A 72,089-nucleotide genomic window follows, 5' to 3' on the forward strand; every position below is an offset into this window, starting at 1 on the left:
GACTCTCTTCATAGGATGAATTATCCAGTTAAAGCATATTTTTTCAATAATAAATCTGGGAATTAGAGACATACTTACTCTTGTGTTTTTATTTTGTCCTTGTGCACCTGCTGAAAAGACTAACAATGTCAAAGAATGTCAGGTAAAAGGGTATCCCCTTTAAATTAACATTTATACCTCCTTACAAATTCATGGAGGGATTTCCAAAGAAAGAAGACTTGGGGATCCAGTGTTTATTGTGGCCTTATTTTGGATATGTTTTTGGTACCTTATTTACCTTGTTTTTCACATAGAAGCACTAACCCTGGAGCTTCAAAGAAAAGAAAAACAATCTATGCATTTGCTCTCATTCACAACCTACCAGCTTAGACTGTAAGGGTACACCTGTTGAGATGTGGACATCTGTTTGGTTGAACACATCTCCTGCTTGCCAGTGTGCACACACTATTCTGACTGCTAGCCAGCGCCAAACAAAAATGTGCAAACAACATATAAATGTTCAAAAGTTTTATAGGGCAGATATTCCCAGACACTTTGTGAAGAATGCAGAGCATTGTTACAAAGTGTATCATATTTAAAACCCTTATTAAATGTTCCACTTGTCATAAATCAGTTTTTAATTAATTCAGTCCATACGGTTTGTTGCAACTCAGGGCTATGTTCAAAGCAAACATATCTTGTGTATACTAGCACAGGCCATTTAAAAGACAGTTTCATGTGTCAGGCAGCATAGAATATAATGTGATCATTTATTTCTTGTTAAGTAAATGGTTCAGGTGTTGAGGGCTCCAATCACACTTGGAACTCATAGTCAAAATGTATGTATTGTATTTATTCACATGTTGGTTGGTGTTTGTGACTGCTCTGGTAAGCTTTGATTTCTCTTGTTTGGAGATGGCTTGCAAACATTTCATTCACCAAAATCATTATGCATTTTGATGAATCAACCCTGGTAAATTTACTTTGCAAGAAGCACCAATTTGGCTCTGCATAAACTATAGTTAATAACATGAAATGTTATTTAATGAATTGAATTGATTAGCTGTACATTAGTCAGGTTTGACTCAGCCCTTCTTGCACCTGCTTTCAATAATGTATGCATGTAAGGCAATATGTTTACATGTTTCATCTCATCAGAACTAAAAGTCAAGGTTTTGTGAATATTACATAAGCATACATAAGTAAGAAATATATAAAAATGTGGCTTGGTTAGAGCTTCCTTACATCAAATTCTACACTCCTGTAGCAGAAACATTCTTTTTGTTTCTAATACTACAGGTGCATACAAATCTTACTTCAAAGGGACACTCTAACACTCTCATGCATATGATAGCTCCATAGTCCCTTTAAATGTTTGTATTGTTCCCCTTCCAAATGTCAAAAAGAAAAACAAAGAGACGGAGATTGAGGACAAAAGAAACGCATAGCGTTTAGGGGACCCAGGATGAGAAGCAGTAGAGTCCCATCCACAACAGTGGACAGAAGTATCAAGACACGCATTAAGAGAACCCCATCCGCAAGCAGATGAGCAAGAATGTGAAGCGGCCCCATCTACAGTGGTGGATAAAAGTACACAGGTGACGGACAGGAAAATCCCCATGAAAATCAGAAGTGCTTTTCTGACAATCAGTGGCGGTTGGAGATGTCGGTATACAGGGCGCCAGAGTCTCATTTCCAGTGGCACTCAAAAGTGTCAGTACACCAGAGCCCCGTCCCCAGCAGCTGACTAAGGAACAGGGATGTAGGGTGAAAGAAACTGATCCTCAGTGGCAGGTGATAGCATGGGGATGTGGGCTGGGAGAGCCTCATCCTTAGCAGTAGTTGGAGATACAGTATTATCATAAGAACAAGCAGACTATGCACATGTTTATTCCTTTAGAGCCAACCTCCCTTGTACTGGAAGAGCTAGAACTAGTTTACTTTTTGAATTGACTAGCAAAGTACATAATTATTTTTAGGTATTTAATAAAGCTAATTTTTAGAAGAAATATAAGGCAGACAAGTTACTGAAATCAGCATATAAATTACAGCATTGACGGTAGAAAATAAAAAGCCCTATTCCTGTTATTATGACACAATGTGAGAAAATATGAGCATATGGTTGCGAACAAAAAGGCAAATGTTGGCAGAAGGAATGTGGCATGGAGGGTGTTTTTGGAGCATATGTTTCAAATGCTTATGTGATCACATATATTTGGGGGGGGGCATCCATTTAGGAAGACAGTTACTGGTCAATTTCAAGGTGGTATTGTGCTGTATTGACTTGATGTTATAGGCAGTATTTTATCAGGGAACAATGTTATGGGAACACTTGGTATGGAATTTATTCTGTGATATTAACGAACATAATATTTTTTGTGCATAAATGTACATATGCCTGTCATAGTAATAGTAGTTAGTAGTAACTACCCTAAGCTTGGTGAAAATGACAAGGGGAATCACTAAGATGGGGTTACATGTGTAACTAACATGTCACCTAGGCTGATATTGGAGGAATACATGTATTAAATCTGAAGTTTGAAACTAGCTCTTAGTCAGCATATGTGGGAACCGTACTTATTGAGATCTTATACTAATGGGCAAAAAGACAGAGGGGCAGGGAGGAATGGTTACAGTGCTTTATATTCCCAGATATGTAGGCACACAGAATAAAAGGTCCAGCAAAACAATCAGTTTCACTTTTTACCTTATACCATTTTGCAGATCCAGGAGTCCTCCACACCACACTGTGCCTGTGATTAAGGCTACTTGGCAAAGATGACAGCCACCACTGCCCAAAAGTGCCTGAAGAATGATAAGGTAGATGAGGCCCAGGCACTTGCCCGGAGCTGTGCCGGAAGACCAGATTTCAAGCCCTGCGATGGTCTGTCCATCTGTGCAACCCATAGTCATGGCAAGTGCTTCAGACTCCACTGGTGCTGCCACTTGGGATGGTGCCACTGTAAGTGCTAACATTACAATATTTTCCTGGTGTTTTTTTTAACTGACCCATGATCTAGAAAAAGGAGCTCTGAATAGTCTACGTTTTATTGCAATGTTGCGGCATATGTCAACACTAATATTATTTGGTATTATTTTATTATGTTTTTTTATACATGATGATAAATTTGCTGGTATTTTACTGCTATTGATGCAGTGCAAGTTTACCAAACTGCTTAATTTTTTTTAAAAAATAATTCTGTTTCAATGAGAGATGGAATATGCATTTGAACAGGTGCATTCGGTACCAAATTCCGATACACAATGAAATGCCCCCCCCCTCGTCTATATGGAATTTTAACTCTATAGTTCTATATTAGTACATCTATAGCAGTATGTCCAGGCACCTAATAAGATGTTAGAAATGTGTTATGTCTGTCAGGGATGGTTTTCTATGGTCATCTGGTCGCTAGGAAATCAAGCCAATGTATCCAAGTACGAAGGTGCTTTTGATGTTTGATAGCTGACAGCAGCGTCAGTTCCTCCACACTCAACTCCTTCAAATCCACAGACGAAGTCTGGCATTGTTGGTTGCTTACCGTGCAATGGGATGACTTTTGTCCACATTTATGGCGTGCATGAGTAATCTTTTCTTGTATTTGAAGAGATTTTGGGTTGTATGGTGTAAAAGGGTCCCTACACAACCAACATGTACTTATGAGTTTGCCTCTAGTTTCCCGACACCTGAATCAGGAAGGTGGCTGGAAAGGGAAACATTTTTTAGCATCAATATGGTATGGAAACATTAAGCCAATTTATTTGTTTTATACACCAATGGAGCATTTTTGGCTAATAATGCCTTACATGTAACTTTATGTTGTAATCATTCAACTCTTGAGGGAACCAAAAGGTTTTTTCTAGTAGCCCTTAATATGTTACAGCTTACACCTTAATAAGATACACATGCACAAGGTCAGATATTTTGTAGGCAAATGGTTAGTATGAGTAAACAATTATACCAAACAGGTGCTAATGATCATTAACAGAAACAGGAGGATTAAAACTGGGTGAGGAACAGCCAAATTTACTAACAAGGTGAGATTGCTGAAGACAGTTTAATGTCAAAAGTCATACAACATGGTCAAACTAATTACAGAAACAAGACACAATATAGTTATACTGAATCAGCAAGGTCTCTCCCATGCATACAAAGAAACACTCAATGTTGAGGACGGTAGATGCAGTAGTTTGCCAAGGAAACTTATTGCTGCTGATCAAAAACACATCATGCTTACTTCCCATTGCAAAGATATCTATCAATGCCATCAGCATTAGCAAAAACAAAAACAGTCTACACATCTACTATGTCAGAGGTGGTATGCCAAAAAGCCATACCTCTGAAGTAGAAACAAGACCAAGCAACTCCACTATTCACAAAAACACAGGAACTGTTTAAAAGGAATGTCAGGGAGGCAGAGTGGCATATAGGGGGTTAAAAGGAATATCAGGGAGGCATAGTGGCATATGGGGTTAAAATGAATATCAGGGAGGTAGAGTGGCATATAGGGGGTTACAATGAATATCAGGGAGGCAGAATGCCATATAGGGGGTAAAAGGCATTTCTGGAGGGCAGAGTGGCATATACGGGGGTATAAGGCATATCTGGGGGGTCAGATGTGCATAACTGGGGGCAGGTTGGCAAATAAAAGGAAATAAAAACAAAAAATACATTTTTATCAATCATAGTTTTTATTAAATATGAAAAATTGTTTACATGTGAATTAATATTTACTAGTAAAACTTTTTCCTATAGGGTAGTCTTATATTCAGGTTTTTCATTTTTCCTAAATTAATATTCAAATTTTGGGGGGTCGTCTTATAATCGGGGTCATCTTATAATCGATCGAGCAAATACAGTATATAGATATATATGTATATAAAGATATATATATATATATATATATATATATATATAATTTGTATGTATTTTGGAAACACATTTTGTTGTTTCAAGGCTAAATATGAAAGATGTTCATCGCTGTGATATCCTGGGAGTTGGACCCCAGTAGCGACTAAATGAATAACAAATAGTGAACAAAAGTATATATATTTTTTGAAAGTTTACAACCCAAAGTATCTTACTAGAGGTATTTTAACACATTTTAGTCAACCGTTTTAGCACCAATGTATGCCAAACATTGCAGTACAATTTTATTTTTTCCATTGAAGTATTTCAGTAGATTTCTTTCCCAAGTTATGGGCAAGGACAAAAACTCATTAATCGTATGCAGCAACATCGCCTGAGTACAGCAATACCCCACAAGCATGGGTATGGCATGCAGCTGATTCCACATCAGCCCTTTGAAATTTGTTGTAAAAAAAAAAAGTGGATATATGAAAGAACAAAGTTCTTAATTTGTATTCAGAGTTCTCAATATCCCACATGCATGCGTATGTCATGCTTCTCAGACATTGTGGGGTCAAAAGGGGAATCTGCATATTTCAGGTTTCAAACTTGAAAATTTTGATTAGATCACTTTATTGGGTCCATGTCTCATTTGAGGGACAGTATAGTTCTTATATTTCAATTTAACCCCATATTCACTATTTCAAAGACACCCCACCTAACCCTTCTAGAAGGCCCACTCCATCCACAAATCTAACATGAACACAGGAGTTTGAATGTTTTGCTCTACTTTTTCACTTTTCAGGTATGGTTTGGGATGAGTGCTTCACATCGGACTACCTGGAACAAGAAAGAAAAGACACAAAAATAAACTCACACTTCTACAGAGCACATAGATAATATATATATATATATATATATATATATATATATATATATATATATATATATTTATGTATTTATTTATTTTTACCTCCCAATTTCTATCTCTTGAGATTCAGAACAGTGGGGCAGACCTTGTGATGTATACTGTCACTCAAACTGGAAGCCGTACTGTGCTTGCACATAATTCTTTACATATGCAGTATACATTCTCTGCTTTTTGGGACAGGTGGTATAGCTCGACAGGATAGTGGGATAGAGTGGCAAAATCGGTCACAAAAGACCCTCAAATAACAAGAGTGTAAAGTAGTTTCCCTTTTTTATAGTTGAATAAGAAAGGTCAATCTCAGGCTTTTGTGGGTAAAACCACCCCTTAACATCAAAATAATCCCAACTAACAATATCTTCCCTGAAGGGACATTTTCTACATTTTGGTAAACTATATTATTTGCTAACCCCATATGTTCTAATGTATGAAAAATACATTCCTGTTTTAAAACATTGGCTATGTGTTATAACATGCACTAAATATGTTTATCTTCATGTAACAAAAGCCTCTTTTTTTTCCCACTGGCAGTATGATGATGGCCATAGTTGTTTAGCCTCTGTATCATGCTGGATTTTGCACCCCTGTGTTTGTTTATCACTACACCAGGGGCGTACCTAGAGTATTTGGCACCCGGGGCGGATCCTGTAAGTGGCACCCCCCCCCAAATGTAAAGACATCTACAAAATTATGTTGGCAAGAATATTTATTGCACCAATTTGTAAACTGTATGTCAACTGTAAACAACAAGAAATCTGAAAAAATAAATTAATAACTTATAAGTAAAATAAATACATTTTAAATAACATTTACTGAACATATAATAGTGCTTTCTTTAATAACCCTCCAAAAAAAACAGCGTCCACATTGCCCACATAGAACCTGACCAGCACCCAAATTACACACACATAGGACGTGCCATCTTTGCCCCCAAACAGCCCAGCATGAGTCAGCATTGTTCCCAAACAGCCGAGTGTACGCCATCTTTTTCCCATAAACACCCTGCCTGTGCCATTTTTGTCCCATAAACACCCTGCTTATACCATCTTTGCCTTTTTGACAAATCAACTATACACCTATGATTAACACAAACACTTTTACAGTCACTCACTAATTCACTTTCATTAACACAATTCATTCACACAATCATTTTACACACATTCAATGATGCATTCTCACAAATTCATTAATTCTCTCACTCATTCACACAATTCATCCACGCATTAATCCATTCATTTTTGCTCTCTCATTCTGACTCTTTATTTCAATATTCTTGCTACCCTCCTTTCTCCCTATCTACCCCCTATCCCCCGTCTCACTCCCTTCTCCCTATCTACCCCCTCCTAACTATCTACCCTCTCCCCCCTTTGAAGTTAACTTACCTTTCAGGAGTCCTGCGGTGGGGGTGCAAGGCCTCTGTCTCCCAGCTCTGCCACTGTATGGAACAGTATAGAGTGATGGGAGTTATGATGTACTTTAGAGCATAATTATATAATGAAAGACATTGAAAATGGTACAGCATAACACCCATCACTCTCACACACTTACCAATCCACACTTACCAATCCACACTTACCAATCCACACTTACCAATCCACATTTACCAATCCACATTTACCAATCCACACTTACCAATCCACACTTACCAATCCACACTTACCAATCCACACTTACCATTCCACACTTACCATTCCACACATACCAATCCATACATACCAATCCACAGATTCCACACTTACCAATCCACAGATTCCACACTTACCAATCCACACAGGGCCGGACTGGCCCACCGGGATACCGGGAAATTTCGTAGGCCGGGCGGCTGCCCGAAATCTAATCTAAACGGCCGGCGCTACTTCAATTCTTTTTTTATTAAAGCAGCGCCGGCCAGCGGCATCAGCACTCAGTGGCCGTGTGCGATGGCCGCCTACTGATGGGAGCAGCGTGAGGGGTGAAAGCCCCGCCCCCTCGCACGGACCTTTCACCCCTCATGTTGCTCCCATCACTATGCGGCCATCAGATTAATGGAAATTTAATCGAAACGGCCGATGCGTGCTGACACCGCCGGCCGGAGCTACTTTAATACTTTTTTTATTTTACTTTATATGGCAAGCCGATCCTGCATATTCAATTAAAAAAAAAAAAAAAGAATTAAAGTAGCTCCGGCCGGCGGTGTCAGCACGCATCGGCCGTTTCGATTAAATTTCCATTAATCTGATGGCCGCATAGTGATGGGAGGAGCGTGAGGGGTGAAAGCTCCGCCCTGCTGGAGCACCGGATGTCCTGTCACTGACATCCTGTCAACATAGAAAACGGCGGCCTGCAGCTACCAGAGGACGGAGGCCAGGATGAAAAAGCCCCAAAGTGGAAGAAGTTGAAGGTAAATAAACAAATATTATTTTTTTTTTTAACAAACTGTATAATATTTTTTTATATAAAAGCCTTATGCCCCCCATATGCCACTCTGCCTCCCTGATATGCCTTATATGCCACTCTCCTTCCAGAAATGCCTTATACCCCTATATGCCACTCTGTTCCATGATATGCCTTTTAACCCCCTAAATGCCAGAGTGGCATATAGGGGTATAAGGCATTTCTGGAGTCAGAGTGGCATATAGGGGCTACAAGGCATTTCTGGAGGCAAAGTGGCCTATAGGAGGTTAAAATGCATATCATGGGGCAGAGTGGCATATAGGAGGGTATAAGGCTTTTCTGGAGTGCCCCATGGTATGCCTTTTAACCCCCTATATGCCACTCTGCCTCTATAAATGCCTTTTAACCCCCTATATGCCACTCTGCCTCTATAAATGCCTTTTAACCCCCTATATGGCATATAGTGGCATATAGGGGGTATAAGGCATTTCTGGAGGCAGAGGGGCATATAGGGAGTTAAAAGGGGGCAGAGTGGCAAGCCTGGGGCAGATGTCTGGCACTCCACCAGAATTGATCTGTGTTTATTTTCTGGATGTACCCTGCAATACGAAAAGACATCAGATTCTACTAACTTAATCAGGTTCTATTAACTTAAGTAATTGAAAGCTCCTTGACATGGGGCTCTGTGCAAAAGAAAATAAAAAGGGGGTAGAAGGGGCTGTTGGCAGGTTGGCAAATAAAAGGAAATAAAAACAAAAACAAAAAATGTCTCAATCTAAAAATGTTTGCAGTAGTAAATGTTTTGATTCCATTATGTGTAATATATTTCATTTATTAGGGCCTTTTAACAGTTTTGCTTTCTGGTATTTTAATACAAATAATATGATAAAAAGAATGTTTTATAGTTATTTGTACGGCAAATAGTGTGACTCGGGTATGTGCGTGTGGGTATAAGAGCTCAATCGCGAGATAAACTATATGGGGCTGCTCTCCAAATGTTTCCAGGGCTGCTTTTCAGTCCCAGTCCGGCCCTGAATCCACACATACCAGTCCACAGATTCCACACTTACCAATCCACAGATTCCACACCTACCAATCCACACATACCAATCCACTCTCACTGTCACTGAATGATTTCCTACCTTTCCTCTTTTCTTCTTCCAGCAGTCAGCTCCTTTTCTTCCTCTTCGCTCCTCTTCTTCTGTCTTCTTCCGGTTCAGAGGGCACGGACGGCGGTGGGCGTGGCTTCAGTGTTGCTTCAGCAGCAGTTGCCGCGCGGATTGCGAGGGAGCGGTATCGGAGGTCTTTAACAGACCTCTGGCTCCCTTGAGTGATTTTAAGCCGGTTCAAGGGAACCGGCTTAAAATCACTCAAGGGAGCCGGAGGTCTGTTAAAGACCTTCGATACCGCTCCCTTGCGAGCCTTCTCCTCCAGCAGCGGACATTACTGTCCGTCTCTGGAGGGGTGCCGGGTGCCGGCAAGTTGGCACCCCCCTGATGAGCGGCACCCGGTGCGGACCGCCCCCTGCTTGGTACGCTACTGCACTACACATAACATAATTTAAACTAACAGGGGAGTCCTAAATCCCTATCATCGTAGGGCAATGTAACATAGATGCATTTTGTTACATAGTCTTTGACAAGGGCTCTGGCAAAGAGGGAGTTAAATTATACAATTACCATCTAGTTCCAGTTAGTTCATTAGGAGAACAATATCTTTTATACAGCAGCTTTCAGAGGCAACAGACTGACGGGGAAAACCTAATAAAAGCCATTTGTCTCCGCTGTGGAATTTCCTAGCATTTTTCATCTTTTAGTTTTAACCACTTATATGCTGACCTGTCACCACTTTTACATTAAATTACAATTTGTATAACTATTTTGTTTTGATCTGGGATTTTAATTGTGATGATGTGCTTGGTGCACCTTCTCTGTTCTAGTAAGGAAGCACATATGGGCCACTTGTCACGCAGTTCACAGCAGACATATGTAGCGTGGGAGAATTGAATGGTACACGGGCTTCAAGAGCTCCCAGTCAGAAAGAAAACAGCTTTTGGGTTTGCATTGAGAATATGTTTATGAATACAGTTTTTTCTTTACATATAGTTATACACAGGTATACATCATGCTTTATTTATAGATACCATAGCCATTAATAGTTCTGTAGATGCAGTTCATATGTTTTTCCATATTTTATACATTTAGATGTGTATACAGCAACAGCTATGCATTATTGTGGAGTTTATATTTCAAAAACAGTATTGATGGATTTATCACCGCCCCATTCCCTATTTCCTCAATTCATGTGTACAAAGCATTTTATAAAAACTGGATAAAATGAATTAAAGAATTAAATTAAAGAATTGCATCAAGGAAATGGAAATTGGTGCCTCCAATACAGAGCTTACAATTAAATTAGTAATGACATTTTGCAGTTTCAGAATACGTTTAAAGAATATGCAAATAAAGTGTATCTGCTAAAATAACATGGGTAGTCTAAATTCCCCAAATAAAAATTTATTCACACCCACAAATCGGTGTTGCAATTTATTCCAAAGGTGTTCAATGGGGTTAAAAGTAGGGCTCTGTGGAGCGGTGTATTTTGGTTTTGTGCTGCCCTAATAAGACCTAACTTGGGCACCGTCTAATTTAAAATTGGCCCATCCCTAACCATAACTGCCCCTTAATTAACCCTAAAGACCCCATCAACCATAACTGCCCTTAAATTAATCCTAAACACCCCATTAACTATAACTGCCCCTAAATTAACCCTAAAGACCCCATCAACCATAACTGCCCTTTAATTATCCTAAACACCCCATTAACCATAACTGCCCCTAAATTAGCCCTTAACACCCCATAACCATAACTGCCCCTAAATTAACCACCACCTCCCCTAACTTTCAGCAGCCCAAATATTAATTTGATACCTACTGTTAGATGAGTTGCTGAGCAGTGTGGACAAAGGGGGGGACCAATCATCAGTGTGACTGCAGGGAGGGACTGGGAAGTAGTGACTGCTGTGGGGGTGTTGGATGGGCGTTTGGGGCGGCATTTTTTGGGCCACCCCCCTGAAATGTGCCCCCCAAGGCAGTTGCCTTGTCTGCCTCACGGCAGATACAGCACTGGCTCTGTGCAGGTCACTTGAGTTTCAAATCTGGACCTTGCTTTGCGTACAGGAGAATAGTCATGCTGGGACACCAAACTGGTGCCACAAAGTTGAAAGCATATAATTGGCTAAAATGTCTTTGTATGCTGTAACATTATGTATTACCCTTCACTGGAGCTAAAGGGGCCTAGCCTAAATCCTGAAAACCATTATCCTTCGTCTATTAAACTTTACAGTAGGCACAATGCATTCTGGTAGGTATCATTCTCCTTGCATCTGCCAAACCCAGATTCAGTTATCAGACTTCCAGAAACACATTTCCACTCCTCCAGAGTCCACTAGCTGGGTTTACAGACTAGGGTTTACAGAGGATGGTCCGAAAAAGAGAAACAATCCAGTGAGCGCCAGTTGTGTGGAGAAAAATGCCTTGTTAATGTCAGAGGTCAGAGGAGAAAGGACAAACTGTTTCGAGGTGACAGAAAGGCAACAGTAACTCAAAAACCACTCTTTATGGGCAGATGGGCTACAGCAGCAGAAGACCACATCGGGTGCCACTCTTGTCAGCTAAGAACAGGAAACTGAGGCTACAATTCGCACAGGCTCACCAGAATTGGACACTGGAAGACTGGAAGAACCTTACCTGGTCAGATGAGTCTCAAATCCAGCTGCAACATTCAAATGGCAGGGTCAGACTTTGGCGTAAACTACATAAAAGCATGCCTTGTATCCTGTCTTGTATCAACGGTTCAGGCTGCTGATGGTGGTGTAATAGTGTGGGCACATTTTATTGGCACACTACAGGCCCCTTAGTACCAAGTGAGTATCATTTAAATGTGATGGCCTACCTGAGTATTGTTGCTGACCATGTCCATCCCTTTATGACCACAGTGTACCCATCTTCTGATGGCTACTTCCAGCAGGATAATGCACCATGTCACAAAGCTCACATCTCAAACTGGTTTCTTGACAATGACAATGAGTTTTCTGTACTCCAATGGCCTCCACAGGCCAATAGAGTACATTTGGGATGTGGTGGAATGGGAGATTTGTATCATGGATGTGCAGCCGACAAATCGGCAGCAACTACCTGATGCGATCATGCCCATATGGACCAAAATCTTTGAGGAATGTTTCCAGCACCTTGTAGAAAGTATGCCACAAAAAATGAAGGGAGTTCTGAAGGCAAATGGGGGTCCAACCCATTACTAGCAAGGTGTACCTAATAAAGTGGCCAGTGAGTGTATATGTAGAGATTAGCATTGCATGATTACACATTGGTCTTTATAACCAAGTAAATTAGTCTTTGTTTGTTTTTTTAAACTACAACATCAGCTGTATGCTGTTCATTCTTACATACTGACTTTTGACATTGAAATCACAAAGACATCTCTCTTCATGGAATCTGGCCAGCAATATTTACAGTGCCTTGGGTGACCTGCTCTTGCTAGAACTGTTTGTACTTGAGTATTGTAACAGTAATTGATATATGCTAATGGCTATGTGCTGTGATAAATGAAAAACAATGCTGTTAGTAGACCTCTTTTAAAATGATATTCCAGCATGGTTTTACAGCAAAAAAAGGTTTGTCATTGTGTGATTATTCAGGCTGTTTAATGTATCATATACTTCCTAAAATGCTCATTTATTTTCCATTTACAAAAGGACTAAAATAATAATTCAGAACTGGAAACAACATTTACTGTGTTAAGACTGGCCCATTAAAAGCACACTCACAAAGATAGCAATGTGTGTGCTCGAGAAAAACAAACACAATGTATGAATGTATTAGCACTAGTGGTATACTCACAACATCAAAAAAATATAAAATTACATCATACTATGAAGACTTTTAGTCATAGTTTTTCCTCACTGCAGAGGTTAAATGTGAAACTTCAATGCGTTTAATAAGAAAAAATGAATTGTTAAGAGTATTTGGCACTTAGAGCCAATCCTATATTTGGCTCCTCCCTATCAGCCCCCCCCCCAGTAACTCACATACGCACTGGCACACATTTTTTATGCACACTTTCACATTTACATAGACTTACACACTCACACCAACAAACATGCACATGGACATACATACTAACCTACACCCTCATGTTAACACTTATTCCCTTTCACACACTTACACATACACAATCATCCTGACACACACTTACACATACACACTCATGCTCACACACACTTACACACACACACACACACACACACACATCCATGCTCTCACACTCTTATACATTCATGCTCATATACACATTCATACTAACACACACCTGACATACAAACACATATACACTCATACGTAATATACATACAGTCGTGCATGCATACTCCCTACCTCACCCTCTCCCACCTTCCCTCACTCATTCCCTTACCTCAACTACAGTTCTCCCTCTGGCTGTGAGCTCTCCCTCCAAGTTATGTGACCCTGCTATGTGCCTTCCTTCCATGTCCAAGTTTGTCGGCTAAGGGCTGGTCCTTGGGCCGACCCCCTCCCCTTAGTACGTCACCTTTTTGGGGCTTGGGCTGTTTGCAAATTAGCTATTCTATAACTTTCTTCCATTAAGAGAGTTAAAAAAGTAAGGAGTGGGAAAGCCCAGCCTGCCTTGTGTGGATCTAGGGACATAGTGGGAGAGGTTGTTTTAGCCGACATGTAATCACGGCTGGACTGGGCTTGAAAAGCAGCACTGGAAACATTTTATCTCGTGGTCAAGCTATTGTACCCACATGCACCCATCATACATACTAATTTAATTGCATTCTATGAAGAAGTAATTAGAAGTGTTGATCAGGGTGTTGCAGTGAATGTAATCTACTTGGATTTTGCCAAGGCGTTTGACACGGTTCCACACAATAGGTTAGTATTCAAACTGAAGGAAATTGGTCTAGATGCAAATTCTTGTTCTTGGGTAGAACATTGGCTTAGAGATAGATTACAGAGAGTTGTTATAAATGGTAAATTTTCAAGCTGGTCAAAAGTCGTAAGTGGTGTCCCACTGGGACCAATTTTATTCAACATATTTATAAATGACCTGGCAGTAGGCGTTGAAAGTCATGTTTCTGTGTTTACAGATGACACTAAACTAGGTAAAGTTATACAGGGTGAGCAGGATATTACTGTGCTGGGATCTAGATAGACTGGGGGACTGGGCACACAAATGGCAGATGAAATTCAATGTAGATAAATGTAAAGTTATGCACTTCGGGGTAGCGAATGCACAAGCAACCTACACCCTAAACGGTAGTGAATTAGGGGTAACGACAAATGAGAAGGATTTGGGAATTGTTATAGACAACAAACTAGGCAACAATGTGCAATGTCAGTCAGCAGTTGCTAAGGGCAGTAAGGTATTGTCGTGTATAAAAAGGGGCATCAAGTTGCGGGATAAAGATATAATTTTGCCTCTGTATAAATCAATGGTAAGGCCGCAGCTTGAATATGCTGTGCAATTTTGGGCACCTATTCTAAAGAAGGATATCATAGCACTAGAAAGGGTGCAGAGGCGGGCTACAAAATTAATAAAAGGAATGGAGCACTATAGTTATGAAGAAAGGTTAACTAATTTAAATCTGTTTAGTTTAGCAAAACGTCGCCTCAGAGGGGATATGATAACATTATATAAATATATTTGGGGCCAATACAAACCATTGTGTGGAAATCTGTTCATAAACAGGACTATGCATAGGACGCGTGGTCATGCGTTCAGACTGGAAGAAAGGAGATTTAGACTAAAGCAGAGGAAAGTGTTTTTTACAGTAAGGACAATAAGGATGTGGAATTCTCTGCCTGCAGAGGTAGTGTTATCGGAGTCTGTACAGACGTTTAAACTGCAACTGGATGGATACCTGGATAAACATAATATTCAGGGATATAATCTTTAATTATGGGGAAACAGCTTATTGATCCAAGGAGAAATCTGACTGCCATTTTCGGGTCAAGAAGGAATTTTTTTCCCTGGTTAGTGCAAAATTGGAAAGAGCGAAACCGGGGTTTTTTTTTGCCTTCTTTTGGATCAACAGCAACATATTAACAGATATAGGAAAGGCTGAACTTGATGGACGCATGTCTTTTTTCAGCCTATATAACTATGTACATACCTGAGTCACACTATTTGCCATCCAAATAACTATAAATAATTTTTAGCACATTATTTGTATTAAAATCTCAGAAATCAAAAGTGTTAAAAGGCCTAAATTAGTTACAGAAATTAGACATAATGGAATCAAAACATTTGCTACTGCAAAAACGTTTAGATGAAAAGTTCCAGTTCTGCTAAAAGGTTCTCCCTTAAGGGGCAAGGATTGTAAAACCAAAGGGCATAATGAAACCAGGCCTTACAATTAAATTGGGTTTCACAGACTCTGAAGATCTCAACCATCATCCAGGTTTCTGCAACTAATCCTTTGTGATAAGATCTATACTCACCTAGTGCATCTGAAGAATATTATCCAAAAATTTATTTATTTGTCCTGATTTTGTAATTATCTCATATTTTGAATGCAGTAGCATACCTAAAGAGGGAAGATGGGGGTGGTCCGCCTTGGGTGCCACTCATCACGTGCGTGGCACCCACAGCAGTAAGCCACAGACTCGCATTAGGCGGCATCAGGCCGCATAGATATCTGCACAGCCCCCCAAATCTGCAGGAGAGTAAATGTGTGGATGAATGAGTGGGTAAATTAATGTTTGAATGAATGAAGTTATTAGTGAGTAAGTTAGGGTTTTTGGGGTCACAAATGGCACAGGTAGGCTGATTGGGGGAGCAGAGGTGCTACAGGTAGGCTAATTAGGGGGGGCAGAGGTGGCACAGGCAGGCTGATTAGGGGAGGGCAGAGGTGGCACGGGCAGGCAGCTAAAGGGGCAGAGTTGGCACAGACAGGCTGTTTTCAGGGGCAGACTTGGCACTGGCAGGCTGTTTCAAGGGCAGAGTTGGCACACGCAGGCTGTTTCAAGGGCAGATGTGGCATAGGCAGACTGTTTGAGGGGCAGTGATGGCACAGGCAGACTGCTTAAGGGGCAGTGATGGCACAGGCAGACTGCTTAAGGGGCAGCAATGGCACAGTTAGCCTGCTAAAGAAGCAGCGGTGGCACAGGCAGGCTTTTTAAGGGGCAGAGGCCTACTACATTAATGTCTGGCTTAGTGTATAATAATAGGGGTTATGCTGCACTACCGTCAGTGTCTGGCTCAGTGTATAGTGGTGGGAATTACGCTGTACCATAAATGTTCAGTAAATGTAATTTATTTAAATTAATAATTTAATTAATAATGTATTTTTCCAGATTTCTATTTTTTTTCCAGTTGACATTCAGTTAAAAATTTCTGAAATAAATATTCTTGCCAACATAATCTTTTGTGGGGGAGTGCCACATACAGGATCTGCCCCAGGTGCCAAATACTCTAGGTACGTCCCTGTTTGAATGTAGTGTTTAGTAGCTAAAGCGACAGTCCAACCATCAGATCCACTTTAAAGCCTATGATAGCTGTTTGGTCCCTTTTGCAAATGCAGGGGGAAATTGTGCAGAATTCCTGCATATGGATATGGATCCACAAAAAATTGCACCTGAATGCAAGAGGCTCCAATGTGCTTGAAGAGAGAATGGCTAGACGGTTGGAGGAGATTTTAAACTAGGAATGGGGGGGATAAATACCGGGCTAGACAGTATAGAAAGGAAGGTGTTCCAGTTAGTAGCCAGGTGGGTGAATCTGTGGCCTTGGTTTGTACAGATAATAGGGAGAAGGGCAGAAAGCAATTGCAGCATGTGTGTTAAATGACAAGCTTAAGGTCATGTCTACAAATAATCGCAGTTTAGGGAATAAGATCAATTAACTTGTAAAAGTAGTGGCAACTGAGAATGTTGATTTAGTGGCTGTTACTGAGACATAGTATGAGAAAAAAATGACTGGGACATAGCAATACCAGGGTACTCTTTATATAGAAAACACAAGAAGGTCAGGAAAGGGGGAGAAGTGGCCCTATATGCGAAAGATAACATAAAATCTAACCTAACACAAGTTGGCGAAGAGAACATAGAGTCAGTTTCCGTTACATTACAATTTGGTAAAATAACAGAAACTTGTGTTGGTATAATTTATAGACCCCCTGGACAAGTAGAAGTAGAGCTAGATAATCTACTGATTGAGGAAATAGCTAAAATGACAAGTGAAAGGGGAAGTTATAATCGTGGGAGACTTTAATCTTCCTGATGTTTACTGGAGAACCAGTGGCTGGTTGTGCTCGGAGTGCAGATCTTCTAAACTCCATACTGGGATTATCTTTAAAACAAGAAGTTGAGGAGCCAACCTGTAAGGAAGCCATATTAGAGTTAGTGTTCACAAATGGAGATTTGTTATCAGATATTACTGAAAGTGAAAGACTGGGATGTAGTGATTATTAAGTCTTACATCTTTAGTGGGGAAATTAATGTAAACTATGTTAAAGCATAGAATTGTTGAACATCTTAAGTCACATAGGTTTCAAGATCAAAAACATGGGTTTACCTCAGGAAAATCATGCCAAACTAATCTCATTGATTTTTTTGATTGGGTGACTCAAATAATTGATCGAGGTGGTGCAGTAGACATTGTCACACATAAGTAAATGCAATCTCTGCGTTTAGATCCCAATATTGTTAGGCAGTGGCTGAGTGAAAGACAATAGTGGGTTTTAGTCAATGGAGTATATTTGGAGCAAGGTCTTTTTACTAGTGGAGTATCTCAGGGATCTGTATTCAAATTTCTTGATGGAAAGGTATGGTTTTTTTTTTATGCAAAGGGTTAATGTTCCTGGAGGGATAAGCCAAATGGCAAGTTATGTAGGTAAACTGGAAAAATGTGGCAACTGGCCTTTAATGTGGGTAAATGCAAAGCAATGCACCTAGGCCAGTATAGAATATTTGATACTGTCCTAACCTCAATGTGTGAGGAAAGGGACTTAGGAGTAATTATTTTAGAGGATTTAATGCAGTAGACAATGCAGTAGAGCAGCAGGAAATGCTAGCAGAATGCTTGGTAGGGAGAGGTATTAGCAGTAGAAAGAGGGAAGTGCTCGTGCGGTTGTACAGATCACTGGTGAGACCTCAATTGGAGTATTGTGTAGCGTACTGGAGACCGTATCTCTAGAAGAAAATAGATATGTTAGAGAAAGTTCAGAGAAGGGCTACTAAAATGATTAATGGATAACAGGATAAAAAAACTTACCAGGAAAGGTTAAAGGATCTTAAAATGTATAGCCTGGAAGAAAGATGTGACAGGGGGAATGCTTCTTATCTGCAGTCACTTTTCTATGTTTCTTTATGCTTTTCCTCCTCTCCTCACTTCAAGCTGAGTTTCCTGCAGGAGATGTGTTTGGCCAAACATATCTTCCTGCACGTGATATACTCGCCTCCAGTCAGCTCCAGTACTGACATGGGGAACGCTATTAATAGTGTATATTCAAAGGAAGGTGCTACTAGTGGATTGCCTTAGGGATTCTTGTATTAGTGATAACACAAAAGGACTTAAATGGTAAGATATGTCTTACCAACAGTGTAAATATCCCTGGTGCAATAAGTGGCTAATGATGTAAGTAAATAAAGAAGAATGGTTTATAGTGTGGCAGCTGCTGTTTTACGTTGATAATTGAAAAACAATGTACTTAGGACGTAAAAAAAAAATTATAGGAAGACAAGACCAAGGATTTATTAAGGTTTGAGTCTTTACATCAGGAAAAACAGTCAGACCAGACAGACTGACTTATTTTTATCTGGTTCTTGCTGTGGCAAAGTAAACAATTAGTGCACAGAGATCTAAAAAAGGAACAGGTAAAGCATTAAACAAAGATACACTTGCTTATTCTTGCTATGGGCAATATGATTTACACAGCCTGTTAGACTTTCCATTAGAGATATTTGTGGCATTTGTGACCAAATACAACGAATCTGTGAAAGAAATATCACATCATAAAGCAATGATGTCGTTATGAAATGTATCATGCCCTTGTGTGTATTTGTGAGAAATCCATTCTTTATTCAAATAAAACATTTATTTCAGTGGAAGCTCAGAAGCAGAACATAATAGGGTAACATACCCAGCGGGAACACTTTCATGCTGAATTGCATATCAAATGTCTGAAGTGCTGCGATCAAAGCATCCAAACTTCTTCAAGTATCTACCAGCCTTCTTATTTGAAATTCTAGCCTGAATTTGGTCCCTCGCCTCTTTACACAGGCATGGCTGTGCTCATTCCCCTGTGAATGGAAAGCAATAATAGTGAAATAATTAGAAAAATTGAATAGACAGTTACCTTGTGTAAAGTATGTTAATAAGTTTGTAAAATCCAACACTTGGTTGGGTGCAGTCAGATACATTTTTTTGGGATGTTCTCAAAGTGACAAACAGGCCCAGACTGGTAATTTGGCACACCAGAGAAATGCCTGGTGGCCCGCTGGCAAACAGTGATCCATACTCACCTGCTCCAGTTGCAGGTTCTACAGTCTGAGGACATCAGCTGCATATGCCTGGCCGCACTCTCCGTAACATGCGTCCTCTCGTATATATAGTCGTCAGCCACTCTTATTTAATTTGGCAGCAGCTGACCTTACAGGGCTACAGCCTCACCATCATACTCAGTCTAGCTATGGTTACAAACATTTATCATCATAAGTGATAATGTTTACTACACTTGTCATGATTTACCATAGATTATTTATTATACATATGCTGTAATTGAGTGATAATGCGCTCTTAACTGTGATCTTATTGAAGGCATCACATATAAATATACATTTATAGAAAGTAATAGTTGTGTTGGATACTCCAAGCAACATAAAGAGCTAGTTTCATTTTATCCGGACAGGAGACAAATTTTATTTTGGAGCTGGCAAGCTTATGTTTGTCAGCTGATTGCACTGTAAGAATCATTTTAGTTAATTGTCATGTTCCAATTTCTGTTTAGACCTCTATTTGGAAATTGTGCAAACGTTTTGTAACAAAATCACATCAAACATTGTATAGTATGTATGCCTTTTATCAATGCAAGCTGTACTACCTCTGTATTTTTGAGACTGGTTAATGGGCCTGGAAGGGAAAAAAAATGTAAACTCTGATTGACTTGACTTCCATCAAATAGGAAGACTTTTCATGGTCCATCCAGACAACACACAGATTATACCTTCATAACTGCCTGAAAGAAGGGAATAAGTTACTTAGTTATACATCCCACACAGGCCCATACAAGTAGTATGTAACATAACAAATTGACTAACAGAGACAGCAGGTGAGGAGGGCCCTGCTCAAACGAGTTTACAATCTAGAGAAATTTAGGGTGTATTACACAATAGGTAAAAGTGCCGTTGTTAGGGATAGACCAGCCACACTAGTAAAAGTATTGCAGGAGAGGGACTAGGAAAGGTGAGCTAAAGGAATATGGAGGGGTTGTTAATTTGCTATGTTGTAAGCATCCTTAAAGAAGTGAGTCTTGAGGAATGTTTTGAAGGAATAAAGGCACGGAGACAGATGGATAGACCGGGGGAGGGCATTCCAGAGGATAGGGGCAGCCCTTGAGAAATCTTGTAAGCGTACATGAGAGCTAGAAATCAGAGAGGATAGAAGGAGCTCATTGGATGAGCGGAGAGACCGGTTAGGAGTGTATTTAGAGATGAGTGGGGAGATGTAAGGAGGGGAACCGCTGTGAAGCGCTTTGAAAGTAAGAGTGAGGATTTTGAAATGACAGAGGAGGGAGACGTTAGTAAAGCGATGTGAGAGGAAAATAAGTCTGGCAGCAGCATTCATGGTGGATTGTAGAGGAGTGAGACGGTTAAAAGGGAGACCAGCTAAGACATAGTTACAGTAATCAAGACAGGAGATAATCAGGGCATGGAAGAGGGCCTTAGTGGCATCCTGTGTTAGGAAGGGACAGATGTGGGCAATGTTTTTAAGATGGAGATGACAGTTTTTAGAGACTGAATATGGAGTGTGAACGAAAGGTCGGAGTCAAGGGTAAATGAGTAGACGGGGAGATGATAGCACCATTAACATTGCGGGAGATAGATGGGGGAATCTTAGCATTGGAGGGAGGGAAGATGAGGAGTTCAGTTTTGGAGAGGTTAAGTTACAAGAAATGTGCAGACATCCAGGTAGAGACAGATGCAAGGCAGCTAGTTACGTGATCTAAGACAGAGGAAGAGAGATCAGGGGAGGATAGATAGATTTGGGTGTCATCAGCGTACAGGTGGTATTGAAAGCTAAAGGATGAGATCAGTTTGCCAAGGGAGGAAGTGTAAAGAGAGAACAGAAGGGGTTCTAAAACTGAGCCTTGGGGTACCTCAACTGAGAGAGGGAGGGGAGAAGTGTTACTGGAGACAGAGACGGTGAAGGTACGATCAGAAAGGTAGGAAGTGAGCCAGGAGAGAGCAGTGTCACGGAGGCCAAGATCATGAAGCATTGGAAGGAGGGTGTCAAAAGCAGCAGAAAGGTCCAGTAGGATTAGCATGGAGTAGTGGCCCTTGGATTTAGCAGTGAGTAAGTCATTAGTAACTTTAGTTAGGGCTCAGTAGAGTGTCGAGGGCAGAAACCAGATTGAAGAGGGTCAAGCCGGAAGTTGGAATCTAGAAACTTAGTTAATTGGATATAAACAATTCTTTCAAGAAGCTTGGAGGTGAAAGGAAGCAGAGAGATGGGACAGTAATTGGAGAGATCAGTCGGGTCAAGGGGGGACTTTTTCAAGATAGGAGTAATGGTAGCTATATCCACTTTATACATGGATCCCTTGAAAGTAATTGCCTGCTGTACAAGATATAGAGGCAAAAGGTTAATATTGTTGACCTTATTTGCATGCGCCTACCCAGAATCCCTTGTGGTTGTGGCAGCACCATGAGATTTCTGAGGGAAAAACAAGCCTCCTGTAGATGAGTGTTTAATAATGCTTCTACTACCCCCTTTATTAAGCTAGGCACACTAGAAGCATACCAGGGAACTTAAAAGCTCCAGCTACCTCACTCTTCAATGATGTCGGTAGGCGGGGCTGACATAGTCAGTGGGAGGGGCTTATGACATTCTGAATGTGGCTTGGCGCAACTGCTTTACATTTGTATTGGGGTGGAGTGTGGCTTGTCTAAATTCCGCTCCCGCGACCTGGAGATTTCCACCCGTTGCCTGGAGACCTGGAAAAGCAGTGCTTTATCCAGAGTGTCCAGGTGAAATGCGAAGAGTTCCCAGGTATGACAATAAGTGTGCGACTTATTGTGTTTTCCCATAGAATCAAGAATGTTTTGGTTTATTCACTAGGAAGTCATGGTCAGTCTCGACCTTAGTCACTTTCCCCTACATGCTTACACTCTCAAAAAAACAAGCAGATTAATTAACATTTGTTTGTGAGGGCATACAACTTCATTTGACTTTGTTTTTTGTGTCAGGTTTTTATTTTTCAGTAATTCTTCTTTTTTGTTTTTATATTTGTGTATGGCCCATTTACTTGAAGCTATAATAGAAGACTAAGTTTTTCATTAATCATTAATCCTAAACTCATGGCACCCAAAGGATGTTTGGATGGCCTCATCCTCCTTACCAGGGGCATCTAGGGTTGGGGCGTTAAATTGGGATTCGTTTTTTAAAAGTTTAATGTTTTCATACTTTACTCCTTCCATCCCACAGGGTAGGTATGGAGTGAGGCACAGAATGGGGACTGTGCCCCTTAAAATGTAATTTCATATATTGTTACCCCAAAGATGCCCATCCAAGGAGCATTCATTTTATTATAGCCCTATCTTCCTGGGAACTGGTTTTATTTATTTTGGACCTAATTTAATGTAGTTGGGGTGTGGGATCGAATTGTAAGTAACCTCACAACTCGCTGGGTTTTCAAGGTGAAGTTTGTGAGATGGAACAAAAGTTCCAACTCACATTTTAAATTGAAGGTAACTCATAGGTTATTAATTTGCAAGTTGCATGTTTCTTTCATGTTGCATACACTAACATCTTTTGCATGCAAGTTGTTTTTTTAGTTTTGATGAATTGGGCTTTAGTGAATTTGTGAGTTAGAATTCTGTATGATTTGGGCTTTTTTAATTTGTTTTTTTAATTGAAAATTTTATTTGAAAAGGCCACAGCCTTTTTATTTAACAATCGTTGTCCTGTAAAACTTGAAATAATAAACATATGGAGAACCACCTAAGAGGAGGGAGGGTGGGACATACAACACCAGGTAAGGTTAAACTAAATGGCTCCTTACCCCTGTGACCACCAACCTTAAATATCCTCCTACCAAAACTCCTCCCCTAAATTCCACAATTCCCGCCTTAGCCTAGCCCTGCTCAGCACTCTGTCAGGGGCCACTCTTGCCCATTCTGGCCCCTGTGGGCTTCAATGCTAATGAGAATTGGCTTTAGTGAGTTAGACTTGTGCTAGTTGGTTCCTGCAACTCACAAGTGCTTGCACTTTAGTAAACACACAAGCACTGTATTTGTTAAATAAATATTCCTTTAAATAGATTTGTTTACAACAAATTCTACTTCAATTTTAAGTACTATATTTTAAAATTGTCAAAATACTTGACAGGTTTCTGTGTTACTGTTAGATGTTATATATTGCATATAAATGAGGTGAGTTGATGGTTTATCATTAAATTATAGTTGTTTTGATGAATTTTAGGAGATACAGCACACATATGCATCAAAGTTTTTGAGGCCTCAGAATTGTCTAAATAATTTAGCATATATCAAGTGGAATTATAACCAAGAAAATCATATAGACACTTTCCTGTTACATGACAACATTACACAAATCCTTTACATGTTTTAGGCACTCATGAAAGAGCTTCCTTGTAATTGTTTTAGGTGTATATATGCTTGGATCACTTCATAACCTAACCCTAAAAGTCAGTTAACATGTGTAGCCCAAGACGTAATGCAGCAAGGTTTGAATCAGAAGCATATATGCACCAGATGATTTTGCATTTTAATACCAGATTCAATGTAAGTGGGAGACCTCAATAGCCTTTTATTATACATTATTATAGCATTTTGTTATATTTAACAATTACATTATTTTTTGTACCCTCTAATTTGCTTCAACACATAGTTTGTGTTTAGCTGTAATTTTCTTCTCACTTAGTGTACCCACACAAAGTATATATTGTTTTTTCAGGACAAGAAGGGCTTTCTTTAGATACCATTATATCATCCAATTTACAGTAATAAAATAGGGTGAAACATTTTTTTCTGTCTTTTATTTGAGAAATTGTTTACTCATCTACAAAAGCTAAATGCTTTTTGTACAGTGGGTTTGTCTGGTTATTTTGGGGTAATAGGTCACATTTTAAGTATACACAATTCAGTTTTTCATCGTGGACCCTTGACATATGGTCCTTCTGCCCCCGTATCCTATTTGGGAAATCTTTGAACCTGGCCAATTTTATATATATATATTTTATTTGGATTTTTTTTTTTTTACATTTTGTTGAACTGGATGTTTCCCCTGATGTTTCCTTTTTTAACTGTTTAAATTTATTTTACTAACCACATTGTGATTTGTAAGCTGGGCTCCATTGACTTGCATGCTTGAATGTAGTACCTGTATTCAACCTGCAGGGGTAGCTCAGAGTTCTTAGAAGGGTCTTGAGGGACCCTCTTGAGAACCTGTTTACTTAATAATGGGCAAGATGCAAAATCTCTTGATGTTGAGGCAATTCAGCATCACCATTTAAGCTTAGGGGGTGATCGTTAATCACCTCCTAACTTCCTTTAAGCAGACAGCCAGCACCATATTTAATGTGACACACTACTCTGTGGAGTGATGGGATGGGGCCCCTGCAAATTTTAGTGTTGCTGAACAGTGGTACAGCAATACAGTTTGTAAGAAGAAAGCGCTCTTAGGGGGTTAAGTAAACTATCTTCCTTTACCTTGTTGATTCCTTAAAAGTATTTAACTGTTTCCATTGTATCCGCCTGTCATGTCTTTCTTCCAGGCTATATATGTTAAGATCCTTTAACCCCTTAACGTCCATTGCCGGGTCAGGCACGTCATGCAAAACGGTCACTTAACGACCTATGACGTGCCTGACACGTCATGAGACTTAAACAAGCTTAGAAAGTGATCAACGATCACTTTCTAAGCTTAAACGGTGTTGCTGTAATGCCGATGTCGAGGCATTCAGCAACACCGAGATCGGCATGATGGGCCATGTCTGGCCCCTCCCCGGGGCGTCAACATCCGCCATACATTGTAACGCCCGTTTTAAAAGCGTTTAGGAGGCGATCAACGATCACCTCCTAAACTTCAATGGTGTCGCTGGAATGCCTCGATCAGGAGACATCCAGGGACACCAAATACTTACCCCAGGGCGGGCTGTGACCGCTCCGGAGAGTGGTCACAGCCGCAGCTGCACGCAGTCTTCGCCATCCGCAAGATGGCGGCGGCCCGGGAAAAAAAATTATAAAGTTGAAAAAGTTCGCTAGACGGTCTCCAGACCCTCTAGAGAACTCTGGCTCCACTTGCAGGTTGAATACAGGTACTGCATTCAACCATACAAGTCAATGGAGCCCAGCTTTCTAAACACTATGTGATTAGTAAAATATTTAAAAAATAAATAAATAAAAAAGGAAAAAAAGAAAAACCTTAAAAAAAACATGGTAACATTTAAAAATTATAATGCTTTAGAGGAACTATCCAGTTCCAGCAAAATGTAAAAAAAAAAAGTCCAAAAAGAGTAAAATAAAAAAATAAAGTGTATTATTATGAGCAAGTGCTAAAATTAGCGCTGTATCTTCCCAAAAATCCTGAGATGGAAAAATTTAAATAAAAGCATTTTAAATACCCAAGGGGAGTCTAATAAAAAATGAGTGGTTTGATGGGGTAAATTGGAGTGACCGGGCTCAAAGATAAGGGCATAGGCACAGACTGACCAAAATAGGGAAAAAAAAGCACACTTCCCAAATGTGGCCTTTTAACCCCAAACAGCAGTGAAACCCATGCATGGGTGGTATCACTGTGCTCGAGAGATGTTGTTGAACACATATTAGGGTGTTGTTTGATAGTGATGTATACCTGGAGCTATAAATGTATACCCAAAGTACAATTTGTGTAAAAAAAATACCAAAAAAATACTAACACAAAGTGTGGCAAAGGCTGGTGGTAGAATCTCATGCATGGAAAGGGTTAAAATACTAGCATTTCAAATACCTTGGGGTGTCTAGTTTTCAAAAATATATGGTTTGATGAGGTAAATTGAATTAGCTGGCTTCAAAGATGGTCCTATTAGGACATGGGGGCAGAATGACCAGATGTGAAAGTTCCAAGTTAAAAAATGTGCACTTCCTAAATGTGGTGTTTTACCTCCCAAACAACCCGACAAACCCATGCATGGGGTGTATGACTGTACTCGGGAGATGTTGCTGAACACATATTGGGGTGTTGTGTGAAAGTGATGTATACCAGGAGCTGTAAATCCATTCCTGAAGAGCAATTTTAGCGATAAAAAACACAAAATAAATTACTACCACAAAATTTGACAAAGACTGGTGGTAGAATTAGTGCATGGAAAGAGTTAACATTCTAGCATTTGAAATACCTTGGGGTGTCTAGTTTTCAAAAATATATGATTTGATGGGGTAAATTGCATTGGCCGGCTTCAAAGATACCCGAAATGGCACATGGGGGGAAGAATTACCAGATTTGGAAAAAATGGTTTTGAAATAGCAAAACGCTACTTGTACTTAATGCTCCATAACGTGCAGAAAAAAGCAAAAAAAACATAAAAACATTGGGTATTTCTAAACTCAGGACAAATAGTAGAATATATTTAGTAGGTTTTTTCATTAGCTTTTTTGGATGAGTAAAAGATTTTTGGGGTAAAAGTCAGAAAATGTGGGGTTTTTTTACATTTTTCATCATATTTTATTACTTTTTTTATAGGAAATTAGATAATATGATTAAAACAATGGTATCTGAAGAAAGCCCTTCTTGTCCTGAAAAAAACCAACATATAATTTGTGTGGGTTCACTAAATGAGTGAAGAGAAAATTACATCTAAACACGAACACCGCAAAAGTGTTAAAACAGCCTCGGTCCCAATGGTACAAAAGGTAAAACACCTTAAGGGTCCTTAAGGGGTTAATCTTTCCTGGTATCCTGTATCCTGCAATCCTTGAACCATTTTCCAAAGTATTGATATCAAATATTCTAAACACCACTATCACGCACTTATCCACAATAAACGTCAGTTGCCACAGCATTTTTCTAGTTTACCTAAATCATTTGCCTAATGTCCAATGTGGAGCAATTTCGTTGGGCCCATAGATATTGTCCCATTGGTATGTTCCAGAGTAAATGTTCAAGTAGATTATTTGGTGGATGTTGTTTTCAGATAAAGGATCTTGAAATCAAATCAAATCTTGTTGTTTATCAAGGACTTATGTTTATTTCAAGTTAATGGAATTGTCATTTAACCCCTTAATGACAATTGCCGGTTCTGGCACGGCACGGAAAAACAAGTCGATTATGACAAATGACGTGCCAGAACTGGCACGCCTTTAAACGGGTGTAGAAAGCGATCTACGTTCGCTTTCTGCACCCAAATGGCGTTGCTGTAATGCCTCGACCTCGAGGCATTCAGCAACGCCACGATCGGTACCAGGGGCCATGTCTGGCCCCTCCCCGGGGCGTCAACAACCACCATACATTGTATGGCGGCGGACGCCCGTTTTAAAAGCGTTTAGGAGGCGATCAACGATCACCTCCTAAACTTAAATGGTGTCGCTGGAATGTCTCGATCAGGAGGCATCCAGCGACACCAAACACTTACCTTTGGATGGACTGTGACCGCTCCGGAGAGCGGTCACAGCCGCAGCTGCCGGTGATCTTCGCCATCTGCAAGATGGCGGCGGCCCGGGAAAAAAAAACAATAAAGGTGAAAAAGTTCGCTAGACGGTCTCCTGACCCTCTAGAGAACTCTGGCTCCACTTGCAGGTTGAATACAGGTACTGCATTCAACCATGCAAGTCAATGTAGCCCAGCTTTCTAATCACAGTGTGATTAGTAAAAATAAATTAAAAAATAAAATAAAATTAATAATAATTAGAAAAAAATAGTAAAAAAAACAGTAAAATGTAAAAATAATTTCCCACTGATGTCACTATCAGGGGAACCTTCAAGTTGAAAAAAAATTTTAATTTTTTTTTAAAAAAAAAGGCAAAAAAAAATAAAATATATATATATAAAAAATATATTTTTGTGAGCAAGTCCTAAAATTAGCACATTAGCTTAAAACAATTCTCGCATGGAAAGAGTTAAAATACTGGCATATTAAATGCCCATGGGGTGTCTACTTTTAAAAAATGTATGATTTGATGGGGTAAATTGAATTGGCCGGGTTCAACAATGTCCCAAATAACACGGGGGGAAGGATGGCCACACATCTAATTTCCAATTAGAAAAATGCACACGTACCAAATGTGGCCTTTTAGTTCCCCCAAAAAATGACAAACCCATGCATGTGGGGTATCACTGCGCTCAGGAGATGTTGCTGAACACATATTGGGGTGTCGTGTGACAGCGGCATATACCGCTGAAAAAATGAAAAAATTCTGGTGGTAAAATGTGTGCATGCAAAGAGTTAAAATACCAGCATTTAAAATACCCTGGGGTGTCTAGTTTTCAAAAATATATGGCTTTATTGGGCACACTGAAATGGCCCGGCTCAAAGATGTACCAAATAGGGCATGGGCAATGGATCCCCAAATGCCAAAGTTCAACATTGAAAATGCGCATGCCCCAAATGTGGGCCTTTTGCCCCCAAACAGCCAGGCAAAATCATTCATGTGAGGTATCGCTGTACTCAGGAGATGTTGCTGAACACATATTGGGGTGTCATGTGACAGCGGCATAAACCAGGAGCTGTAAATTCATACATAAAGTAGGTGTGTGGGGGAAAAATACACACAAAAAAATACTACTGCAAACTTTGAAAAAATTCTGGTGGTAAAATGTGTGCATGCAAAGAGTTAAAATACCAGCATTTAAAATACCCTGGGGTGTCTAGTTTTCAAAAATATATGGCTTTATTGGCCACACTGAAATGGCCCGGCTCAAAGATGTACCAAATAGGGCATGGGCAGTGGATCCCCAAATGCCAAAGTTCAACATTGAAAATGCGCATGCCCCAAATGTGGCCCTTTTGCCCCCAAACAGCCAGACAAAATCATTTATGTGAGGTATCGCTGTACTCAGGAGATGTTGCTGAACACATATTGGGGTGTTTTGTGATAGTGACATATACCAGAACCTTTTAATTCATACCTGAAGTAAAATGTGTGTGGAAAAACAAATGCAAAAAAATGACTACCACAAAGTTTGACAAAGGCTGGTGGTAGATATGGTGCATGGAAAGAGTTAAAATACTAGCATTTGAAATACCCTGGGGTGTCTCGTTTTCAAAAATATATGGCTTTATTGGGCACACTGAACTGGCCCGGCTCAAAGATGTACCAAATAGGGCATGGGCAGTGGATCCCCAAATGCCAAAGTTCAACATTGAAAATGCGCATGCCCCAAATGTGGCCCTTTTGCCCCCAAACAGCCAGGCTAAATCATTCATGTGAGGTATCGCTGTACTCAGGAGATGTTGCTAAACACATATTGGGGTGTTTTATGATAGTGACATATACCAGAACCTGTTTATTCATACCTAAAGTAAAATGTGTGTGAAAAAACAAATGCAAAAAAAATTACTACCATAAAGTTTGACAAAGGCTGATGGTAGAATTAGTGCTTGGAAAGGGTTAAAATACTAGCATTTGGAATACCCTGGGATGTCTAGTTTTCAAAAATATATGACTTGATGGGGTAAATTGCATTGGCCGGCTTCAAAGATACCCGAAATGGCACATGAGGGGAAGAATTACCAGATTTGGAAAAAATGGCTTTGAAATAGCAAAACGCTACCTGTACTTTTTGCCCCATAATGTGTAGAAAAAAGCAAAAAAACATAAAAACATTGGGTATTTCTAAACTCAGGACAAATAGTAGAATCTATTTAGCAGGTTTTTTCATTACCTTTTATAGATGAGTAAAAGATTTTTCAACTAAAAGTTAGAAATAGTCATTTTTTCTAAATTTTTCACCATATTTCATATTTTTTTTAATAGTAAATAATATGATACAATCAAAACAATGTCATCTAAAGAAAGCCCTTCTTGTCCTGAAAAAACCAATATATAATATAATGTGTGTGGGTTCAGTAAACGGGAAAGAAGAAAATTACAGCTAAACACGAGCAGCGCAGAAATGTTAAAACAGCCAAGTCTGAAAAAAACCAATATATAAATGTGTATGGGTACAGTTAGTGAGAAAAAAGAAAACATGGGTGGTACAGCATAACTCCCTTTAGTATATATACCGAGGAAGACATTGACGGTGGTACTCCTTAACTCCCATCACTATATACTGAACCAGACATTGAGGGTGTCACATCATAACTCCCATCATTATATACTAAGCCAGACATTGACTGTGGTACAGCATAATATATTGAGGTAGACATTAACAGTGGAACACTAACTCCCATCAGCTCATACTGAGCCAGGCACTGATGGTGGTACACCATAACTCCCAACACACTCTCACACACTTACTCATGCTTACCCCATGCCTGTATCTTTTTTCCTGCAGCTCTTCTTCCACTTTTTCCTCATGTTCTTTCTCCTCCTGCTTTCATCTGCTTCTTCTTTTGCCTCCTGCTGTTTTCTTCCATCTGATTGGATCTGCTCCAAGAATAGTTAGGGTGGACGTGTATGAAGCATATCTAAATCACTCAGTTTTCTTGACAAGCACCTCACTGATTGAACTATTGTGTAGGGTTATTTCAATCTTTCTTGCAGAGAAATTAGTCATCAAGAACACTTTATAATGCGTTGTAAGTTTGGAGAGTTAAAACCAAGACACTCCTGCAAACTTTCCTTCTAATAGTAAATATGTTTAATCATTTATTTTATAAATCTTACATTCATACTAATAGAATATGGTTATTTAGGTAATTTAACAGCTACAATGCTAAACTATTACCATGATCTCTTTTTTTATAAACATGGACATAGTAGTAATGTGTCCCTAGATTCAGATTTCAAACTGATTCCTGAATCTATTTGAATCTAGCATGTTTGTATTTTATTTGTTTATTAGTCATTACAAAGGGATATTATATTTTAACTATGAATCACATCTTGAAGCATCTGTACCTATATGTCAAAGCTTAAACCACTAGCCAAGGAACAGTCTGTGTTTAGTAGTGTTCCTTCAGGGATGCTGTCTTTGTTTAGAGATGACAGATGGCATTAGCTTAGCTGCTACTTTGTCTCTTTTATTGAAGTGACAGGTTTTACTTTATTACTAATTAGTCATTTACATACAACATTGCATGTTTTTCCAGAAAAAAGGTCAATAAAAGTTCTTTGAAACAAAAAGTTTGGTTTAAAAAGTAGCCTTCTGTGAATGTGGAAAATATGTGTTAGGACTGTAAAGGCAAGGATATTAACATACCAGGAACTCTCCTTGTTTTGTCAGGAGACTCGCTTTTCCAGTTCTCCTGATCACAGTGCTCAATCTCCAGGTCATAGGAGGACCCCCCATAATATGTATGTAGAATTAGATGCTTAATTTAGATTACTTTGCTTAACATTATTACAGAATTCTTACTTTTATTTTTACTTTCCATCTTTTAGGTAATTTAGTTAATTGTAGATAATAGTATACAATAGTGACCTCTTCAGTGAAAAACATACTTCCCCTATAAGTATCATCAGTTGTTAATCACTTTGTCAATATTAGCACGTGGAAGAAAGAAATAGAACATATCCCATAGTGCAGACTATCTTAGAAGAAGAAAAAAAAATAAAAAAAAAATATATATATATATATATATAAATTCCAAGAATAGCACTCATGGGACTTGGTTTCAGTAAATCTCAAGAAGCTCTGTGTTACAAGTCAACGTTTCAGTCTTTTTATTTTCAGACTTTCATCAGGACTTGTATATATATACTACATTATGTAACTGTGATGGTATTTGTAGGTAAGTACTCAGCTGTATTCTTTTATGCAAATCTCCCAGATGGACCAATATGAGAAGAAGAAAAGAGAGATTTGGATACAAATAATTATTTAATGAACATAATAAAATCAAATATCTGCTTACATTGGTAGTTAAAATATTTGTGCATCACTGCAACGTCTCTGGGATCATCACAGGTCGATCATAAAATATACTCTATTTAAGTGTCTCTGTGAATCCTCCAATACACGTTTCGCCTGTGGACTTCCTCAAGTCGTGACAATGCTATTCTCGTGCGCCGGTCGCGATGACGTCATAGTGCACCCATTGGTCGTTTGCCATTGCTTTCCCGCCCCTGGTCCTTTTTAAACCTGCCTTTTTCGTTGTCTGTTGCCTTTGTGCTCTGGGCTCCTGTGTATTGTATTTCTTTATTCCTGACCTCTGTGTACCGACCTTTTGCTATTGTTCTTTCGACTTGGATCACGTTCTGCCTGCCCCGACCTCGGCTTATCCTGAGTACGGTTTCCTGTACTGCTTTGTTTGCATCGAACTGTCCTATTTGCACCTGCTACCTCGTGAGTCTGCTACCATCTCTGCATTGTGGGTTCATCCCCCGGTGATATCCAGGGTCCCACACAATATATATCAACCCACCCTGGGCAAGCAACATACATATATTCTCTAGAAATTAGGAAATAACAATTTGGTAACGTATTATCCTCTTTTAGGATTTGTGGATATCAATATAAACTATAGCCCAAAATAAGATTTGGATTATTAATATTTTAATAACAAAAAAGACAAATGTTACACAGTGACACAATTACAAAAAACAAGACATAGAAAAGAAAAACAAAGCAGGCAAACCGTTCTAAAAAATAGTAGGACTTAACCCCTTAATGACAATGCTGTTTCTTTCTCGTAGTACCTTTTGGGACAAAGGCTCTTAGCATTTTTCTAATTTACTATAAAAAAAAATGATAAAATATGGTGATTTTTTTGGTTAAAAAAATCACTCACTTTTCTTTGAAAAATCTTTTGCTCATCTGCATCAGTAGCGTTTTGCTATTTCAGGTCTGTCATTTAACCCACCGATCGCGGTGATTAACTGTGAATCACGGCGATCGGGAGGTTGTGAATGGGGCATTGCAGGCTTGCCATAATGAAGAGGCAGCCTGGAATGCCCCTCACCCAACTTGCATCGGGCTTGGGGCGTGTTTAACAGACCGGTGATTTTCATCACTGGTCTGTCGTTTAAACTGGCGATCGGAAGGTCTTAAAAACTTTTTTTGGTTTCCTGGACAGCCTCACTTGAAAACGCCAAAATAACGGCAAATAACGCTACCACATACATGTACGGGCATTGTCACTAACACGTTGCATTGTCACCCCGTACATGTACATGGATTGTTGCTAAGGGGGTTAAACACAGGGCCCTCACTCACAAGTTTCATCAATAAGCAGGCCTGTGGAAACTCCTTAAGTCCACATGGTTCCTTTCAATGTTGCTCCAATGTGAGTAAATCGTGGAGTTCTTTTTTGAGGTCGCTGCATTGCCCCTAAATCTGAGTCTTTTGCAAAGAAAACAGCCCCCCTGTCCACATGACCAATTACCTGTATTTCCCCATGTATAAGATGCTCCCATGTATAAGACGCATCTTAATTTTTTAAAATTACACTTCTATCATGCCCAGGTTCCAGGATGAGTGTGATGTTAGCTGTGCTGGAATCTGGGTATGCATGGGCATGATAGGAGTGCTATTGCTGTTAGCAATCATGTATATTTAATATAACAATCACACTCCTATTATGCACAAGCAGCCAACACATGCACATCACTTTCAGCCTCCCTGTGCCCTGCCCCCCCCCTTCCTATAACTAAGGATCCTCATCAGTTGGGCCATGAATCACCACAGGGTTCCTCTGGGAAGATGATAATTCTTGCCAGAACAGATATAGAGAGCACAAAGAGCAGATACATACAGCACAAAGAAACTGATTTATATCAACATCAGATTAACCCATTGAATGCTTACACAAAGAAATTAACTACCATACTGTCACTGGACTCTGGAACAATGGAAACTTCTCTGGAGTGATGAATCACACTTCACTATCTGGATGGTGGATGCCAGGAAAATACTACTGGAATGCATGTTACCTACTGTAAAGTGTGGCTGGAGGATGGATAATAGTCTGGGGCTCATTTCAGTGTTTGGACAAGGCATAGACCCAGTAAAGGGTAACGTTACAGCATACAAATACATTTTTGAAAATGTTATGTGCTATCATGCCCCGTTGTGCACAAAGCAAGACATGGTTTCAGAAGTATGCTGTGGAAGAACTCAAGTGCCAGCACAGAGCCCTGACCATAGCCCCACTGAACACCTTTGGGGTGAATTGAAATGCAAATTTTGATCCAGGCCTTTTCCAAAATCAGCCCTTCTATGTTTTAATCATAATTTAGCTCACATCAACTCAAATAAACATAATTCGTTTACAATGTTATTATTATAAGTAAAATGATTGGGTTAAACTATTTTATATATTTTACTGACAATTGTAAAACAAATTTAGGTGATTTTATTAAATAGTTTTTTCCATTTAGCTTCAAATTAACAAATAAATTATGTGACAGGCTTACTGAGACAGGGCTAGGAAATCATAGAACTTTCCTGCTCCAATTCTGGGTATTGTGATGGCACAGGGTGCACTTCCTCTTAAAATAAACAACAATGTATGTTAATTATTTGTTACAAAAATTACAAGGGCCATTAAAACATTAATTCTGTGTAGTTCCTGGGATCCTGGGTATTATTAATCATTATCCACTAACTCATAGCAATTAAATTACATGGAAAAATAGAAACCTTACCACACCCTACACAAAATGAGCTGCTAAATTCTCATGGTGACCTTTTTTTCTTAACCATACAAATGGAGTGTTTGCAAGTCACTCTTTCCACAAAACAGACATATATCAGCAGTCAGGCATCTTGAAGTCCTGAGGGCTGATTTTTTTTCTGTATTCCCTGATCCTGTAGGGAAACATAACTGTATTTCTAATTTGTAATATATTAGGATCTGCACATGAGTAAGCCTGCACTCCTGTCAAAGGACAGCTTTCGGACACATTTGGTCTTGCTTTGCCCTTTAGATGTGCAATCTCCGTGAGCAGGCTTGTCCTATTCTATTATATCTCTAAGTGACATTTTGCTTCACTGCCCTGCTCTGTTCACCCCCCAGCCCTGACATCCCCAGCCGTAACATATACTTGGTGCCAATGTCTTCCTAATAACCCAGTACACTAAAAGAAAGTAGTAATTGTTCTTATTCTATAAGTTGCCAGTCAAATTAAGGGATAACCCAACTAACTTGACTTGATTTAACTTGCATGCGCTCACATGCTACAACTGTTAAAGCATTGTGTATAGTCATTGCTATAGAAATTGTTAGCGAGCTAAATGTCTGGAACTCTAAAATTAGTTGCACCAAAGCTGCCTTTAATATTGATTGAACCCTGGGCAATCATTTGCTTGAGCACCACACTCCCTCCACTCCAACACCAACCACCCCCCCACACAAAAAAACTACTTGCTGCCCTGAATCTACAGATTAGGAGGAGACTGTTAGAGTCAGTGTAGTCTTCCCTCCTTCTGACCCTAGCGTGACTCTGGGTGAGATGCCCTCACACCACACACACAGGGGAGGAGCACAATACTATCGCAATTGCATAGCAAATAGGGGCGGCTTTAGGTGTTCAGGCACCCTGTGCATGGCCACTTCCATGGTGCCTCCTCCCCAGTGAACACCCCCAGAGTCCCTTTGTCCCCTCTTTCACTGTACCACACGTCTCCTTTCCTCACTGTAGTTTGGTAAAGATCAAATAAATCACATGGACACATGGCATTGCAGGTATAGATCAAATGAATAACACACGGCCCTGGCCTTGTAGGTGTAGACCAACTGAAAAGGCACATGCAAACTCAGCATTGACGGTATGGATAAATTAAATAATGCATGGTAAACTTAAATTGCAGACATAGATCACAGGTCACACACCCCAAAGGTCAGCCCTGCACAAAAGGACTTACCCTGGACCCCAGATTGCATCCACAGGACCTACCCAGCACCCAGATTGGATGCATATGGTTCGCCATCTTTCTCCTCAAACAACTTGTCTCTGCCATATTTGTCGCCAGTTTGTCCGTGCCACCTTTGCCCCCATGCAGCTTATCAATGCCCCAAAACAGCCTCCCTGTGCTGTCTTTGCCCTAAAACAGCCGGCATGTGCCATCCTTACCCCAAAGGGTCTCCCTGTGCCATATTTGCCCTCAAACAGCCTGCCTGAGCCATATTTGCCTCCCACTTACACATCCATTCTATCACACACATATACATAAATACATACTCATTCACAAAAACTTTCATTCACAATTACTTATTCACACATACTTATTCGTTCACTCACTCACATCTACTCATTCTTACACTTTCCCTCACCCCCCCTACCACAACTGCAGATTTCTTTGTAGAACTCGCACAAACCCGCGTGGGTCCGCAACTTACTTCTATGTTGCTTGCACACTGTGCGGACAACTTCTCTTTTATTGGCCAGGGGAAGCATTAATGCAGCAGGGTCATGTAATGTAACGCGACCATGCTGCATTCCCACCTCCCCTGGGTGGTACGTAGAGGTAATCAGTGCCCCCCTAGAGTGGCAGGACCGGTCGCAGTTACTATGGGTTAAAGGCAAAGCCAGCGCACAGGCCCACTGACCTATGTCCCTGCAGGACCCAAACCATTCCCTTACCGACCCTAAAACTTTATTCGCTGCCACCACCAAGTTTTATTTAAAGTTTTAACAATCTCTAAGGAGGCTTTGGTAACCCTCTGGACTTATAAAACTATGTAAAAATCCAACTTGATAAAAATGTTGTGTTCAAATTAGAAAAAATGGTAACATGCTATTTCTAAAAAAAAAAAAAAAAGTTCAAAATTAGAGAACAAAGACAGAACTTATTAACTTTACATTTAAAATAAAGTCACAGCGCTTATACAAAAAAAAGTGGTAAGAGAAGACAAACCAATTTATAAGGATTAAGCACAGAAAATATACAAAAAACAAAAGTAAAATAAGCAGTGGGGATTTCGTAATATTATAGTCACTTGTCAAAATGATATAGGAAATTCAAAGGTGGTTGTTATATGTATGTTTGTATGAATGTGACCATACATTTCTGTGTATAAGTGTATGTGAGCATTAAAGGCCATGTAAAAGGATATGCAATGTATAAGTGTATGTTGTTCTCTTGGGGAACTTCTATGCTGCTTCTATGCCTAGCAAAACACCTTGGCATTGGTGTAGGGCTGCAACAACGAATCGATAAAATCGATAATAATCGATTATGAAAATCGTTGTCAACGATTTTCATAATCGATTAGTTGAATCGATTTTTATCGATTTATAAAATTATGTTTTTCAGAGCAAACGCTCTGAAAAACTCCCGTCCTTCTATAATCCGATCTCAAACAGAGATCGGATTATAACTGTAGAATCCAGACCCCCCGCAAAGCTGCAGGAGACCTGGATCCTCTCTGCCACCCGGTGAGGGTCTGTGCAAAACACACAGACATCCTCCGCTTCTCCCCTTCCGCTTCTCCCCTCCACTTCCGCCGGGGCTTCTATTACTGAACCCGGCGTCATGTGACCTTCCGGTGCGGCTTCCATCATGGAAGCCCCAACGGAAGCGGAGGGGAGAAGCGGCTGTCTGCGCGCATCACACAGACCCCTACCGGCTGCCGGAGAGGATCCAGGTCCCGCTGCAGCGCCTGCAGGGGATTTGGATTTAAGTGGGCGATGTGCGCAACCTCCGGTACTTCATCTCGCTGCCACTTCCACCTGCCCCACCAGGGGTTAATATATCAACAGAAGAAAAACAGGACAAGTAAGCAGCACTGGGTAAGTATTATCTTTATTTTTATGCTCATTTGCCCTGTGTTTGTTTCTTCTGTTGATATATTAACCCCTGGTGGGGCAGGTAGAATTTTTGCGGGATCTATTAATTATGTGCATTTGTGGGTTTTTTTTATGTCTATAATATTTGATTTATTGTCCATATATTTATATATATTTATATTGTATTGTGTATTTTTTTTGTCTATATTTAATAAATATAAATATAAAAAACAATTTTAGTGATGTCAGTTTTTCTTATATCGGGGGGGCATAAGACATATCAGGGGGCACAGTGGCATAAAGGGGCTATAAGGCATATCAGGGGGGACAGTGGCATGAAGGCGCTATAAGGTGTATCAGGGGGGACAGTGGCATGAAGGCGCTATAAGGTGTATCAGGGGGGACAGTGGCATGAAGGCGCTATAAGGTGTATCAGGGGGGACAGTGGCATAAAGGGGCTATAAGGCATATCAGGGGGGACAGTGGCATAAAGGGGCTATAAGGCATATCAGGGGGGACAGTGGCATAAAGGGGCTATAAGGTGTATCAGGGGGGACAGTGGCATGAAGGCGCTATAAGGTGTATCAGGGGGGACAGTGGCATGAAGGCACTATAAGGCATATCAGGGGGCACAGTGGCATCTCAGTGGCATATAGGGGTAAAAGGCATATCGGGGCATGGTGGCATATCAAGGGTAAAGGTATATAGGGGGCTATAAGGCATATCAGGAGGGCACTGTGGCATATATGGGGCTATAAGGCATATCAGGGGGCACAGTGGCATATTAGGGGACAAAGTGGCATATCAGTGGCATATAGGGGGCTATAAGGCATATCAGGAGGGGTATAAGGCATATCAGGGGACAGAGTGGCATATAGGAGGTATCCCCTTATACCTCCTATATGCCACTCTGTCCCCTGATATGCCTTATACCCCTCCTGATATGCATTTCTGGGACAGAGAGGCAAGCTGGGGGTGAGATGTGCATAACTGGGCAAAAATAGTTTACATGAATATTTACTAGTAAAGCTTTTTTTGGTATTTTTTGAGTTCTTGTTAAAATATAGCTTTAATTATTATGTCAGTAAAATAAGAAGGCGAATCGTTAAATGCAATTGTAAATTATACGTTTTTATTTAAAATAAACGAAAAATTTGCATATTTTTTTTTTACCCGATTAATCGAAAAAATAATCGGCCAACTAATTGATTATGAAAATAATCGTTAGTTGCAGCCCTACATTGGTGTGTGGTGTTTACCTAATCTGGAGATACAGCTAAATAAATTTAGCTGAACCAGACATAGTGCTTTAGACCAAACCTGCTTACACAGGGGTGACTTCACTACTAAATGCAAAATATCATTAATCATATTTTAATTTCCTGTTGATGTTTTTTATAAACGTATCTTTCACACATAAACATATTTACTGAACATAGAAATCTATATTATTGTTTGTTCAAAATTCTGCCTTCTGTAATATGTTCTGAGCACCTCTTACAAACACAGGGTTAACTGTTTTGTTAGGAGCTTTTTGTTCTCCTACAAAGTGATTGCTTGATTCTCCCCTTATATAATATTTATATTCTCTGAAAGGGAATATATTTTTGTAACATATTCCCATGCTCCCTGTGAGCAGATGCACTTCTGAAAGCATTACTGTCAGCTTGTGAGGATGTTTTCCATCAGATCTAGACATATGGTAATTAAACTTATATCAGGGAACAAGGAATAATTGTTAAGTATGTGCATAAAACTAAATTTGTCCCTACACTTTTTGTGTGTTTCATGATGAAACACTGTTTCTCCATAGCTATATTTCTTGTATTTTATTATATGTTTTTGTTACATATTGCATTTTCTTATTATTATACCTGTGCCATCAGAACCCTTTGCAGCACTGATTCTTGACAAAACAATAAAAGGAAGAATAGAAAACAAAGTGTGCTTAAATAGCAAACCAGGAAAACTGTTATTATAAAGGACTTATTCCCATAGAGCAGCGGTCCCCAACCATTTTGGCACCAGGGACTGGTTTTGTGGAAGACAATTTTTCCACGGACTGCGATGCGATGCACATGTAAGTTTTACAGTAGTCAGAAGTCCCCTTATATGGCACTCTGCCTCCTGATATGCTTTATACTCCCCTGATATGGCACTCTGCTCCCCTGATATGACACGTAGCCTCCTGATATGCTTTATGCCCCCCAGATATGCCACTCTGCTTCCCTAGATATGGCACTCTGTCCCCTGATATGCTTTAGCCCCCTCAGATATGCCACTCTGTTCCCCAGATATGCCACTCTGCACCCCTAGATATGCTTCGCGAAGACTTTCCCCGGGTACCAGAGATGAGGATACAGGTCCCCATCAGGGGGATCCTCATCTCTGGCAGCCGGGGCAAGTCTGTACGATGCGGTCAGACAACCTCCACTGCTGCCGGGGCTTCTATGGTGGGGCACTGGAAGGTCATGTATAGTAAAAAGCAGGAAGATAAACATAGTGTACAGAGCAAAAGTATAATGAAAAATATAATTAGAAGAATTGCAGGAGAAGGCACCATTGATCTTATGGTGTGTATTTGAATTTGGTATAGGCACCATGTCCACAGTGTGTATGTGTGTGCATGATTTACACCTTCCTTCTAGGCAGGGCAAAGTGCCATTTTGTTTGTGGAGTTGTTCAGGAAAAAATTTCCCTGAGTCTGTCATCGCGGTATAACTGTGTTAACATAATGCAGCAAGAGACCTGATTCATCTTCACTGAAGGACCCTTAGTCCTCCTTCACTCATTTTTTCATTCTTTTTCTGTTCTTTTGTTTGTCTTTTTTGAATTTGGACACCTTACAGTGTACCTCTTTATGAAACTCTTGGTATATAATAAAACGGTGATTTAATTTAAGTCCCGGGCAGGGGCGCAGAGCGGTCGCTCGTGAAGTTTTCAGCAACCGCTTGGCGCCCCTCACTCTCCGTGACTCCGTCGTGGTGCCGGCGTTTCATGCTGAGCGCCGGAATTATTCTGGCGCTCAGCTGTGAAGCGCGCACCGCGGCAGAGCGGGAAGACGGACGCTTCCCGCTCCCACCGCAGGACTCCGGGTGCTGGCAACAAGGTAAGTAAGGATAGGGAGAGGAGGTAGATAGTAAGACTTGTAACTGATATGTTTTTGGCTAGTCAATACTGTTAAAAAATGTGATTCGATCTTCAAATAGACATTACATATAGATAGCACATAATACTGGGTGCCCGCTTACTCACCCATTTTTTTTTTATTAATAATCTCCACTTTAATTGAAAGCACAGATAGATATATAGGATCGCAACAATTGATTCTTCACAGTGCTAAGAATATTGCATAGTCTGTGCTGCTCCCAACAAACATTCAACTAAAATTATAGAATTGGTCCTATAAGACATACTGAATGATGATTAATTCAGTGCTGGATAAATCACAAGGAGAAAAGAGAATGAATTTAAAGTCCATGCAATCCTCTTAAAGCTTTTTATTCCAATTTGCATCATAGATGAAGCTTTATAACAGCTGTCTGTGCTAGATTAAAAAAAACAACAAAAAGGAGACTGTAAACTGGTGGATGGTTTTACAATTTTATCAATTTAAATTATGTTTTATGTAAAGAATCATTTATTGTGGTATTTCTTCACATGCATGTATGTATTCAATATAGATGGATGAGTATATTCATTAGTCATGAAGAAAAAAAACATGAAAGAGAAAATGTTTAAAGGGTATGTTTCCTTTTTTTATTCAAGTTCCATGTAAAACATAAATGGCATTTGTCCAAAACGATTATTGCAATAAAATTAAACACAGGTATATAGCACAATGGAAGGCATTGTGCAATTTGTCATCACAAACTGCTTCAGCACCCTGATTAAACAAAATTAAACCTTAGAGCTATTTTTTTCTATAGTCATACATCACACAGGCGGATGATTATGAGGCTGTGCCGGTCCTGGAACATCAGAGGTCAGCCTGCTGTGATTATCTCTTATAGTTTTCAGGTGATAAAAAAAACAAAAAAAGCTATCCCTAAGATGCATGAGTGGTGGTGGACTGCAAGTTCTGCTGGCTATGCTATTCACTTACGCTTACAAACTCTTACTTTTTCCAAGTTCTTTCAAAACAAAAGGGGGGGTTAAATTCTAATTAAGAAAGTTGCTGCTTAGCTTTGTATCTCCATGGGAATGGGCAGCTGATTCCAATTCCTTCTGGAAAGGACTGATAAGCAGATTGCTGCAAGACTGTTCACTGCTTCAAAGGATAGCCATCCCTTCTAATCTTTTTCTCATTGAACGGATAGCTGGGTATTCATTAACTGAATTAATATTTGTATTCCATATGCCTAGCTTAGTGATTTCAGAGTAATTTGGGCTAAAATACAGATCAGAATACAAAATTCACATTAAAAATGTGAAATTGTGACCTGTGTTTTGTGGTTAACTTAACATGCCATTATTTTTATGCAGTCAACAACCCGAGTAAGCATATATTGCACTATATTGAACACTTTTACAGAATAAAATATTCCTAGAGTAAAATGTATATTTTAAATAAATTAAGGAAGTCTATTTTCATTGAAACAATCAAACAAACCAAGCAGTGCAGTCAGGGGCGTAACTAGACTCAGGGCCCGGGTGCGAGAATCTGTTAAGGGCCCCCTCACCCCCTCACCCCCCCCCCAAAAAAAAACATGATTTTTACCCAACAATTTTTTTTCAACTAATTCAACAAATTCAATTTACATATTGAATCATATCTGTAAAAAAATCAAAGAAAAAGGGGCGCATGTACAAAGGGCATAATCCAGGGGTGTCCAAGTTTTTTCTGCAGTGGGCCACTTCATCAGAATTGTATACGTACGCGGGCCGCACTCATTTTTCACTGTGACAAAAAATATGGCCTTTAATAAAATATGCAGATTAAAATAAAGTAAAATGACACAAAACCTTTACTCTTCCTCTCACTGATTTCTGGGCCTTGAAAGTTTTGCGACTACAAATTCAGGATTCCCTAGATTTATTCTAAGGATGAACTAAAATGAAAATTCTGGACCAAAACATTCAGGGTTCACTTAGCCAAAACCGAAAATGACCCCCACCTTTAAAAATAATAATAAAAACTCACATGTTTAATAAAAGTAGGTAACACACAATTGGACAAAATTAGCAATATGACTTGGCATGATAGGAGTGTGATTGCTAACAGCAATCACACTCCTATCATACCCAGGCAACCAGTAAATGCTGGTACCTAGGCATGATGGGACTGTGCTCGCTGTGATTGCTGTTAGCAATCACACTCCTATCATGCCAAGTCAGCCAGTACATGCTGGTACAGGGTGGCTGTAAGTGATGTGCTTACAGCCACCCTGACTTGGCATGATAGGAGTGTGATTGCTAACAGTAGTCACAGTCCCATCATGCCTAGGTTCCAGCACTTACACATCCATCCAGTAAATGCTGGAACCTAGGCATGATGGGACTCTGATTGCTGTTAGCAATCACACTCCTATCATGCCAAGTCAGCCAATACACGCTGGTACAGGATGGCTGTAAGTGATGTGCAGACCCCATACTGCTGGCAGCATCAATACACAAGGGGGGCAGCTAGCCAGGTTTCAGCATGTACTGGTTGACTTGGCATGATAGGAGTGTGATTGCTAACAGCAATCACAGTCCCATCATGCCTAGGTTCCAGCACTTACACATCCATGCTATCACACACACACACACACACACTCATTTATTCATATAATCATTAATTCACAGATTCATTCCCTCAATCACACACACTTATTCAAACACCCTTCCCACCACCTTACCTGCACTGCAGCTCCCTCGATGCCGCTCACAGACTTCAGCAGGGGGCGCGGCCTCCCTCTGCCTTCTCTGCTAAAGCACAGAGGAAGTAGGATGTCACGTGAACTCCGCTTCCTCTGTGCTGTCCAGAAGACCCTCCCACAAGTAAGTAGCAGGGCTTGAGGTGCGGCTCGTGTAAGATCGGTTGCCCTGGCTGCCGATCTTACGCGGGCCGCACCTCGAGGTCTCGCGGGCCAAATGCGGCCCGCGAGACCTCGAGGTGCGGCCCGCGGCCGCATGTTGGATGCCCCTGCCTTATTTAAAAAAAAAAAAAAAAAACTTAAAAAAGATTTCGGGCGGCCCCTTGGCTTGGGCCCCCCTGCCGCCGGGGCCCGGTCGCAGTCGCGACCCCTGCGACCCCGGTAGATCCGCCACTGAGTGCAGTCACCATAGCAATAAATGGAACATTCCGTTTGAGTGTTACACCTTTACCACTTTGCACCAGACTTGCTCTTAGTACACACAGTATCATATGTTACTCCATGCTGTGAGAAAAAGATAGGCAGACTGAATTTGAACACCATGATAAATCCAACATAGAGGTGCACTGTCTTAAAATATGGATGCTAACTAAAATATCACAGAGATTTCCATGTCAGGATTCTGCTAATACACAAAAAACATACTTTAAAGAAACTGTTAAAGAAACACATGTAATACTAAGTTCAGGTTAGCATGTCACACACAAGAGTAGTAATCATTATTTTCTGAAACCACACAATATATATAATTTGTAGTTTTTTTAAATGTGCATTTTTACAACCTTATTTTTCTTCCTATTCATTATTCTAATGCACAAACCCTTTGTCACCATGATAACCCAGTTATTACAACTACATTAGTCTGACAGCACAATGTTTATTCATGAGGATTCAATTACCCAACCTTCTGGGTTCTACAGTTTAATCCCATATATTCTAAACTGCAAATTGTTAATATACCCTCAGACAGAGATTGTAGACTCACTAAATATTTACAACACTGGCAGGTTTTAGCAAATTAGATACTGCCTTGAAAGCAACTAGAAGTTCTTTTTTTTTTTTGCATTGAGTGGTGTCCATTTATAAAAAAACATTAACCCCTTAAAGACCAGGCTGCTTTTTACTTTTTGTACCCTTTGGGACTAAGGCTGTTTTAACACTTTTGCAGTGCTCCTGTTTTCTCCTCACCCATTTAGTGTACCCACACAAGTTATATATTGGGGGGTTTTTCAGGACAAGAAGGGCTTTCTTCAGATACCATTTTTGATCATATCTCATTTCCTATAAAAAAAAATAATAAAATATGATGAAAAATTGAGAAAAAACACTTTTTCTCACTTTTATGTGAAAAATCTTTTACTCATCCTAAAAAGTTAACGAAAAAAACTGCTAAATAGATTCTACTATTTGTCCTGAGTTTTGAAATACCCAATGTTTTTATTAGACTTGGGCGCCGACCAACTCTATGTGTTCGTCTTCGTTCCTATGTTTGGTTCGGGCAAATATTCATGTACATTCTTCGTGTTTGTTTTTTTCTTATTTTTTTTTTCGTTTTTTTTAGAGAAGGGGTTAATACGGGGTTAACGTGGTACGCACTACGTAGCAGCTTTAGCGCCAGGATTTTAAATGTCTGTACGAGCAACTCTATTGATCGCCAACAGGGGCCTCCACTGCAATCAACCAATGAAGTGCACCTGTACTTCATTGGCTGATGGCAGACGAGCCCCCTGCTGGCGACCAATAGAGTCGCTCGTGTAGAGTTTTAAAATCCTGGTACCGCAACTTGGCTCCAAGAGTTAAAAGTCCATATGAACGACCAATAGAGTCGCTCGTACGGACCTTTAACTCTTGGAGCGGGGAGACCATGGTCTCCCCAGGCCAAGTTGCGTCGTCAGGAGTTAAAGGAGAGAGAAGTTAAAAGGTCTCTTTATAAATATCCTTTGTACATACCCACAGGACACACAATAAACTTTACCCCAACATAGGAGAAAAAACATATGAAACAAACTTTAAGTTTGATTTAAAAGAAGGATCCCTAAGTATCAAGCTTCAGTCTCCCTAATTCATCCCTTGTATTAGTAATTGAGGTAAGGAACCTATGTTCATTCATTATCAATATCTCATGTTCTGGTGTAAAGCAATAGACTAACACTTTGGTTGCCTTTGGCTGCAATGTTGATGTATTCAGTACAATAGTCAAGAGACTAATTACATTTTTTAATTCTGGCAGGGCTATCTTGATTTCCCTACAAAGAAGCTGCTTTCCAGCGGCAAAACGCGTGAGGTTCAGTTTCTTCATATCTAAACCCAGACTCACAATTGCTAAATCATTGCATACTATTTTATATGTTATATGTATTTCAACATTATATATTCACCACACATGTATGTAATTTTATGTTTAATGTGTTCTGGAGTCACTTGAGCATATTAAAACATTTTTTGTATAGTCCTTCCCAGTTGTATACATATATATCTATAGATATATATTTTAGTTCTTACCCATAGCGCTCCCACCTGTATCCTATTAGATGAGGAAGGGATCAGGTTGATTAGAAGACGAAGAGTGTTCGTGTTGCGTGTCTTCATGTATGTTTTTCCACCGCCTCCGCCATGTTCGTACGTTTGTTTTCATGTTCGCCCGAATAAGAATGCTTTTTTTCTGCGAGTTATTGGGCAATAAGTATAAGTAGCAAGTAAATAACAATGAGTGCTGATAAGCGCAGTGTTTTAACTGGTTTGTGAATATAACTACACAATAAATATTTGGTGAGTGCAGCACACAAAAGAGACAGTCTTCACAACTGCTCACAAAAACATAGAATACAAAACAAAGTGGCGCACATCTATGTGGAAAATAACTTTCCACTTTCAAAAGAAATTCACAGGTGTCTTTAAGCAATCCCTGCTCAGAGGATAGTTGCTCAGGAGATCTTTCCTTAATGGGCACCTCTATCCAGGAAGTGACATTTTTGATTGAAGAAGATACTTAAATATATAGGAAGACAGACAGCAGCATATTGAGTATAGCAGCACTTTAATATATAAAAAATAAATAACATCCACTCTTACATTAAATGATATGGAGTCCAGTATCCACAGTCAGCGTCCTAGGAGTGAAGTCTTTCACCCTGATGTAGTGTATGAACAACACTTCCTCGTTCAGCTTGCTAACTCCTCCTCCTCCGTAGTGTGACATGGCGTAAGAGGCGTGATAACGTTTTGCTATTTCAAAACCGTTTTTTTTTTTTAAATCTGGTCATTCTGCCGCATGTGCTATTTCAGGTATCTGTGAAGCCGGCCAATGTAATTTACCCCATCAAACCATATATTTTTGAAGACTAGACACCCCAGGGTATTTCAAATGCTGATATTTTAACCCTTTCAATGCACTAATTCTACTACCACCCTTTGTGGTAGTAATTTATTTTGTGTTTTTTAATCACAAAAATTGTGTTTCTTGTATGAATTTACAGCTCCTGGTGTATGTCACTTTCAAACAAGACTCCAATATGTGTTCAGCAACATCTCCCGAGTACAGTGCTTTTCAGACAGCTTTTGTGAGAGTTGGAAGAGCTGGAATGTAAGAGAGAAATGCAAAACAGGAAATTAATTGATAATGACTTCATAGCAAAGAGCTAAATTAATCTGATTTAGTATTTTGATGTGTCTAAACAACGTTGGTGTAAATGGTAACCCAGATAAATACTGCTGCACAATGTCAGTCCTATCTTTAAATATGTTAACAATAAAGAATAATCATAGCTTTAATCTATATTTACATACATTTGCATTATAGTTATTTATAGAGTACTAGTAGATTCTGTAGCACTGTTACAATAGGAAGCAGTATAATAATGTAAAATCACACACACATTAATATATACTTGAGTGTTAGGAGGAAAGGTTGTATGCTTTTAAAAAGTGGGTTTTCAGAGAGCTTCTGAAATTCGAGGGAGAAAATCTGCCGGAATAGGGTAGAGAATTCCAGAGAACGGTTACAGCACGTGTGAAATCTTGTTAGTAGAAGAGACACAAGTCAGGCGAGAATGCAGAGGGTGGTTAGGGATTTATTGAAATAAAAAGATAGAGTTGTTGGGGTGCAGAGTTGTTAGGGGCTCTATAGGTCAGAGTCAGAAGCTTGATTCTGGAGGGTATATGGGCCCAATGGAGAGATTCACACTGTGGAGCAGTCTAGCTGCACTATTGTGGATGGAGTGTTGAAAGACGGGGGAGGGGGAGACCAATTAGTAGAGATTTGAATAAATCCAAAAGGGATATCACAAAAGATTACAAGATTAAGATTTTTGTTGAGTGAGGAGTGAGTGGATTCAGGAGATGTTTTTCAGGTGTCAGGGTTGACTGGATATGGGAGATGAAGGAGAGAGCAGCATCACGTGTGACACCAAGGCAGTGAACTTGGTCTGTTAGATGGATAGTGGAGTTGTCAACAGTAAAAACGATGTCAGGAGTGGACAGAGGGGATGGCAGAATAATTCAGTCATAAATCCTGTCTTGGAGATGTTGAGAGTCAGGTTATGGGACACCATTGATGATTCAATTCCAAAAAGACAGATGGTAAACCGAGTTAGAAGAGAGGCTGAAAGGTCAGAAAAAGGAAATGTAGATTAGGGTATCATCAGCGTTTAGGTGGTATTGGAAGCTAAGGGAAGATACCACTTTTCCGAGGGAAGATGTGTAGATGGAGAAGAGTAGATGCTCAAGAACAGAGCCCTGATGAACAGATGGTGGTATGGGAGAGGAACAAGTTCCACCTAATGAGACGCTAAAGGTGCGGTCAAAGAGGTAGGATTTGAACCAGGAAATAGCTATGTCATGGATGCCATGAGCATGAAGGGTGTGTTGAAGGAGGGGGAGGCCAACTGTGTCAAAAGCTACAGAGAGGTCAAAGAGTATAAGCAGAGTGGAATGCTGTGTATGGAAACCATATTGTAGTCGGTCAAGCAAAGAGTTTGTGGAAAGAAAGTGGGTTAGTTGGTTAATTGTTCCAGCAGTCTGGAGGCCAAGGGGAGAAGGGAAAATGGATGGTAGTTAAATAGGGACATGGGATCAAGGAAGATGATAGCATGTTTAAATGAGGATTGAAATAATCCGGAGGAAAGTGAAAGATTAAAGATATTGGTTAGGGTTGGGGTAAGGACACCACAAAGAGATAAAAGGAGATGTGAAAGAACAAGGGCAAGGATACAGGTGGTGGGAGGACTAGAGGACCTCAGTAGGGGTGACCACTAAAACCTACATGTTTTATAAATATGTTCCTCTAGAAACCACTGAAAGCAAGCTTGCGTGTTCTGATTATTGTTACGCCGGATCAGGCACCACAGGTGATGGACCCACGATGCAGAATAGGCGAGAATATCCGATAGACAAGCCGGGATCGAGACAGGCAGCACAGGAGCGTGGTCAATACAATAGCCGGGGTCGGGGCAGGCAGCACAGGATCAAGGTCAAATAATAAAGCCGAGGTCGGGACGGGCAGCGCAGGATCAAGGTCAAATAACAAAGCCGAGGTCTGGTACACGTGGAGATCAATCAATACATAAGAGCACCCAGAGAACATTAACATGGACTCGTTGAACGGGCTAGGAAACAAGGAAGGTTTAAATAGAGCCAATGGCGGGAGAGCAGGCAACAACAAACATAACTTCCTGCCTGTGTTACCTCCGTGAAAGACGCGGAGGAGCCACACAGGCAGGGGAGGTAAAACAACCTCCGTGGACATGCAGCGGCGATCAAACACTTGATCGCCGCCGGCATGCCCGCAGCGGTAAACTACGAGGTCCTCTCTGCCTGTGTTGCTGCTGCGAGCGTCGCGGCAGCGCCACACAGGCAGAAGAGGTACTGGTCTGGTGCCGCGAGCATGTAGCGGCGGATCGTCTCTCCGATCGCCGCTGATATGCTGCGGCAGCCCGAACAGAGCCGTCAGTGACCGGGAGGCGTGCCTGCTCTATACGCACGCCCCCTCGTGTGCGTGTAGAGCGCACGTCAGTACACGAGGGGGACGTGCGCGAGGAACGCCGTGGGACCCTGGCCGGACAGGTAGGTGTAACACAACCCCCCCTCCCAGGGGCGCGCTCCGGGCGCGAAGGCCCAGGACGGTGCGGGAATCGGGCATGGAACCGGGAGACACAGAGAGGCGCGTGCACAGCGCGGGCAGGAACCCAGGACCGTTCCTCAGGACCGTACCCACGCCAGTCGAGCAGATATTGGAGGGATCTGCGGTGCCAACGGGAGTCGAGCACGCAGCGGAGGACGTGTTCCTCGTTGTTGTCTATACTTCTCCTCTCTCAAACCAATACCACCAATTGATATGCGTGGAGAATAATCCGTTCTGCGTTGTGTATTAATGATAAATGTAATACCCTTGTTACCTCCTCCAAGAACTACATATAACCGTATCCCCTTTTCCAGATAATATATATGTCTAGTTCTACTAAGGTTTTCTACCTGATATTACAATAAAACAGCCAACCCAAGATTCTTACCAGAGAGAGAGCTTTAATTAGAATCTACCCAGATTAATGTTACAGCAAAGACAAAACCAAAGTTACAGTGATATACAGATGACAATCATTCATACCACTCACAAACATCCCATCTATCTAATATCTGCTGCTAAGTGTGTATGCTGTGTGGGTGATGTGCCAAAGGTGAGACTCACCAATCCAGTCTCCTTCTATGTGTTTCTACAATGTCTTTTTAAGGGATTTCTCTATTGATGTGTAAATGAGGTCCCTGTCCTCTGTTCCCAAGACCCCACCGTGTGATGTTATTGACTTGCTATGTTTCCCATGCCTATCTCCAGGTGATGCATTTCCTTCCTTCTCTACATAGTGTATAGGTGTGATATCTTCTTACAGCTGTCTTTCCTGTTACTTCCCCCCTAAGTGGCTTGCAGCTATCATACATACATATATACACACATAAACTTAATCAAGCACATATTAATTACAAATATACATACTTTGTATTTACCCCAACACTCCCCCACTTGAATAAGATCCATATAGGAACTTATTCATAAAGACATATACCAACTCAAACCCAAACAGTATTACAAGAACCAATATACTGGTATTTTATATCCCTACAATCGATGCTAGCTCTAATCGTTCCTGCTTGGTGTGTGTTTTTTTCAGTTCTTTCCTCCAGAAACAATATAGGATGAATAAGGAGCAAATTAATACAAATTGCAGGAATACAAATATTACAGACAAATTTTTGTTCTCGTGAGTTTAGATCCTCTATGTCTCCTCTATTCCAAATTGAGGTCCCCAAACTGAATCCTGATATTATATCAGTATCCAGATCCCTTTTTTCTCTCTCTCTAAAACGAAGCCCTTGTGTAGCATCCCAGAATAGATTAATATGTGCTTGAAACACCTTTTTAAACCATTCTTTCAACATTTCTGGGCAGCTCTCTGGTATATTAAATGAAGAAAAATTTAACAATAAAGGTAATGTTACATAAGACACATCTGTATAAGCGACCGTTTGTGTTGGTTGTATGAATAATCCATGCTCTGGCCAGGGGGTGGTTGTTGGGCAGTCCTGTGAGTTAGTAAGTTGTACTTTAATTTCTGAGTCTACTATAGTATGCAGTCCACTGTGATTTGGGTTGCATGTCACAGAACCATCCTGGGTTAATGTAAAATTTCTTTCCAGCAGCATCTTTATTCTCACTTCCTTTGTGGTATTGGTCCAAAATGTACTGGTACTCTTATGCATATCACTCCGTCCTGGATAGCTCCAAACTGCAAATTCAGAGGGAAGGTTAGACTTAGGCATTGAAATATTACACTGTACCACTATCCATCCCCCTATAGCCCCAACCATGGTATGCTTATCCTTAAATGTAACTTCTGGCGATTGCCCCTTTACTCTTAAAGTTACTCTGATTTCTCCTTTTTCTTCTGAACGTCTTTCCTCCCTCTTATAAAATGTTAATTTCCTGCAAGAAATAACATGTTAATGTCCCGATCCACGGGTTTGTTTACTTTCTTCCTTTTTTTTTTTTTTTTTCATTTAGTATCATCTCTTCTTTTTCTGAAAAACAAATACTTTAAAACAAATAGATTAGCATCATATGTTACAACAACAAATGAAAACAAATCTAGAAGACCACACTAGTTTTATTCTGTTTTTCAACTCTTTCTTTCTGTGCCTTAATAACATGGTAGGGAATCCAAGGCTTGATATAGTTTTTCCTAACATCATTACCTCTTCCCTGAGATCCCCACCTAGTGTAATTAAAACAACTCTTATCTACCTGCCTCCAACTATCAACCATGGGTCTTTCCTGAACATCGTGTTCTTTAGCAGAGTGAGAGTGGCAATTTCTGGCAAAATGTCCTACTTTACCACAAGCAAAACATTTAAAGGCTTCCCTTTTACCTGTGGGTCCTTGAAATTTATGTTGTAGCCTGCTCTGATACAACTGTCTCTGAAGCGAGGGGCTTAATACAGACACAGGCTTTGCAATGATTTTGCTGTGATTTCGGATTATTTTATGATTAGCATTACTTTGCTTCTCATCTAAACCTTGCCCATCTATTTCAACTGCAGCCACAACATCATTTCTTTTCTGTAGCTGTACATTTAACTTGTTACCGTTAGCTGTGCAATGCACAGGATCAGCCTCCCTCTTACTGCAGGCTGCCAGGGTCCTAATCTCCCCCTCTGCATCCCTCAGCCTCTGAGTAAGGCACTCATTTGCACTACGCAATTCCTCAATTTCTTGCAAAGTCTGCTGGTTGCTTACACATAAAGCTGCAGCATTCTGTGCAAAAAGCTTACACTTCTCAACTTCAATGTTTAAACCTAGAACTTTTGCTTCCAAAAGTTCTTTTTGCTCTTTCATTGACTTGTGCTGCTCCGCTATCCAACGAGCAGCAAAATCCAAAGCAGTTTTCACTCTAAGATCAACAATCTTATTATTTAACGCGTTATACATCTCATCATGCTTCTCAGATTTTACTTTAATTGAAACATTCAGCTCTGCCAACTTATCCTCCTTTGCTTTCACAATTTCTTCTAATCTTAAACAACAAGAGAGTAGTCCTTGCACAATGCAACCTTTTCTTTTACTCTCCGACACCTTTTTTTCAAATAATGTCTCTCCCAAAAACTTCTGCAACATCTCCCATGACTGTTTACAGTCCTGTGGGATTTCATAAGGACCACCATGTCTCTTAATATAATTCAGAAGCCATTTCTTAACATTTTTAGAATAAGTAACTTTTGCATCCTCCATGTTGCATGTCATATTAAACGAACAAATCACAGCAATATAATATAATAACAGTTATACTCACCACACTCCAGGCAGACTCTGTAAAGTTCTTCTGGCCAAGGGTCACGGCACCAATATGTTGTCTATACTTCTCCTCTCTCAAACCAATACCACCAATTGATATGCGTGGAGAATAATCCGTTCTGCGTTGTGTATTAATGATAAATGTAATACCCTTGTTACCTCCTCCAAGAACTACATATAACCGTATCCCCTTTTCCAGATAATATATATGTCTAGTTCTACTAAGGTTTTCTACCTGATATTACAATAAAACAGCCAACCCAAGATTCTTACCAGAGAGAGAGCTTTAATTAGAATCTACCCAGATTAATGTTACAGCAAAGACAAAACCAAAGTTACAGTGATATACAGATGACAATCATTCATACCACTCACAAACATCCCATCTATCTAATATCTGCTGCTAAGTGTGTATGCTGTGTGGGTGATGTGCCAAAGGTGAGACTCACCAATCCAGTCTCCTTCTATGTGTTTCTACAATGTCTTTTTAAGGGATTTCTCTATTGATGTGTAAATGAGGTCCCTGTCCTCTGTTCCCAAGACCCCACCGTGTGATGTTATTGACTTGCTATGTTTCCCATGCCTATCTCCAGGTGATGCATTTCCTTCCTTCTCTACATAGTGTATAGGTGTGATATCTTCTTACAGCTGTCTTTCCTGTTACTTCCCCCCTAAGTGGCTTGCAGCTATCATACATACATATATACACACATAAACTTAATCAAGCACATATTAATTACAAATATACATACTTTGTATTTACCCCAACACTCGTGACCGCGGACAAGGACAGGGGCAGGAGGACGTAGGGACACAGAATAGCGATTAACCACGCAGGGCTTAAGGAGAGATACGTGGAACGTGTTGGGGATACGCATAGACGGAGGAAGAGCAAGGGACACGGCCACCTCGTTGACGCGACGGATGATGCGGAAGGGACCGAGAAATCGGGGACCGAGTGTCCTACTGGGCTGACGCAATGCGATGTTCCGTGCGGACAGCCAGACATAGTCGCTGACCTTGTAGCGAGGAGGCGTAGTACGATGCTTGTCAGCAGCAGCCTTGCTGCGGGTCTGGGCCTTGACCAGCTGGTCGCTGAGGGTTTCCCAATGGGCACGCATATTGGCAACCCGCTCCTCGACGGCAGGAATGCAAGCACCGCGAGCGGCCGATGGCGGTGGTAGAACAATTGGGTGGTATCCCAAAGCGGCATAAAACGGCGAACAACGTAAAGATTCGTGGACAGCGTTGTTGTAGGACAACTCGGCCAAGGGTAACAGGGACGACCAGTTGTCTTGGCGTTCATTGACGTATAAGCGCAGGTATTGTTTTAAGGTCTGATTGGTGCGCTCCGTCTGGCCGTTCGATTGCGGGTGATAAGCTGAGGACAGATGTGTCTGGATGCCTAACTTGCAGCAAAGGGTCCTCCAGTATCTGGATACAAACTGGGGACCCCTATCCGATACTACGTGGAGCGGCAGGCCATGTAACCACTGATGAACACGTCTGCCAATTGGGATGCCGTGGGTAGCTTGTGCAGGGCAATAAAGTGGGCCTGTTTGGTGAACCTGTCAACCACAACGAGGATGGTAGTGAACCCTTTAGAGGCAGGAAGGTCGACAATGAAGTCCATAGCTATATGAGTCCATGGGGTTTTTGGAACGGGAAGAGGTAATAAGAGACCAGAAGGCCGGGTGTGCACGGACTTGTGACGAGCACATTGGGGACAGGTGGCAATGAAGGCGTTGACGTCACGTGTTAAGGACGGCCACCAAAAGGTTTTCCGGATGTGGTACTCGGTTTTGCGGGCTCCGGGATGGCCGGCCAGAGTTGGGTTATGACCCCAGTGGAGAACAGCACCACGAAACCGCTGGGGAACGTAGAGGCGTCCCGATGGAGGACGTTGGGAAGCGGTGATGTGCGCCTGTTGCATACGGATCCGATGCATCATGGAAGATGATAAGGCAGAGATGACGCGTGCCTGTGGAATGATGGGTTCCTCTTGGGTGAAGTCACGATGGCTATCGAATTGACGGGAGAGAGCGTCTGCTTTGATGTTTTTACTGCCGGGCTGATATGTCATGATATAATTAAAGCGGGTAAAGAACAAGGCCCATCTGGCTTGTCGAGGATTCAGGCGTCGAGCAGATTCTATATATTGTAGGTTCTTGTGGTCCGTCAAGACCACAACAGGCAGTTTGGTACCTTCGAGTAGGTGACGCCATTCCTCAAAGGCCATTTTGACCGCGAGTAGTTCTCTGTTTCCTACATCATAGTTGCGTTCGACGGATGAGAAGCCCTTTGAGAAGAACGCACAGGGGAGGTATATGGACGTTGTCGGGTTTCATTGAGATAGAACAGCCCCAGCACCGTTCTCTGAAGCGTCCACTTCAAGGAGGTACTGTAAGGCAGGATCTGGTCGTTGCAGAACGGTCACTCGGCCCATAATGCACTGGGGACGGTGCAAAAAAGTGTAAGAAGGAAAACAAAAATTTAAAAAAGAAATTGGAGATACTGAAAATAAGATCAGTCTGTATGCGGATGATGTTCTAATAACAATGTATGACCCTATAAATTCGCTAGGAAAACTGATGGAGGAAATTTCAGCGTTTAGTAAATTCTCAAACTATAAACTAAACACAAAACAGATAAAAATCAGGGTTGTTCCATGCCTCGGAAGATATGTTCAGGCGAGCATTTTAATGCATATATTGAAGCTACAATATAAAAATAGTTCAAAAGAAGATTGGTTTTTTATTGAACAAGAACTGTCGGGAATGAATAATTTAGAATGTATACTATGGAAACATCAAGATAGAATGAAATCAATTATAAATACGCTCCCGATAACTTTAAAAAGTGCAATTGAGTTCTGGCTCGCCTTTAAACATCGAATAGGATGCCATAATAAAATAATTATATCAGCACCTTTGGAAACCCTTCAAAATAACATTTACCAATTAAGTCTTAGAAAATGGAACAACTTTAGAAATAAGAGAATCGAAGATATTTATACACTAAAAAAACTAAACCCATTCTCTTGTTTATCGGAAGATTTTAATAAATCGGAATCTTTTAATGTCTGCAGAATAAGCCACTATTTAAAGTTCCATCTATATGATTGCGAAGAATCGATGATAAATCGAACAATAAATGATATGTTCTCTCGTGAAGTAATTCTAAAGTGTATGAGAATGTGGTATCTTCTGTTAGAAGAATTAGAATCTCCAGCTGAAAACACTGCTTTAAAAGCTTGGAAACAAGATATGAGATTCCAAATAGAACAAAAAGATTGGATAAGAAGTATAGTAGAGGTTAGTAAATTTTCACATTGTCTAAATATGATAGAACTCCATTATAAGGTCAATTTAAGATGGTATATGACACCAGAGAGATTAGCGAAATTTAATCTTAACACGGTATCTACGTGTTGGAGGTGTGAACGAGAAATATGCATATCTGGTGGCATTGGAATGAACTTCAGAAAACCTGGACGGAGTTATTTAAGATCATATCTGGAATAATAAATAGTCATATAATACCTACTCCAGATAAGGCTCTGCTACATCTGAATTTGATTAACCTCTCTCACAATCAGAGAGCATTGTTTACTCAATGTGTGTTAGATATGAAAATAATAATAGCAAGACACTGGCTACAAAATGGATCAATTAATACAGAACATGTTATTAATCAAATCAATCATCAATGTCTAATGGAGTGCGGATACTATCAAGCGCAACACAAATTATATAAATTTTACAGTTTGGAGACCATGGTTGACAAAATACCCTAATCCTGCACCTTCTTAAATACATGGAATCTAAAAGAGTTTAAACTATATAAGTATGAAAATGCCAAGGAATGAATGGTGAGAATGAAGAGTACGAATGTGAGTAAACCTCTTTAATATCAATTATTTAATTAATATAATTATTTAATTATTCTTTGATCTGTATTTCTCATTTTTTTTTTCTTTTTTCTGTTTTGTTCCTTCTATTCATGGGGATGATTTAGGACTAGGAGATATCCTAAGAATAACCTAGTCTATACTTCATCTAGTTAGTTAGTAACAGTAGACATCATATCAGTATTAGAAAGATAGATTCATAAGTTACCTTGATAAAATGAACTATATGAAGGTGTGGGAAATGTAAGATCAATATTAAGGTATTATCAGATTTAGACTCTATGTCATATATGACCTATATAAGTATCTGAGAAATGAAATGCTTTTATTTTCAAGGTACCATTCCTGTTATGTCACTGTTAATGTATTGTTATTTGTATAATAAAAAAAAAAAAAAAAGTGCCCCAATGCCCTACCACTACAAGTGAAGAATAATATTAAAAAAATGTACTACCTCTTACACCAGTATCACCAATAAATGTATAATATAGGGTAATATCTTAATTATGGATGTGACCCTCTTGAAAAAAAATGTGCATGTGGGGTATTACTGTAATCAGTATTACTGCAATGTATGTTACCTAACAAGATTTCCTACTATAGTTTTGTTTTTTTGTTTTTATATATTATGATTAAGGATTCTAATGTTTTATGTATTTGTTATTACAAAAGAAGGCCCTGAACAAAACAATGTATGATTTGTGTGGGTATCATATATGGAAAAGGGGAATCATTGTTTAACAAATATATGGTAAAAATCACAGAGAAATTGGTTCTGAAAAGGTTAAAAATTCAACAGAGATAAAAATAAAATACATAAATTATATAGGGAGCTGTGACATCATTGGCATCCTTAGATAGAAGTAATTTATCAAATTGCCCACATAGTGGATATCGGGTAAGCAGAGAATTGATGCTAGTTTCATGTGAAAAGCACCAATAACTAATGTATTCTATGAATTTTGTCTGTTATACCTGGAGAAATTTACGACATATTAGAAAACTTACATAAAATTTTTTATTCTTATGGTTCTTGAAATGCCTCAATACAAGTCACAGATATGATGGCCTCCAAAGCCTTACAGTTTAGAATGAGTGATGTGAAAATTTTAGGAAAACAAAAAAAAAAAAATATGATATAATCTGAAAGATGATCGGTGCATGATTGCTGATAGTGTCCCTTTTTCTGTGTTCTTTTATTGCAGGCAAGTATGTATATCAGCCCATGACTCCGGTAGAACAGCTTCCAAGCACAGAAATTCCAGCAGAGCCCCAAGAGGAGACAAACACCATCCAGATATCTGTCTCACTGGCAGAGCACTTTCTCAATGTATCTTCCTCTTTCCAGCCTCCTTACCTTCCGGAGTCTCCTCGATACTGCACCATCTCTGATCTTTTCCTCGATAATTATCAGGTGAAATGTATCAATGGGAAGATGTGCTATGTGCAACGCCAGCAACCACCACCTCCACTTCACAGGGCCAGGCGTGAGAGAGAAACCCCTCAGGATGTCTACCCAGCCAAAGACGTGACAGGGCCAAAAATAGACCATTGCTCATCACCATCCAACTCGGAGGACTCTGGTATAAATGCAGTGGGAGCACCATATTTGGAATCATGTGACGAGGACACGGAGGAGGGGGCAGAACTCAGTTCAGAAGATGATTGCAGCCCGGATCGTTGCTGGGGCCAAGATAATTGCCCTATAGTATCTCCATCCAAGACTGATCTGGAGATCATAGAAACAATAGAAACCACGGTATAAACTAGTGGTAGAAACGTGTAAGCACAAGTCGGGGGTGGGTTCTGTTTTTTGTCAAGGGGTGAAACAATACAATCAACACAGTTTTTGCCCACCTATCTGTTGCTCTCCAAGTGGCACCAGGAAAGAATTCAGCATGGCACCAAACAGCCCTTGACTTCTTCTCTGTAGATATGAAAGTAGATTAATGAATGGAGGCACTTGCCAGCCTATTATAAACTGTGTTTAGTGAAGTTTTTAAATCCATTATGGCACATTTCTCTGTTCAGTGTACCAACTATAATGTAATGGGGCCTTCTTTGTCCAGTATGCTGTAAAGAATATGAAGCAGGCAGCATTATATAAGTCACATGTACTGTCCTTCTTATTAGAGCGAATGATTATGATGTATTCACATGCACCAATAGAATAGCATTTGGAAATTTGCCATAAAATGTTTGGGACAATACCCACTATTGTCAGTTGTAGCCCTATATCACGGTTTGTTTAGCTAACAGGCACTACCAAAGGAACGCTGGTTAGTGTAGTGAAGAAAATAAAGATGATATAAATTAAGTTAGAAAAATATACCAGGTAAGGTATCTTCCTAACCGCAGTTTCCCATAATGCTTGGAGCTGTTGTTTTACAGCTGGGGAGCTACCTTCTGGATCTTCCCACTAAAGGCACAATTACCCTACTCTGATCTTCCTCAAGCGGTTTTGTAAAGTTATGCTACTTCCATAGTGGGAATGTATGACTATACAACTTAAATTGCTTTTTTTTTTTACATGTTCCTGAGGAGGCCAACTTGAACTATAGATCAGCAAGCTGCTGTTGTTGACCTAAAAATCCAGTATTTTAGGCAACTCACGATCAAGGTGTCATAGGTGCTATAGTTCAGCAAGGGTAAAAACTCAATACATTTTCTTCTTTTTATTTAATTTTTGTAATATGTATATTACTTCATGATGTCCACTAGATCACAAGATCATTGGTGATGCATATAACTTAGCAATACATTCATGTTTGGTTCATTGACATGACTGCAGAGAATGTCATTTGATCTGTTTTTACATATTTATACAGACATCAGGGTGATTAAATTGGCATTATAAAAAAGGGTACTTTAATTTCTGTGTTAATCATATAGCGCATGACAATCATTCATATTAAGGAAAATAACCTACTAATGAATGTGTTTCACCTGGAATTAAACAACAAGCAACAATGTTTTAGTACTTATTTTTCTGATGGCATTCTTTCCTGATGACAGAGTTTATCACATGTTAGACAGGTTAAACCGTTTTATCATTATATTGTTTATTGGTATCCACATATACTTCAGGTAAAGTATCTTAACTGGGTTAATTTATCTTGCTAAATCTGATCTGTGACAACCCACTTAAAGCTACATTATTACACATCTCCATCTAGTATAGATAAGTAGACCTAACAACTCCCCAATATAGGGAAGGCAATTTGCCTCAGCGTGCAATTACTGAATGGAGGAGAACAGCTATAGCCAATTAAGTTATAGCAACCTTTAAGAGCAGAACATCTTCACAGGGAAACTATGGGTGGCCAGATCATAATTGAAAAGATCACAGACAAAGAAAAACCTGTAAGATAAGGTGTGCATTCTTTGGAAAAATGTTTTTTTCTTATTCATTGCCAATTATTTTGCAGCATTCCTGTAGTGCCACTATTAATATTTAACAGTGTCACAGAGTATAGAAACATGTTTGTTTTACACTGAATGTGAAATCTCTGTGGGTATCTGGTGTCCAAGACTGATGTAGGTTTTCTTTTTGGAAACAAATAGTAGTGTGACTTAGAGGCAGAAATAGCTTATGTGTATGATCTAACTAAAGTAAATAAATATATAGACCACTGTGATATGACCATGACATTATAATGGTTACAATTATGGAAATCTATAGAAAACCCAAATGGACCTCTAGTGAAAAAGTTTAAAAAGTAAAAATAATAAAATAAGGGTTTATAAAGTGAAAAAAAATATCACATATTATACATCTCCCACTAATAATTTAAATATGGTTTAAAAAGTCTTTGCTGTCCTCATCACAAACACATAAAAAATTGCATGTTGGTGTTAAAATCCCCAGATAAAGGTGAATGCTAGTGACCCTCTCCCAATATTCAATCTCAGTTGGGAACCATTGTGATATTTCTAAGCACCGGAAACAGCTGCTAACACTTTTTGCAACAAGTTTTCCCTATGGACCACTTTAAGCCAGTTAGAAAAATATTCCCTTGTATTTTTGCAAAGCCAGTACTGTAGGTTTATCTCTGCGGGTTGTGAAAAATAATTATGCCAGCATGGATTTTTTTTTCATAGTTTCCTTGCACTTACTCAAGGTGAAATCATGCTATGTTTTCCTGTGCCTAAGAAGCCCAATGTGATAGAAGCAGATGTAAGAAATGAGCCCTGTACAGCTGGACCACTCTCCAGTTTTGGGCATTTATATTTTTTTTCTAAAATATCCATCTAGGTTTCCACAGAGACCAACAGTCCATGTCTCAATGGTTATTTTTTTGTCAGTTATTTAACAAAATGCTTTGTGCCAAATAAACTACAGGATATGGCTTTATAAAATTGTAGACTTGTCACTTTTCTAAAAATTAGATTTACCATATCAATATGCAAAATAAACTTGTTTAATGGTGTTTACAGATTAAAGAATACACACACACACATATCTATATATATATGTATATGTATGTGTGTCACTGAACGTCGATTAGAGCACAATGAGTTTGTTAGAGAACCACTATCTTCCAGGGTAAAATAAAATAATACAAAATAAATCCTTGATTTTCTGGCCACTAAATAAACACTTGCTTTGCTGTGTAACCAAACAAAACAATCCAGCAGTTAATCCTGGCCTGGATTTTAGAAGGCTGTTGGAGCACCATCCCACCATGCTCTTCTGGAAACTCCACCCCAGGTATCCATAATACAATTTACAAGTCTCACAATCATGTTTTATTCAGCTGGCTTATCCTTTCCTGGGGCTTTAACTTTGTTTCTAAGGGCAAATAAAAATTACCAAAGCATACCATACTCCGTTCAGCCATAACATTATGATCACTGACAGGTGAAATGAATAACACTGATGATCTTATCACGGTACCTGTCAGTGGGTGAGATATACCGTATTTGCTTGATTATAAGACGACCCCCCAAAATCTGAATATTAACTTATGAAAAAAAGAAAAAGCCTGAATATAAGACGACCCTGTAGGAAAAAAGTTTTACCAGTAAATGTTAGTTCATGTAAACTATGTGAACAATTGTTTGTTAATAAAAGCTATGATTGAGAAAAATATTTTTTTTATTTCCTTTTTTTTTCTTCAACCTGCCCCCCCAGTTATGCACATCTGCCCCCAGGCTTGCCACTCTGCCCCAGAAATGCCTTATACCCCATATATGCCACTGTTCCCCATGATATGCCTTTTAACCCTCTAAATGCCACTGTGCCCCATGATACGCCTTTTAACCCTCTATATGCCACTGTGCCCCATGATATGCCTTTTGACCCCCTATGTGCCACTCTGCCTCCAGAAATGCCTTATACCCCTATATGCCACTCTGGCATTTAGGGGGTTAAAAGGCATATTATGGGGCAGAGTGGCATTAAAGGGGTTAAAAGGCATTTCACAGAGCACTCTGCCTCCAGAAATGCCTTACACCCCCCATTTAACACTCCCCCTCCCTCCTCCAAACTTACCGGTGCTTCTGAGTTGGGGGGGGCGCATAACACAGGAGGATCCAGGTCCCCTGCATCTGAGCCCCCGGTGCTTAGTCCGGGCAGCATGTAGAGCTCCACGCGAATCGCGTAGAGCTCTACACGCTGCCCGGACTAAGCACCGGGGACTCAGAAGCACCGGTAAATTGGAGGGGGGGCATAACACAGGAGGATCCAGGTCGCCTGCATCCTCCTGTGTTATGCCCCCCCCCCTCCAACTTACTGGTGCTTCTGCTTCCCCAGTGCTTAGTCCGGGCAGCGTGTAGAGCTCTACACGCAGCCAGGACTAAGCACCAGGGACTCAGAAGCACCGGTAAGTTGAGGGGGGGGGCATAACACAGGAGGATCCAGGTCCCCTGCATCTGGGTCCCCAGTGCTTAGTCCGGGAAGCGTGTAGAGCTCTACGCGATGATATCGCGTAGAGCTCTACACGCAGCCCGGACTAAGCACCGGGGACTCAGAAGCACCAGTAAGTTGGGGGGGGTTTAACACAGGAGGATCCAGGTCCCTTGCATCGCTGCGGGGGATCTGGAGCTTAGTCTCATAATCAGACCTATTTGAGGTCTGATTATAAGACTACCCTGATTATAAGACGAGGGGTATTTTTCAGAGCATTTGCTCTGGAAAAAACCTCGTCTTATAATCGAGCAAATACGGTATCAGGCAGCAAGTGAACATTTCGTCCTCAAAGTTGATGTGTTAATAGCAGGAAAATGGATAAGTGTAAGGGTCTGAGCTATTTTGACAAGGGCCAAACTGTGATGACTACACTGGTTCAAAGCATCTTAAACTGCAGCTCTTGTAGGGTGTTCTCACTCTGCAGTGGTTAGTGCAGTCCAAGGAAGGAAAAGAGACGGCCAAGGCTCAATAATGCATGTGGAGCGCTAAGGCTGACTCGTCTGGTCAAATTCAACAGATGAGCTACTGTAGCTTAAATTGCTGAAAAAGTTAATGCTGGTTTTAATAGAAACACACAATGCAATGCAGTTTGTTGCTGACCCCTGTCCACAAAGTGCCTACAATGGGCATGTGAGCATAAGAACTGGAGCAATGGAAGAAGGTGGCCTGGTCTGATGAATCACGTTTTCCTTCACATCATGGCTGGCTGGGTGCGTGTGTGTCGCTTACCTGGAGAACTCTTGGCACAGGATGCATCCATGGAGGCAACACCTCGCAACACTAATGGCTTGGTGCCAGACACCACAGCACACCTTCAGAGGTCAAGTGAAGCCACGCCTCAACTGGTCAGGGCAGTTACAAAAGGGGTAACCTACGCAATATTAGGCAAGTGGTCATAATGTTATGGCAAAAGATCCTGAATAAACTACCTACAGTCAACCAAGGCTCAGTGGAGAAGAACCACTGTGTAAGGAACCTACCTTGAACGAGTCCCGGACGTCGTCTTCTTCCTCCCGGCAGAAACGCCGGCACCGCTCGCTGGCACATGAAGCAGCCGTTCGCACTCGCTTCATGAATATTTATGAGGCTGACCGCCGACTGGATTCCGCTGCATCGCTATGGCGACACAGGACGCGATCACGTCCCGGACATCGGGGAACGCCCCCCGGGCTATTTAAACCTCGTTCTCCTTTCCTTCAGTGCTCAGTTATACTGGTGCTTCCTGTATCTTGTGAGCCCCTCCGTGTTTCAAGTTCTGTATCCTGTTTTTCCGGTATCTGACCCTGGTCTGCTTAACGGTTCTCGTGTACTTCTGGCATCCTGACTCTGGCTATCGTAACGACTCTGTGTATCTCTGACATCCTGACCCCGGCTATCCCAACGACTCTGTGTACCTCTGGCATCCTGACCCCGGCAATCTCAACGGCTCCTGTGTATCTCCGGCATCCCGACCGTGGTCTGCTAAACGGCTACGTCCTGACCACCCGTGCTTACAGGTACACCGCCAAGCGCCCTGTTACCCTCACCAGGTCCCTTGTGCGTGTTCTGTACTGAGCAAGTGTGTTCCATTCCTGCATTCCGGATTCCTCCTGGTAAGACGAACCTCACACACACTGTCTAGTATGCTAGTGGATGCCAAAAGATGCCTCCCAACCATCCCTACTACCACCATAATTCAGACCAATGAACTGATGTTACAGCTACATACTGTAAGCACAATAGGACATATCCTCCATGGAAAATAATATTGGAAGCAAAGATCAAAGCAAACGGGGAAAAGTTATCCAGCTGGTAGAACTACAGAAGGGTGCGAACATTAAGAACAAAACTTGCATACTGGAAAAATACAAGGGCCTAACTCCATCTGAAGCCATAGAGACTACTAAACAAAGGCTTACAGGACTAGCTACCAGACTAAGGAAATACCCTAGAGTAGCAGAGGCCAAAAAAATAAATGATCTGTTCTCCAAAAAAACATCCAAGATGTACTCCCAATTGCAGTGTAACAACACAGTAACAGCAGAACCATGATCAGCAGAATCTGAGCAGTACTGGGAGGACATATGGGGGGAAAAATCATATAACACCGATGCAAAGTGGGTGCAGAACCTGAGAGCAGACCACATGTATCTCCTAGTATCTCCTGTAATGTATCTCCATTACAGTAGCAGACATCCAACAGCAAGTCAATAACCTGAAGAGCTGGACAGCAGTACATCAATGCCTTAAAGTGCAGATAAACCACCTGCTAGCAACACCCAGACTGGCTAACACAAAGAAGGACAGTCCTGAATACCCTCCAACTGCCGGGCAATTACCCACCTCCCCACAACATGGGAAGTCCTATCAGGCATCATAGCCACCAAGCTAAAGGACCACATTGGCAAGTACACAATCACAGCTCAGAAGGGCATTGGGAAACACACCAGTGGCTCCAACCACCACTTGCTCAGAGATCAGTCCCCCAAGTCTAGACAGACCAACCTGAGGAGGAAACCCTACAATTGAATGCCACACACATGGCTCTGTGACTGCCTGGAGCTATACAAAGTCAACAGGACACTAAGGACCATCCTCAAAAACTCAACGGGAGTCTGGAAGACAATACAGGAAACCAACTCAAGACTGCTAGCACAAGTGACATCAAGTGCAACATACACCAAGGTGATGCATTGCTGTTTTGCATAGGCTTGAACCCCCTCAGCCAGTGGAACTACCATCAGCCACATCCTCTACATGGAGATGGCATCAAGCTCTATGCAAAGAGTCAATGAGACATTGACTCACTGATCCACCTTACACGGATTTACCACCAGCCATGGACTATAGTGGAGCATGTCTGCTTTGTGTCAAAAATAATATCTCTGGATGGCTAAGTATGATGAGATTCATGCTACACTAAGTTCCTAGTTGTTCTCAGCAATGAACAAATGAAAAAAATTATATTAACGGAATATTGTGAATTTTGGATGCAAGAAAATAGTCTACTAATGAAATATATGGTCTGTTATATCGAATCTTGAATTATGAAGCACAATGGATGAATATGAATTTTCAAGTCTTTTTTCGCCACAAACATGATATGTATACATTTAATCAAGTATAATAAAATGATTCTGCTTTATTTATTTTCTCTTTTTTATATAGTACTACGTTGTTTCTTCTGTACTAGAATAGTATTGAGTTTTAGAAATCATGTTCAGCTCCACAAACCATTGTGGCTACTTTAATCATGAATTAGGAATGGTTGTTGTGTTACTTTTTGGTTTGACCGCCTTCACCAGGACACATGCTATTTTTGGAGGGGTAGTGAGCAGGTCATGGTGCAACTCCATTCCTGCTACCCAGAGTTTCCTCGCAGTGATGCAGATCAGCGACCCAGAGAATTCAGGTATGTTCATAATATATAGTGAAGTCAGTAATTTGAAGAAGCATAGAAAGATGTGAGTGAAAGCATAGTGGTTAATGCCCCCCCCCCAAAAAAAAACATGCAGCAAAACAATAAGTGTACTTCCCAACCACCATAGAATAAATAGAAAGCAGTAGCTTCTATTGTAGTTTTGGTTTACCCAGGAGGCACGCCAGAGTGTTTCTTGGCGCAGCTAATATATAATTTGGTACTTATGTTTGACACCTGTGTAAGTCTGGTTTGTTGCTTTGTATTGTCAAACCCAATGATTCAACTTAATCACCCACTTAGATGAAGAGTTTAAAATGAATTAGAATTTATAAAGTAGGCAGACAGTCCTTGTGTTGTCATGTTTCCCTGTTTGTTGTGAGAATGACAGTTTACTGTGTGGGTTCTTGAGAGAAGAAAATAATGCACAGAACATTTATTTTATAGTCAGCCTGGTAAAAATGAAAACAGTTTGTACTGAGTAAAAATAATATAGAACAAATGAATGACAGGAGAGTGAAGGGAAAGGTATATTTTGTGGTTTTAACATCAATATGTGATGAATAAATTACTTCATGGGTTAGTGTTAGAATTAAAGGGAAACTTCAGCCATCATATTAGTCCCCTAATGATAAAGGACTGGATTTTTTTTACCATTTGTTTTTTCCATGTTTGTCCAGCCCAAATAGGGTCTTATTTTGAAACCATAGAAATACATATGTTGTTATCGGTGCTAATATGTTAGAAACTTAGGCCAAATAGAAGAAGAAAAATTTAATTTCCTGCAATTTCAATTAGGATTTGTTTTATACAGAGCAGATGTCTTTGCTGAACAATAACCCAATTCATGATCAGCAACATCCTCACTTTTTTTTTCATTTCCTGCCCTGATCACACCCAGTCCCCAATCGCACCTATCTCCTTCCAGATTGAAGCCATCCGAAGGAGAGCTCTGGGGGTAACCCTTAAAAGATGCCAGTTTTGTTTATTGAACTATGTCCTATGAAATGCTGTGCAGCTTTATGGCTTTTCTACAAATGTCAAGGTTAAAGTTATGACTTTAAGAAACAAATATATTGTCAAGGTACATATATAAATGTTGAAATGGGTTCAAGCCCTGAAGATTAAATAGAACCCTTTTTAAATACCCTTAAACTAAAAAAATGTGTGGCAGGATTTCTACTAAAAACAATAAATATAAAAGCTTTGTGACCTTGTGATCAGAGACTCATTTTCCTTCACCATTTCTCCATTTTGAAAAGCACATTACTGTAATAACATATAATCAAGCAGTAATCCAGCTCTCAGGGAGATAATGCCAACTTACATCTGCCATTTAATAATTCATAAACTGTTCCTGCAGGGCTTCACCAGCTGAAATAGTGCATATACAGTTAACTGAAACCACACAGCCTTGGCTCACCATTATTCATAGGGTAATATGAGTTGTAGCTCGGTGCTGCTTAACCCCTTCGTGACAAAGGCTGATTTTACTTTTTGTACCCTTCGTGACAATGGCCGTTTTAACATTTCTGCGCTGCTCGTGTTTAGTTGTAATTTTCTTCTTTCCCGTTTACTGAACCCACACACATTAGATATTGTTTTTTTCAGGACAAGAAGGGCTTTCTTTAGATGACATTGTTTTGATTGTATCATATTATTTACTATTAAAAAAAGTATAAAATATGGTGAAAAATTTAGAAAAAAATGACTGTTTCTAACTTTTAGTTGAAAAATCTTTTACTCATCTATAAAAGGTAATGAAAAAACCTGCTAAATAGATTCTACTATTTGTCCTGAGTTTAGAAATAATGTTTTTATGTTTTTTTGCTTTTTTCTACACATTATGGGGCAAAAAGTACAGGTAGCGTTTTGCTATTTCAAAGCCTTTTTTTCCAAATCTGGTAATCCTTCCCCCCATGTGCCATTTCGGGTATCTTTGAAGCCGGCCAATGCAATTTACCCCATCAAGTCATATATTTTTGAAAACTAGACAGCCCAGGGTATTCCAAGTGCTAGTATTTTAACCCTTTCCAAGCACTAATTCTACCATCAGCCTTTGTCAAACTTTATGGTAGTCCTTTTTTTTGCATTTGTTTTTTCACACACTTTACTTTAGGTATGAATAAACAGGTTCTGGTATATGTCACTATCAAAAAACACCCCAATATGTGTTTAGCAACATCTCCTGAGTACAGCGATACCTCACATGAATGATTTTGCCTGGGTGTTTGGGGGCAAAAGGGCCACATTTGGAGCATGCACATTTTTCAATGTTGAACTTTGGCATTTGGGGATCCACTGCCCATGCCCTATTTGGTACATCTTTGAGCCGGGCCATTTCAGTGTGCCCAATAAAGCCATATATTTTTGAAAACTAGACACCCCAGGGTATTTCAAATGCTAGTATTTTAACTCTTTCCATGCACCATATCTACCACCAGTCTTTGTCAAACTTTGTGGTAGTCATTTTTTTGCATTTGTTTTGTCACACACATATTACTTCAGGTATGAATTAAAAAGTTCTCGTATATGTCACTATCACAAAACACCCCAATATGTGTTCAGCAACATCTCCTGAGCGCAGTGATACCCCACATGAATGATTTTGCCTGGCTGTTTGGGGGCAAAAGGGCCACATTTGGAGCGTGCACATTTTTCAACGTGGAACTTTGGCATTTGGGGATCCACTGCCCATGCCCTATTTGGTACATCTTTGAGCCGGGCCATTTCAGTGTGCCCAATAAAGCCATATATTTTTGAAAACTAGACCCCAGGGTATTTTAAATGCTGGTATTTTAACTCTTTGCATGCACACATTTTACCACCAGCATTTTTTCAAAGTTTGCAGTAGTATTTTTGTGTGTGTATTTTTCCCACACACACCTACTTTATGTATGAATTTACAGCTCCTGAGTACAGTGATACCCCACATGCATGGGTTTGTCATTTTTGGGGGGAACTAAAAGGCCACATTTGTTACGTGTGCATTTTTCTAATTGGAAATTAGATGTGTGGCCATCCTTCCCCCCGTGTTGTTTGGGACATTGTTGAATCCGGCCAATTCAATTTACCCCATCAAATCATACATTTTTTAAAAGTAGACACCCCATGGGCATTTAATATGCCAGTATTTTAACTCTTTCCATGCGAGAATTGTTTTAAGCTAATGTGCTAATTTTAGGACTTGCTCACAAAAATATATTTTTTATATATATATTTTAATTTTTTTTTGCCTTTTTTAAAACATTTTTAAGATTTTTTTTCAACTTGAAGGTTCCCCTGATAGTGACATCAGAGGGAAATTATTTTTACATTTTACTGTTTTTTTACTATTTTTTTTCTAATGATTATTAATTTTATTTTATTTTTAATTTATTTTTTTCTAATCACACTGTGATTAGAAAGCTGAGCTCCATTGACTTGCATGGTTGAATGCAGTACGTGTATTCAACCTGCAAGTGGAGCCAGAGTTCTCTAGAGGGTCAGGAGACCGTCTAGCGAACTTTTTCTGTGACCGCTCTCCGGAGCGGTCAGAGTCCATCAAGAGGTAAGTGTTTGGTGTCGCTGGATGCCTCCTGATCGAGGCATTCCAGCGACACCATTTAAGTTTAGGAGGCGATCGTTGATCGCCTTCTAAACGCTTTTAAAACGGGCGTCCGCCGCCATACATTGTATGGCGGATGTTGACGCCCCGGGGAGGGGCCAGACATGGCCCCTGATTCCGATCATGGCGTTGCTGAATGCCTCGAGGTCGAGGCATTACAGCAACGCCGTTTGGGTAAAAAAAAAAACGATCACGGATCGATTTATTTTTTTTACCCGTTTTAACAAATGACGGTCCTGGCACGTCATTTGTCGTTAACGACATGATTTTCCGTGACGTGCCCGGACCGGCAATTGTCATCAAGGGGTTAATCTGCATTATTTACTTGCTCGTGTCATAATACCAACAGCACAATGCCATATGTTCTCCACCAGTCATTCCCTGGTTTTGCAACAGAGGGCCTAGTGCCCCATTTGGACTGCTGCCCTAGGCCTAGTTAGGGTGGCCCAGGCCCCCAAATATTGTGGGTTTAGGAAAACTGCTGCTGTATCCATACAGGCTTCCCGCTGCCAGTACGTTTAACAATAATCCAGAGGCACTTTTAGGATTCATAGGTTGTCAGGAGTCTCAAAATTCAGGATAAACTGGAAAATGTCTGCTGAGTGTATCTCTATGTCTAGCATTTCAGCTAAGTATTCTAGAATGCTTATTTTGCGTATAGAAAAAATAGAAGAATGTAACTGGTGTTACCTATTTGTTTATTATAAAGTAAAAGAATTCCTAAATGGGCTTTGTGTTTCAAATGAGTAAGGAACAAGTAGAATTTGGCAGGTTAGGGATGATCAAAATTTGTTTACCACAGGCAGGAATGATGGGGGCTACTTTTAGACACACACACACACGCACACACACATTGAGCAGTTTTTATTTTCATATCCTCGTTTATGTGAAGAAATTTGTAGTACCAATAAAACGTATCTATTGCTTTGTCCATTGAGGTGCAGAGGCAGCTATCTTCTGTTTGAGCATGGATATAAGAAAAATATGTACCTGACTAGATTGTATGCTTTGGTTAGCTCCTTTGTCGATATAATCTGTTATAGTCGTGTGCTTTATTCTAGTCCTAGATGTGGGCGAGTGAGAGTAGGAGAGTTGGCACTGAATGTCCACTCAAGCATCTCCAGACCAGGTGACATATTCTAGTGTCAGAGCGGGCGAGCCAGCCATTGTGAGGCACATTGCAAGCAGAGGGAAAAAGACTTTACATCAGCCAACTCATTAACATCCCAATATAACATAACACCAGATATGTGTTCATGCAGTTAAATTGGATTCATTATGTCAAAAGGCATAATAAAACTCGCATGATCCCCAGTCAGGTGGATTTTCCAGGTTGTGGAAAAGTTAGTTTATATATAAATGTGATGCTTCCATTAAAAACAGTTTAATACAGTCTTCACCAAGGATCAAGGGAAATGGAAGGATATTTGTATAAAATTTCTTGTTCTTAAATAACTTAAAAACAGAAGATTAAACACACAATTTTTATATTGGGGCAAATGCATCTACAATTAATGGCACATAAACTACTTCAAGGAACTCTGGTCCTTTTCCAGTCTTTTACTAAAGACTACACGGGGGATAAATGCCTGAATTCTGACCATTAATGAAATCTATTCAAATCGAATTGCATTGCACCAGGATTAACTGAATGTTAAGTAAAGAGGCGATTCACAGAGCGGCAGGATTCCTGGATAATAAATACATAAACTGACTGTACAGATGTAATACTGGATTAACCTACATTTGGGGGGCATAATCGAATCCTACGACCACATCTAAAATTCAAACAGAAGCATCCATGCCTCTCATTCCCACAATACACATGTTGCTCACAACCTTAGGACAAGTTAAC

The 72,089-nt window shown here is 40.2% G+C and overlaps 1 protein-coding gene across 1 annotated transcript; it reads left to right on the forward strand.

Moving 5' to 3' along the window:
• The first annotated feature begins 2,757 nt into the window (after positions 1 to 2,757).
• Positions 2,758 to 59,084, forward strand: LOC149287536 (UPF0524 protein C3orf70 homolog). The gene is made up of 2 exons (XM_089492797.1): positions 2,758 to 2,941; positions 58,525 to 59,084. The coding sequence occupies exons 1-2, from the start codon at positions 2,758 to 2,760 to the stop codon at positions 59,082 to 59,084; spliced, it is 744 nt and encodes a 247-aa protein (XP_089348923.1).
• The last annotated feature ends 13,005 nt before the right edge of the window (positions 59,085 to 72,089 follow it).

The sequence above is a fragment of the Sceloporus occidentalis genome, unplaced genomic scaffold (genome assembly GCF_023333645.1).
Source record: "Sceloporus occidentalis isolate IW3139 unplaced genomic scaffold, rSceOcc1.0.p SCAF_59, whole genome shotgun sequence".
Taxonomy (NCBI): domain Eukaryota; kingdom Metazoa; phylum Chordata; class Lepidosauria; order Squamata; family Phrynosomatidae; genus Sceloporus; species Sceloporus occidentalis.

Excerpts from the sequence above, each read along its gene's own strand:
- LOC149287536 (XM_089492797.1), top strand. The coding sequence starts at position 2,758 with ATGACAGCCACCACTGCCCAAAAGTGCCTGAAGAATGATAAGGTAGAT. Across the intron at positions 2,942-58,524 it reads CCACTTGGGATGGTGCCACT|GCAAGTATGTATATCAGCCC; the intron begins GTAAGTGCTAAC and ends CTTTTATTGCAG.